The sequence below is a fragment of the Myodes glareolus genome, chromosome 22 (assembly GCF_982192425.1).
Source record: "Myodes glareolus chromosome 22, mMyoGla1.1, whole genome shotgun sequence".
NCBI classification, from domain to species: domain Eukaryota; kingdom Metazoa; phylum Chordata; class Mammalia; order Rodentia; family Cricetidae; genus Myodes; species Myodes glareolus.
In genome coordinates, this window is record NC_142047.1 from 9,525,775 (window position 1) to 9,588,861 (window position 63,087).

General features: G+C 44.3%; 1 protein-coding gene and 1 pseudogene across 2 annotated transcripts; one reads left to right on the plus strand and one right to left on the minus strand.

The window, feature by feature from the left end:
* The first annotated feature begins 1,710 nt into the window (after positions 1-1,710).
* On the plus strand, positions 1,711-13,609 carry Noazfp (nucleolar atypical zinc finger). 2 transcript variants are annotated; one of them, XM_048447516.3, is made up of 10 exons: positions 1,711-1,861; positions 3,065-3,192; positions 5,012-5,031; positions 5,503-5,573; positions 6,930-7,009; positions 8,505-8,631; positions 9,044-9,148; positions 10,462-10,508; positions 11,553-11,670; positions 12,708-13,609. In XM_048447516.3, exons 2-10 carry the CDS (start codon positions 3,073-3,075, stop codon positions 12,968-12,970), a joined length of 951 nt encoding a protein of 316 aa, XP_048303473.1. In that variant the 5' UTR covers positions 1,711-1,861; positions 3,065-3,072; the 3' UTR covers positions 12,971-13,609. The 2 variants fall into 2 exon arrangements, with proteins under 2 accessions (XP_048303473.1, XP_085538265.1); XM_085682139.2 differs by lacking the exon at positions 1,711-1,861 and adding an exon at positions 2,063-2,081.
* An 11,291-nt stretch (positions 13,610-24,900) lies between these two features.
* LOC125408876 (SHC-transforming protein 1 pseudogene) lies at positions 24,901-26,103 on the minus strand (annotated as a pseudogene).
* Between the last annotated feature and the right edge of the window lie 36,984 nt (positions 26,104-63,087).

Sequence of the window (63,087 nt, forward strand, 5' to 3'; positions counted from 1 at the left end):
AGTACCTGTGGCTCCACTCAGCTCTTTTCACCTCTGTCCCACCTGAAAGTTCTCCAGCTCATGAACTTCTTCTCCAGTTTCTCATTTCCACATAACCCTGCCATTTTGTTCATGTGCCCACTAGGCTCTCTATGTTCTCATTGTTCTCTTGTCCCCTCTCCTCTTTGTGCTCTCTCTCTCTCTCTCTCTCTCTCTCTCTCTCTCTCTCTCTCTCTCTCCCTCCCTTCCTCCCTTTCTCTCGTTTCTCTCTCTTCTCATGGCCTTGTTCAGTCTACTGCCCATGTTGTGTCTACTACTTTGTCTCCCTGTTCTGGACTCTTCCAGATGCCTCTGGCTGTACTCCCTCCTAGCTACAATAAAAACCTTCTCCTCAGTCATCCAAAGAGGAGGTGGTGCTGTCTGCTGAAATTGAAGAAAGAGGAGGTGGTGTTGTCTGCTGAAATTGAAGAAAACGGTGGAAGACTGAGAAAAGGGAGGCTGTTCTCATAGATATGTGACAAATGGAAATGACAGAGTTGATTAGAAAGATGTAGAGGGACAGAAGGGCAATCCTGAAAGGCTTGAGTTTAGTGACATAGACCCTTATGTATGTGTTAGTACTCCCACTGCAAAAAATTTCAATCAATTTGGTAAGGAAAAGGTATATTGTTTAATTACTGGGAATAGGGAAAATGATAAATTTTGACTGAAGTAATGGGACTGTGATTTTTAAAGTGGTACTTGAAAGGGAAGAAAAACCTGAAGAAAACAGGATGGCTAAGCAAGAGAATACAGAACAGAGAGATTTGCAGTCCCCAGTAGCAAGAAAAAAATTGAGGCAATGGTAGGAGGGTAGTAAGCTAAGGCACTGAAATTTGATGCAGCTCTCTTTGGAGACAAGGCTCAAGGTGTGGCCATCAAAGTAAGCTCCTGGATGTAGCAAAGGCGATGGCAGATGGGGATGAAGAAATCAACAGATCAAAATGACAAGTCCTCCACTGGGATATGAAAGCGGAAAAAAGGTAAGGGCAGAAACATGCGCGAGTATAAAATAGCTACACGGAAATACAGAAGGTGACAGTAATAATCATTTGTACTGGGAGCAATCAAGGACCTCTTCCCCAGAGGTAAGGGAGGAAAGAAACAGTCTTGTCCGATCTCAGCCACAGAGCAAAGAACGTGGGAAAATTTGCTCACAAAGGAACAGAATCACACAGCAGAGCGCAACCAAGAGATAATTCAGAACGCAGACGTCAGGGTTTTGAGACAACCAAGAAAACACAGTCTCTGATGTGCAGGCCTATCATCGCAGCACCACGGAGAGGCAGAGGCAGAAGGGTCATGGGTTCAAGGCCAGGCTTCTGTTCATCCTGAGACTCAGAAAACAATAAAGAAAAACAAACAAAAATGTGAACTGGGAGGCTTGTCAGGGTCACAGAGTGGAAAGGATTTCAAAAGAATTTGGCAAAAATTGCTAGCCAATTTATTTTTCTATTTCAAACTTTCAAACTTTTTTGTAAGTTCACCTTTCTCTTTCTTTTGAATTTTTCAATTCCTCTGAGTAAAATAATAAAATGAGAATAACACAGCACAGGCCTTAGGCTCCTGCACCCTCTGGCTGCCACTTTCCTGCTCTCAAACCCACTTCCGGGACAGCGAGCTCTCTCCAATCCCTGCTTCCCGCGGGAGGGGGCGAGATCTGGGCGGAGCACACAGAAGTGGGCGGGGCAGTCTAGACTCTTCCGGTGACGTGTACAGTCTGGGCGCTCTGACGTGAGAAACTTCCGCTCTGACTCCCACTGTCTGGAACGCTCCGTGTCCACCTCTTGGAGTCTCTCCTCGGTGTCCCAGAGTTCTGGCCTCTGCGTCCTCGACCGCTGCGGTGAGCGCGGGCCGCGTCCCCTCGTGACTGTGCGCCGTGGGCGGGCCGGGAGAGCGCGAGGGCCCGCGGGCGGATGGCGGGGCGCGAGCCGCGTGGGTCTCCCCGCCTCCCAGAGCCCGCCACCCAGTGCGGCTCTGCTGTCCCTGGAGTCCAGGCTTGAGCCGAAAGAATTTCCACGTCATTGGCAGAAACAAGTTTGAGATAAAAAAGAAAAAATCAGGTCTGAGATGTCTCAGTGGGTAGAGACCAGGCCACCGTGGTCGCTCATCTCATTCAGCCGAACGCTCCGGACTTTAAATACTGACCGAAGGCCCGGGGCTTAGCCACGGCGATTAGCCACTAATTAACTCTTAGGACTGCCGTGTCCGTAGGCTCGGGCGTTGGAAGAAGGAAGAGAAAGAAGCCTGGTTTTCTATAGTGTAGCTTTTCTGAGTGCTGCACAGCAGCACTCCATGTGTGTAAGTGTGTAAGGCTCCATGTGTGTACGGGAAACACCGAAGCGGCTGGCTTCTTAAAATTGCTGCCCACAGGCAGGAGGCACAGGCAGCGAAATAACCGTGGTTTTTAATGTAGTCAGAAAATGGGTTGCTTTGGCAGGCAGTGCTGGCCGACTGGTTTTATTTAGATGCTGTGTAACCGAGAGGGTACTACTGTCCGGTGCTGGCAGCAGGAGGGATGTGGCTATGTATCTCACAATGGTTATTTTAACTTGGCACAAAATGAGTGTTTTCGTCGTTTTTTTTTTTTTTTTGATTTTCGAGACAGGGTTTCTCCGTAGTTTTTGGTGCCTGTCCTGGAACTAGCTCTTGTAGACCAGGCTGGCCTCGAACTCACAGGGATCCACCTGGCTCTGCCTCCCGAGTGTCGTTTCTTATTAATGCTGCACAGCCAGATTTTCTTTTCCTTGAATGAAGAGCAGAATAGTTTAAACTTCAGAGTGGAAAGCGCTTACTCTGGCTTTTAGGGTGAGGTTTTCGGTGCCTGGGCTGTTTTAGTTGTTTGGTAGTGCAAATGGGGCCTTAGCTTAGAAGCCTTTGCCGGGAATAGTGTGCGTGTGTGTAGTGTTGCCTAAAGTCTTCGGACACGTTTAACTGTGAAAGTGGTAGAGGTGAGGTTAAAACTGAAGGGTCGAGCCCGCCATCTAAGGAGCATGTAAACACTGTGTGGCTCCTAGAGTCACAGCTTTGCTTTTCTCTCGTTTAGAGGGGAAAATGCCGAAGAAGAAGACTGGTGCTAGGAAGAAGGCGGAGAACCGGCGAGAGCGGGAGAAGCAGCTCAGAGCATCAAGAAGCACCGTAGACTTAGCCAAGCACCCATGCAACGCTTCCATGGTAAGCGCCCTTTGAAAGAACAGCAGGTGGCTGGAAGGCAGCACTCGATGGTACCATATAGTAAGTCTGTCTGAGAAGTTGCCGACTGCAGTGTGCTCGTGTGTTCCCTGCGTGGGAAACTTGCCAGAGGCGTGGTCACTGGTTTTGCTGAGTAACAATGATTTTTTTTTTTGGTATTTGCAAAGCCTGGCCTATCACACCTCATACACCGTGGATGATAAAGATGTTGAAGGAGAATGGATAGGAACTGAGTGAGAGGTCCCAGCTTCTCTGTAGTCTTTAACGGTTTGTCTTACTCCTTGGGTTTCCTCATTTGTTCCTAGTGTTCTTTACTCATTGATTTCTCTGGCTTGAGCGCTCTGGTTTCTAGACATTGCTCATTTTCTTAAGTTGTTTTGCCTATGCTGAGCGGTTTTGAGACTGTGTGGCTCTTTTGAAATGTGTTATTTACAGGACTTAGTTATTATTCATGGGAGCACATACTCTGCATGGATGGGCACAGCACTGACAGCTGATAGCTCGCCTCTTTCATAAGATTGAAGCGTTCCCTAGTGTCTGTTGGACTTGTTTGCTTATAAATGACAGGAACACAGTTCAACCTTTGGGAACAGTAGTTCACTAGAATAATAACTCCATGTAACGGGAAGAAGAGAGGATGGGATAGACTGAGGGACAGCGGGAAGGAGAGGGGACGGGATAGACTGCGGGACAGCGGGAAGGAGAGGGGATGGGATAGACTGAGGGACAGCGGGAAGGAGAGGGGACGGGATAGACTGAGGGACAACTGGATCCTGGATTCTTTGCTTTGCTTCTTTTGCTCCTGTTTCTGAAGATTGCTGTCCTTCTTTTGTTCTTTCTTCTTGGTTTCTGGTCGAGTGCACCTATCAGTTTGTGGAGGTCACAGGAAGAAAGAATTCTCATAGGTTGGATTGGAGCCTCCCTTTGATGTGTGTGTGTGTGTGTGTGTGTGTGTGTATCAGGACTGATATTTGTGGTGTACAGGGTCAGGCTTTGTGCTACCAATATGACAAGTGGGGGCTGTATTGTAAATATCAGGCTCTTTTCAGAAAAGAGGATGCTAAACAGACAAAACCAAGTGAATGACATTCTTAAGTGCATGCAATGCGAGAAGATCTTGGTTCAGTAAAGTTGCAGTTCCGTACTGTTCCTGTATTCACTACTCTGCAGGACTAAGTAGTAGCTGAGCGTGTGGAAGGGAGCACAGCTGGCAGAGATGTTTTTACCAGATGTTCAACAGCGAGGGATGAAAGGGAGAAGTGTTAGTGTCAGTGAAGGAGTGGAGGGAAGAGTGGGATGTGTTTGGATAAAGACTGACTAATAGTGTCTTGACTCTGAAGAGCAGACCAGGCAGGAGAACTTTGAAAGCCCTATTTCAGTGTCGATAGTTTGTGATCTTTATTAATTTATGTCCTTCTGTATTTTTAGCATCTACTAAATACAGGCAAATACGATGTTTTTAGTTTTAATAGAAAATTGAGTGGGGACTTACATGTGTTTCCTGTGCAGTATTTGGTTTCTTTAAAATAGCACAAAACAAACGCAGTATGCTTAACTTTTTTGTAATACGACTTTTCTCATTGTGGATCCCAGTGTAACGTTTTTGTGTATCTTTGCTAGTGGAGTGAGTATAAGAGCTTGCACACATGGCTGAGCTGGCACTGGGTGTAATGTGGGAAAGAAAATAGTCTTTATAATGTCAATATAATATAATATAATATAATATAAATAGTCTTTATAATGTCAGTAAATGTTCTTTCTCAGCCCACAGAAATGTAATGATGTGCTTTGTATTTTACAGGAATGCGACAAGTGCCAGAGGTAAATTTCTTTATCTTTTTTTCTTTCTGTTTGAAAGTGTCCTTGTATGCTTTTTGTTGTTTGGTATAACACTTGGGGAGGAAAGGGTTTATTTCATCCTGCATCACTGAGGGAAGCCAGGGCAGGCGCTCAAGGCCTTGGGGCTGGAACTGTGGCAGAGCCCATGGAGAGATGCTGCTTTCTGGCTTGCCTCCACACTTACGCTCAGCTACCTTTCTTATTTAACCCAGGACTACCTGCCAGGGACGGCACTGCCTGGGGTAGGTCCTCCTCCATCAGTTCGCAGTTGAGAAGGTGCTCCACAGATGTTGCCCACAGACCAGTCTGATGGAGGCAGTCCCTCAGCCGGTGCCCCTCCTCTCAGACACTCTAGTTGTGTGGAGTTGACAGAAACTAACCAACAGAGCTATAAAGTGGTCTCTCCTTTATCTGAAATTGACCCTATTTAAAATTTTTGTTTTACATGACAAGGCGGCAGAAGAATAGAGCATTTTGCTATTTTTGTAATTCTGTTCAGAAGTTACCAATTTGTGCACAGTGTGGTAAGTATACAACCATGAAGGCATGTCTTTATCAAATGTTTGTCTGGCAGTTGTCAAGTATAGGTGGAGCTATTTCCCTAAAATAATTCAAAATAAAGCTGAGTGGTCTTTCCTAGAGAAGGCAGGTTGGTGTTTCCTCAGTGGTCCTCACACACTCTTGCTGTGCTAACGTGTCTGATCAGAAAACATTTCTGTTGAGAGTCTTGCAGTCTTTGCCATGTTCCTCTCATCTGGGGGACATACACTGTGTATTCTTGAAGACTTGCCTTAGGGAGCCTAGTCACCTTTACTCAGATTTACCCTCAGTGTTCTTTTTGAACGAATACCCTCTTAGGTGATGGTGGTTTAAATAGAGCAGTTTGGGGTGCCCATTGATATGTGCTGTGCAGAGTGCCAGGTTAGTGCTCAGGGCTACACACAGAATATTTCTAGTATAGTTCTTGTTTTCCAAGAAGTCATTGTTTGAATTCTGCAATTAGTGGAAAGAGAAACTAGTTAAAATACACCTACCTGCCTTTGTTGTACCAAATGTAGATGAAGGCAGGGTGAGAAGAGAAGTATATGGAAGGGGACCCCTGTGTGGTCAATGTCTCACAGAGCTGTATGCCCATGCATTTCTATTGCAGACTCTCCTACTTGCCTCAGACACGGAACAGTTGGTAGCTGCTGCCCTGTGTCTGATTTCTCTCTCCCAGTTCCTGTTATCTAACTTTGCTTCTCAGGAAACAAGATACCGGCACACCGAGCATCTTCTGTTTGTCTTGTGTTCTATCTGTAGTCTGGTGGACAGTTAGTATGTTGTCTCTAATCTTGACATGCTGTCTGGTGAACAGATTTCCTGGCAGGGTTGGGGTTGGTGTTCTGTAGATGAGCTTTCAGGCTGATGTGATTTCTATATATGGATAAATTGGGCCCTTGGTCATTTTATGTATCTTTTGATAGCATGTGGCAAGAAATTACTGGTAAATCCAAGCTAGGCTGATTTTATTGTGATTTATGAATATAAAATTAATTTTAAAGCATGTTTTTCACAATGTTTTGATTCACTTGAAATTAATAAGATTTGAAACTGTCAAAATTATTATTAGATTACAATGCATAACTTGAAACTTCTAATTTTATTACAAGAATGAATTAGCATATTGCATATAAATTATTATATAGCTATGATAGCTTTTTATGGATTAATAAATTTCTAATCTCAGAAGACTGGGAAAATACACTGGTTTCATTTCTAATATTTTAGAATACAATTTCCAGAGGCACTTCATCTAGATCAAAGCAGAATTAGTGAACACATTCTTGTATGGACTAATTTGTAGGACTAATGGTGCATATGTATATTTTTTTAACCAGGAAAAACAAAGTGCATGATGAAGTCTTCAGACTGTGTCATCAAGCATGCTGGTGTCTACAGTACTGGCCTCGCTATGGTGGTAAGCTGCTTGTCCTGTCTTAGTGTAGGCTTCCAGGATAAAGCCATTTTAACCAGTATTTTAAGGCGTTTTAAAAACAATTTTTATTCCTTGAGAATTTCATCCAATATATTTCCATCATATTGGCCTCCACCTCTTCCCAGGTCTATCCCCATCTCTCTACCCAACCAACTTTGTCATTTTTATTTTGGCCCATTGAGTCCAATTTATGTTGCCCAAATACTTTTCGGTGTAAGACCTGCCGTGGAGCATGTTCAGCCTACCAGGGATCACACCCTTAAAGAAAATTGGCTTTCTTTCCCAGAAGCTATCAAATACTGGTAGCTTCTCACTACGGTGGGGCTTTCTGCTCACCTCGCACCTCCATGCATTGGTCTCACTGACTTAGAGCTTCTCGCACAGGGGCTGTGCATGCTCGCAGAAGTCACTGTGGTTTCCTGCGTGCAACTGCCTTGTTGTGTCTGGGTACACTTTGGTTTCCTCAATGGCCCTGATAACAGACCCAGGTAACAGGCACTGGAATAGGCCTTAAGTTCCAGCAGACACAATTGGTTATTCCCTTAACACGCGTGCCACTATTGTGCCAGTGGATATATCTTGCCAAGACAGTAACTGTTGTGCTAGAAAGATTTGCATCTGGGTACTGTTGCTTTCCTCCTCTAGTGGAAGGCATAGCACCTTCCAGCCTATGAAAGCCAGCCAGTTAGGAGGAAACTCATCTTTTCCTCCACTAAATGACAGTGGTTTCTTTGTAGTTTTAGTTGGTCATCCAACTGGGGTTACCATTGTACCTTTCTACAATGTTAAACAGATGACACAAATTCCCCGAGTTGTAAGACTTTTACCAGCATTCAAGTCTTTTGGTTAAATACGTTTCAAAGAACTTAAGGTTAATTTTTTTAAAAAACATTAAATTTGACCAAAAGTACCTATTAGTTATACGTTATCTTTACTAGATAGGATTTTAGAAGGACTTTTAGTGCCATAAATAAAAATAGGTAGATTATGTGTTTTGTTGTTGTTCACTAAAAGATATTTTAAATAGAGCTATGAGTTTTGCTATATTCTACAGTGTGATTTTTGCTTCATATCCAAATTACTCTGTGAGGAAAGTAATATTAGTTTTCAGTATATAGTTTATGGTAACTTCCCTAATCTGAATTTTCTCTGAGATAGCTTTGTTCTCTTAGGCGTGAGTCCTTTGCCTGTTCTTTCTTTCTGTGCTACCCTCCTTTGCCCCTCAGGTATGTGTGGGGCTGGGGAAAGTTCTCTGCTTGAGAGTCTTCTGTATTACCTCGTTGAGAATTCCTTTTTTCTTGCTAGAATACTGTCTGATGAAGGAGAAATACATGTTCAGTTTTCTAAATCTGATTTTCACAAGTCAGAATTGGTCCTCCTCCTCGCTGACCTTGTTCCTTTGCTTGCTTTTTAACAGTCTTAGTGTTTGCAGTGGTCATGTGGTAGCTGTTCTAGAACTCTTGTTTCTTTGTTGCAGGGTGCAATATGTGACTTTTGTGAAGCTTGGGTTTGCCACGGAAGGAAGTGTCTTAGCACTCATGCCTGTGCCTGCCCACTCACCGATGCAGAATGTGTGGAATGTGAGCGTGGGGTCTGGGACCATGGTGAGTGATTAGGTGCAAACATTAAACCTGGTTAGGTTGTGTGTGATCTTTCTCCATATATATTCTCTCAAATCTTAGCTGCTGGTATAATTTTAGTAATTTAGTTAGAAAGAGAATGTACCAACAGTGTTAGTAAATGTGAGTACTTTTCACCCAAGCAGGTAGAGAGGGGAGTTTGGGTGAGGACAGGAAGCCTCTCTTGAGCCCGTGACTGTTTTGTAAGAGGGCAGTTATTGTGGAGACCCACAGTCTAATGGTTCAGTTTGAAGGACATCATCACTTTTATTTTAGCTGTTGCCACAATTCTGATACTTTTCTAAAATTAGCTGCCACATTTGACAAATTATATGTATAAGAATTTGTAAAGTCATTAAGTTTGCCATATTTACCTTTGTGAGTTTTAATTTCACAGGAGGCAGAATATTCAGCTGTTCGTTTTGTCATAATTTTCTTTGTGAAGATGATCAGTTTGAGCATCAAGCCAGCTGCCAAGTTTTAGAAGCAGAAACATTTAAATGTAAGTTGTTTTGTTAGCGATTCTGAACCTAGGATTCTGAATAGTGTAAATGTGAAACTTAGTTAAAAAGGAGTAAGTTCTTTTATGTTACTGCTTAATTGTGCGTGTGTGTGTGTGTGTGTGTGTGTGTGTGTGTGTGTGTGTTTTGTTTATAGGAAAAGAATCCCCAAATAGTAGCTCAGAATTTTTTTTCTGGGGAATTTAGTGGTATATTGGCTGAGAAGTTCATTTCATTGCCTTGATCAGACATTGTGTGCTAGCTGACATTTTCACTTTTAGGTTCCCGTGCTATCTTAGTTAGGGTTTACTACTGTGAAGAGAAACCATGACCGTGACAACTTTTATAGGAAAACATGTCGTTGGAGCTGGCTTACAGTTCAAAGGTTCAGTCCATTCTCTTCATGATGGAAAAGGGCAGTGTGCAGGCAGACATGGTGCTGGGGAGTTAGCTGAGAGTCCTACATCTTGTACAGGCAGCAATATGTGGTCTGTCTCACCTAGCATGACTTGAGCATATATGAGACCTTAAAACCTACCCTCACAGTGACACACTCCTTCCAACAAGACCACACGTAAATAGTGCCATTCCCTTTGGGAACCATTTTCTTTGACCGCATATCCCAACCCCCTCCTCCCCTTTGTCAGTGCCTTCAGTATGTACCTCTCCTCATGGATTTTCTGCAGGGGCTCAGGCTTCTTCCGGGAGAGTTAACCTTATGTTTGGTTGGACATCTGAGATCTGAGTTTAATCTATACCTCCAGTTCTACATTTTCCAGTTGAGAACCAATGTGACTGATTGGAGTAATAGTAATAGAATTAACTTTACAGATAATTTCAAAGGCTAATTGAAATGAGAGTATGTGTAAAGTATTTTTCTATGCTGCCTGGTATTGACTGCCCCAGGGAAAAGACTTAGATTCCCAGTCACTCACTTCACTGTGTGATTCTTGTTCTGGAGGAGATGCTAATTCTATCTTTCGTCTACAAATTTTAGTTGCTAAAGTTGCTAATCTTAGATACTTACTGTACCCTGTATATAAATTCAGTATTTACATAGAAATTTTCACAGGGGTATTTCAAAGTGTGCTGCTTGTATGCCCCCTAGACTTCTGCATAGCGCACAGGGTAGAAATAGGATTGTTTGTGGAGGAAGCATGGGTGCTGTGTGTGTTTATAGGGCTTGAGCCCTGCAGGTCAGTGGCTGACTGGTTCAGCTAGGACCTCATTGAGAAAGCACCGTGATTCAGTGACAGAAGTAATTTGCAAGGCCTGAGTAACTGACTGGACTATAAGATGCTTTTGTCTCTCACAGGTGTTTCCTGCAACCGGCTTGGCCAGCATTCGTGTCTCCGATGTAAGGTGTGTCTCCTTGCTGTCTCATTTAGACTTTGATTTGGGTCCCAGTGCTCTTGCCCCAGGTCTTGGATGCTTATTAGTGCTAATATATATGGATCTTAAAACTTGTGTGGCTTTTTTTCTTTAATTTTCTTTAATTAACTAATTGACACTAGACTTTGCTGTGTGGTCCAGGTTGGCCTTGAATTCACAATCATTCTTCTGCCCCCACCTCCTGAGTATTGAGGTTCCTGGCCTACACTTCCGTGTCAGGCTAATTCATTTGATTTTGAGATAGACGAAAGTCAGTGACTTAAGTGGCCTCTACCACATGTCCCCAGTGTCTCAGTCCAGTGGTTTTTTTTGTTTGTTTGTTTTTTGTTTTTAAGCCTTATGTTTGTAGAGAGCATTGTGACCAGAATATTGGGACTGTGGGAGGTAAAGATTTCCATGTCTCTTTTGGCTTTCTCTGGCATTTCTGTTAGACAAAGATCACCAGATAACTTAATTATTTCAGAAACATTTCTTGTTTTTAACCTTTCTTGTCTGCATCCTGTCTGTTTTCTTTCTGTTCTGCTGGGTGCTACAGGATGGCTTTCCGTAGAGCTTTTAGTCTCTGCTGCTTAGAACATGTCTGCCCCGGCTCACTTTACCCCGTTCATCTTGCGGTGTCGGCTAAGATCCACATTGCCAGGCGCCCTCTGCATTTCTCTCAGTACTTATGCCTGGCCATTCTTTTTCCGCTCCTTAGTTGGGTGGTGGTGTCCTCTGAGATGAACAGACTACCCACCATTTTCTTGTCAAGGACCTCAGATATGATTAAGTAGATAACCACTTCCCCTGTCCTCTCTGTCTGCCTTGGTTAGGTCCTGTTTCTTAGGTCCTGTTTCTGAAGAGTCCTTACAAAATCAGCTTCCTTTAAAAAGTCCAAAGAGCATGTGACTGGTCCCAGTCCAACTCTTAATTCAGTCTGAGACAAAACTATGTTCAAATTTTCTTGCAGTATTGAATGGTGTCTTTTTATATCTTTTAAATTAAACTTGGCATATTTCTGCTTCTCCTGTATAGGCCTGTTTCTGTGATGAACATACAAGAAGCAAGGTGTTTAAACAGGAAAAAGGGAAACAACCTCCTTGCCCAAAGTGTGGACATGAAACTCAGGAGACGAAGGATCTCAGCATGTCAAGTAAGGCTTCTCAGGATGCAGTGGAGTGGTTGGCTTTCACACTTAGCCTGAATTTATCATTGTCTTTTTTTTTTCTGAGTGCATATGTGTGTGGTGTTGGTTGTGTGTGTGTAGACCAAAGATGAACTTTAGGTGCCATTCCTCCCGGAGGCCATTGAGACAGCTTCTCATTTGGACCCACCTGGCTTGACAGTCATTGACAGTTCCACGAGGCTGGCTGGCAGGAATCCCTTGGTGTCTGTCTCCACGATGCTAGGGTTATTAGCACAGCTCACTTCTTAAGTAGATCCCGGGGATCTGAACTGTGTCCTCTGGTGTATGTGGCAAGCACGTTACCGGTTGTCTGTTCTGTTCCTGCTGCTGTGGTGAAATACTGTACTGAAAGCAATTCAGGAAATTCAAGTCAAAACAATGGCACTCGGAGCAGGTGCTCTCATGTGCGCACTCGGGGAGTGGTGAGTGCATGGTGGTGCTGAGCTTGCTTTCCCATTCTCAGTAGTCTAGGGTCCCTGCCCAGGGAATGTCCTACCCACAAGTAAGGTGGACCTTCCCTCACAATTAACATAGTAAGATTCACCAGGCATGCTCAGAGGCCTCTCTCCCAGGTGATTCTAAATTCTGTCAAGTTGATAGGTAACTAGCAATCATGTTGACTGAGCCTTCTCTCTGACTGGTGTGTGTGTGTGTGTGTGTGTGTGTGTGTGTGTGTGTGTGTGTGTGTGTGTATGTGTGTGTAATACATCTTTTTGTATGAAAGGATAAACATATTGTCATAGGAAGTGGGATTTTATAGCCTTGGAAAATGTGTGGTACAGTTTTTCAGTTTGATACAAGAAACATTAATCACTGAAGTTTGGTGTTTGCCTTACTTATTTGTGATTGTGTTATATTTGTGTATTTGTGACTTCTGTGAGAAAACTAGGAAAATCCTTCCTTCTCACATAAGAGTAAACCCTAGTGTGACAGTACCTCCCACGGCAGTGGGACATGCGAGCATTGGCACTGACGGCTGACATGCATGTTGCTGTCTCTTGTAGCTCGCTCCTTGAAGTTTGGCCGGCAGACTGGAGGTGAGGAGGGAGATGGAGCTTCTGGGTATGATGCCTACTGGAAAAACCTGTCATCTGACAAGTATGGAGATACTGGATACCATGATGATGAGGAGGAAGAGGAGGAAGAGGAGGAGGAGGAAGAGGATGGGAAGGACTCGGATACCGAGTCATCAGAACTGTTCACTAGTTTGAACTTAGGAAGGACCTATGCCAGTGGCTATGCTCATTATGAGGAGCAAGAGAACTAGGAGCAGTTCCCACTGACACTTGTGAGAAGAGCAGACTGAATCATGAGGATGCTCAGACGTCCTCTCCCTTGGCCTTGTCCAGAAGGCTAGTCACACTAGGCTCAGGGTAGGTTCTGGATGTTTATAGGAACTGATATTGGACTTCTAGTGTAGAAGTGAGTTAAATGTAAGGCAAACAGAGTATCATGGATCATTACTTCTTTCAGTCACCTAGTAGGCTTTACCAATTAGATGCATATAAACTACACGATAAAGGAGTAGAAAGGAAATATATTTATTTGAAATTAAATTGCTGTTTTTATTAAAAGTACTGCTTATAAACTCATGTATCTGATTTTAGAAAGTGTAACGGGTAAAATTGGTGTATTCTTCCATTTATTTCAGCCCATACAATGATAGTCATATTGTGTTCTGAATTTTCACTCACTGTTTATGCTGTCTTAAGTAGTCATGTCTGTGTTAGCGGTGGACACGTTCCCTGTTTTCTTACAATGAATGTCCTCACCAATGCTTGTTAATGCCTCACTGTTTGACAGACATCTAGCCGTTTTCATACATGTGATGCCAGGACTGATGTTGCTGCTTCCCCTGGGAATCCCATTTTTAAATAAATCTAAGATTATACTTGAAAACTTTCAATACTGAGTTCTTGGTATGTTTCAGCAACTTATTTTGGAAAACATTTAAGTATTTTTCTATAAACCGGTAAAGTTTTGACCTAATATTGGCACAAAAATCTGGGAATAATTACAAGACACAATTAGTGATAACTGGGGAACTGACGATCCCTGGCTCAGATGTCTGGTTCCTGCTTGCATTAACAGTGACCTAGGCTATCTTTACTTCTCTTCTGTTGCTGTGATGAAATACTCTTAAAAAGCAACTCCAGAAGAGAGGGTTTATTCCAGAAGGATTTAGTCCTGTTATGGCAGGAAAGGTATGGTGGCAGGAACATAGATCAGCTTGTCATGCTCCTTCAGCAGTAAGGAAGCAGGGAGAACAGGACGTGGAATGGGACTGGAAAACCAGGTCCACAGTGATGTACAGGGGCTCTGCCTCCTTCTGATACAGCACCACCGGCTGGAACCAAATTCAAACACACGAGTCTAGGGGGATTTCACATGGAAACCACAGTCATGGTAGAAGGGAGATTCTACTGACCTGCTGAATTTTGGATAGCTGGAGAAAATTTGGAGACAACTCCTGTTTTTAGAGAAGTATAAGAACAGCAGAGGGTGCAGAAGCACAGTAGGAGCTGTGTGTGGAGGCCAGAGGACCTCTGCTGTCATAGGAGAAAAGCTTTTCCTGTCCTGTCAATTCAAAGGGATGTATCACACACGTTGGGACACCCTAGGAAACCTGAGCAATCCTCACAGGTGAGACTGAGGCATGTAGGTGCATTTGAAGACTGGTCCTAATGCAGAGGCTTTTCCACACAGCGTGCCCTTTAGTATGTAGCCTAGAAGCTCAAGTAAAACAGACTCAAGACCTGAGAAAACACGGGAGCTATAAGAATTAGCATGCATTGCAAAGAGCCAGAGGAATGTGCTAGAGATATAACTGCTGAAGAGGGTCAGGAACGAAAACTAATGTCATGGCATCCCCTGCTGTAGGGCTCCTAGATTACCCACTAGTGTTGTTTTGCTAGAGGATATAACTCTATGATTAAGATCCTGGAAGATGGTCCAGATTCATCACCGGGATGGTGTCTACAAGCAAGGTAAAATCAATGACCTGTTTGTGCAGGCTTTCTAGGTTGGTGGCAAAGGGAAGGAAATGTTGACAAGGCTGGCAAGATGGTATGCTGGGTAAAGGTGCTTGCCACCAAGACTGATGCCCTGAATTCAACCCCTGGTACCCACAAACAGTGAAAGGAGAGAACTGACTTCTGCAAGTTGTCTTCTGACCACCAAATGCGTGTGGGGCATATGCTCCCTTCCCCCTGCCTTGCATACAAACAAAAATAATTAAAATATTCAGAAGGTTTAGTGTATTGTGTATGATGGAGTTGATGAGTTATTCAGCTAAAATATCCACCAGATAATCATGTTCCACAAGAAGGTTCATTGGATATCATTCAACAAAACCAGAGACAAGTACAATGACAACATTTAGGAAAGCTTTTTGGAGGCCTGTTTGTCTACTAGATAAGTGTAGGGCTCAGTGTCCCAATGATGAGTTAGGCAGAACGGTGGTTAAGTGGTGTGCCCAGTTGTCAAAAATCAGGTTATAGTATAATGACCATCAAGGTGAGAAAAGCCACGGAGACATAACCTGCAGGCTATGAAGGTTAGCACACAGTAGGTGAGTGGCCAGACAGATGGGCAAGTCAAGAAGACCACATGTGTCCATTGACAAAATTAAGGCTAAAATGATAGGAAGGCTGAGAGTTGGGCCCTAGTTATGTAGTGTGTGGGTCAACTCATGAACCAGAGCAAATCTGCAGTTGCTTCTTGTCAAGTGTTTGGTCATGGTAATGGTAAATAACCCACCGCCCCAATAAAGTCCCCGAGGGTCTATATTTACATCAGTTTTCTAGTAACGTTACCAATGAAGAGAAGAGGGTATGAAAGCCTTTCGAGTCTTGGTATCTGTTAGACATAATAGTCTATGTCAACATCCAAAACTGCCTGTTTCCATGAGTGTGAAGGAGATCACTATTAATTTTGACAAAATTTAAACTTAGAAATTTTTTGTTTTGTTTGAGACAGGGTTTCCCTATATCTTTGGAACCTGTACTGGAACTAGCTCTTGTAGACCAGGCTGGCCTCGAACTCACAGAGGTCTGTGATTAAAGGATTAAAGGCGTGTGCTACCACTGCCTGGCTTAAACTTAGAATGCTTTTACTGGATTTGTGGAAGACTGAATAGAACCCCTAAAACTCACTACCTATGTTAGTTTGAATTGTAACAAAATACCTGAGGGACTAGGTTTATAAGAGAAAAATGCTTATTTTAGCTCATGGTTTTTGAGACTCCAGACCCTTCGAGGCTAATTTCCCAGTGACTTAGACACATTTTGTTTGGCTGTGCTGCTAGAGGTTAAAAGGACTGACTGCTCTCACAGAGGTCGTGAGTTCAATTCCCAGCAACCACGTGGTGGCTCACAACCATCTGTAGTGAGATATGGTACCCTATTCTGTTGTTCAATTGTATATGCATTTATTAAACAAAAGAAGGGGAACTGTAAATGTACAGCTGACAGATCTACTGAACTATCCACAAAAGCATGTACGTACACTGCACTTGGAATAACCCATTTTTGCAGAGCTACAGGGACATCTGTCCTTTGGATAAGTCACTGTCGATACTGTAGAAATCTTGTAGGCTCTGGACTCTTTAAGGCTACTTTCCCAATGACTTAGACACATCCTACTTGGCTGTGCCTCTTAAAAGACTCCACCGTCCCAATTAATGCCACTCAGAGAGACAAGCACATTGGCCTCTGGGAGATACTCAGTATCCACATTATAGAACTATTCTCATGTCCAAGGGTGATAAACAGTAGTGCCCCCAGGAGTGATGGCAGAGCATGGGCTTTCTTTTAGGGATGTAAATGGTCCATCATATGTGCATATTTTATCTCTGGGTTCTGGACACCTAGAATTTTGTGTCCTCTGGAGACCTTAGGCAGAGGACCTAGTAAGTGCCCTTTTTTAACAGACTATTCCTGCCACCTCAGTGTTTGTAGCTCTGTATGTCCAGGGATTGAAGGAAGCCCGAGAACTCTGTGTCTTGGCGGAGGTGAGAGAACAGAGTGCCAAGGACTCCTGGGCTTTCTAAATGTGCCTATGACAGCTGTTGGTTACCATGGCTAGTGGATGCAGCCCGTGAAAGGCAGAATGCAGATGAGGGTTTGAGTCATGGCACCACGTGAGCCACCCAGATCAGCAGACTTAGGAGCTTTCAGGCAGCTTTGGGCTTGGTCCCAGCTGCACAGTGCTGCCTCGAATGTATGTGGTGTTGGGTGACTTGTTTGGCTGTTTTGGCACAACATGGTCCAACTCTGTCAAGTAATTATTAGGTTAATATCCTTATGCAGGGTCTAATCACTGTCACTGAAATAAGTTTCGTGTTTGGTTTGGCAAGCCTTTTTCCTGGAATATTGTGTCGCTGCCACCTCGACCCACAAGGATGACGCGACACCGGACCTCTTCTTGCACGCAGTTTTACTCAAGACCTTTTACAATGGCTTCTCTTCTTCTCTCCTGCAATAACTTCTCTCCCCAGGCAAGCCCCTCCCAGCCCTTAAGTAGGCCTGGGCCGCCAACCCTGGATTGCCACTTAGGCACTGTCCATAGGTCCACTCACATGCAAGCATCTTGCGATCATTGGGTGAGTAACGCAAGAGCCTGGCCTTCTCCAAATATGGGGTTGTTTACCCCGGAGAGCACTTGCTTTCAGGATGGGGGCGGGGGGCGGAAGCCAGCGCCATTTTCAAGGTGCGGCTCCACGCAGCTCTCCACAATATTGTATTGATATATTTGAGAGTAAGCTTTATAACCCGCCCACAAGCCTCTGCTGTTGCAGAATGTATTAGTTCATTCAGAAAGTGAGTAGACCAAGTAGCTGGCCCTACTGTGGCTTCACACGATGACCCTGGTTATGTAATGAGAACCATTCAAAGGATGACACGATATTAAATTGTAATCATATTTGGTGGCTCAGAAGCAGTGTAGTGATAAATCAGACATAACTGGAAAGTCTTCATAAGGGTGCAGAGCAAAAACACAATGTGCGTTTATACAAGGGGGCTTTGATAAAGTGCAAAGGCAAAATAATACGCTAAGTGCCACTGAGCTCCTTCCAGAGTCGCTGGTCTGGATTTAGCTCCCAAGGTCTGCCTGCCCTGTGCTTTCTCTGGAGTAGAGCAGCTGTAGAAGCTCATGCCACTGCTATGGGTCATGAGCCGGAGCATTGCTCATGCCACTGCTATGGGTCATGAGCCGGAGCATTGCTCATGCCACTGCTATGGGTCATGAGCCGGAGCATTGCTGCGCTGTTACAAACTTCAGGATCCACCTCAGCACGGGTCCCTGCAGCCCCTCATTCCTGCATCATAGTCCCAGAGCATCTCTGGCTGCATGTCTGGGCTTTTCAGCTGTCACTGGGGTATGAGATGTCGCTGGGTTTCATTAGGGTCCACTTTGGAGTAACACAGAGGACAGGGTATTAAGACTTGTAGGAGTGACCCATGATGGAGACCACAGCAAGTGAGGAAATCTCTCTCTTTTTCCTTTTTCACGGCAGCTTCCAATGTTCTCTCTGAAGAGATTGTGTGAAATAAACAAAAAAAAAAAATTAGCTTGTCATAAGACTCTGTCACCTGGGGAACCAAACCAGTGGAGTTTCTGTTCTGTTCTCTAACTCTTCCCTTAGTCTTGCTCCTTGAGGACTGCACATTTAATATGGCGTTTCCTAAAGAAACTGGGCATCCGTGGGTGGAAATTGCTAACACCAGGCTAACTGTATGCCTAAGAAAAGTGAAAATACAAAAAACAAACAAACAAGCAAAAAGCCAGGAGGTACAAATGAAATCTCGGATAAGGAGAGAAAGCTCTAGCAACAATCCAGAGATAGAAGGGTGAGCTCCATGAGACTAAGCTGGACAATGAAAAAAAAAAAACACTTAAAAATGATTCTTAATGTTAATGTGTCTGGGTAAATGTCACATATGTGTGTGTGTTGGTGGGGACCAGAAGAGGGTGTCATATCCTCTAAAGCCAGAGCTAACAAGTAGTTGTGAGCCATCTGACATGGAACTGGGACCCGAGCGAGCTCAGGTCCTCTGGATGGGCAGCAAGGGCTCTCTCCCCTGGGCCATCCATCCAGCCCATAAAAACATAAGTTTCTTTCCTGGTTTCTACGACCGCATACATGACAAGCTGCAGTTTAAGAAGGAAGGGGTTTATTTTGGTTTATGATTTGAAGGCACAGCCAATCAGGGTGTGTAACATGAAGCTGTGGGTGGACAGGAGCACAACCTACTTACTCCGGGGCAGTGTGGGTGGGCAGGGAGAGGCCAGTGGGGAGCAAGGGCTGTAGCATATCAAGACCCTCGTGACACACTTCCTCCGGCTAAGCCCCACCTCCTCGTGACTCCTTCCTTCCAGCTAAGCCCCATCTCCAGAAGGTGTGGCCATCTCTGGAAGCAGTATCAACAGCAGGGGACCAAGTGCTCAAACACACCAACCTACCTGTGGGGTTGTTTTGCATCCAAACCAGAATAATAAGGAATTCTAGAACGTGTTTCCAAAGCTCATAAATATGTTTTAAAGGTTCCTGTGGGAACAAATGCTTCTTGGTCGTCCTAATATCACTTTGTAGTTTTCAGAGACCATTTGTATTTTGTAGACATTACCATAATTTTTATGCTAAATTGATAATATCATTTTGATTTACCTTTATTTATGCAAAATGATTCTTGACTTTTCCAGAAGTAAAGTATAATAATATTTGAAGAATTGAGATTTGTAATCTTTTAAAGAAGTGTAGAGTAATGAAAGAGAATTTTTAAAAAATCTCAGCACCTTTAGAATTAATCAAGTTCAAAACTGACTTCCGAGGAGCAATAGTTTTACGTGAAATAACTGATGTTTGTATGTGTTTTGCTGAATTATCTTCTAAAAATTTGTAGATCAAATATTGTGTCCAATGCTGAGTTTGTTACTCTTTTCAAAGATAAGACGTCTTTATCTTTGGCTGACTTTGAACTTGGAACTCTGCCACCATATTTCAGGTGCTGAGACTGTGGGTGTGCCATCGCACCTTAGTGGTTTGTCACTTTTAAAATATTGGCTTCTTTTCCTAAATTCTCTCATCCATAGAAATGGAATATCACAAAATTTTTAAATGATTAAATAAATGTGTGTGTGTGTGTGTGTGTGTGTGTGTGTGTGTGTGTGTCTAGTCTTTTGGGGACAATGTATAAAATCTCATAGTTAAACTCTGACCTGGCAGAAAATACGACCCTGATTGAAGAGTCAGGAGCTAAGCCAATGCTTTGCTATGAGTGTGTGTGTATTACAAGGTACTGATTTCAGCCTGCTATGATACAACTGACATCACTGACTTTCACCACCAGCTGCTGTGTTACTGCATGCAGATGTGCAGCCATTTGGTTGTTGTACTTGTACTGGATTTCATCTTTGATGTGTATAGATGTGGTGTATGCGCACACACACGTATGTGTTTGCACTTGTTTTCTTCATGCATGTGTGGAGCCCAGAAGTTGACTCTGAACATTGTTCCTTTTTGCTTTCCACCTTACTTTTGTGACACAGGCCTCTTAGTGAAGCTAGAGCCGGCTGCTTTGGCTCGTCTGGCCCGCCAGCGAGTGGTGGGGATCTGCAGGTTTGCAACCTTCAGCACTGGGTTAGGGTGTATAGAACCAGGCCCAGCTCTTTTGTGCGTGTTGGAGATTCAAAATCAGGGCCTTGTGTTTGCGCAGTAAGTAGGTTGCCTGCTGAGCCATCTTTCCAGCTTTGTGGACATCATTGAGAGCACTTTGCCCTCTCTGACTCTGTCTGCTTGTCTATCTCTGTGGTTTTTTTTACTTTAAACAGCTCAGGTGCTTCTATGAGCCTTCACTGTCTTCTGGAATTATTGCTGTTTTTTTTTTTATTTTGAATTGCAAGGTAAACTGTATTCAGTGCTCAAGCTGATAAATTCTGACAAATGTGTACTCACAAAGCCACCTTGACACTCACTTTCAAAACTTTCCTCCTCTCCTCTTGTTTTATGCTTACTACAAATAAAGCTCCTGCTCCAATGTGGGTCTCTGTCTCTATCTCCATCCATCGCCAGATGAAGGTTCTATGTTGATATGCAAGATATTCATCAGTGTGGCTATAGGATAGGGTCAGTTCAGGCGGTCTGTCCTCAACTGCCCAAGGAACAAGCTGGGGATATCTCCTTGGACACCTGGGAACCCCTCTAGAGTCAAGTCTCTTGCCAGCCCTAAAACAACCCTAAAATAGCTCCCTTAATTAAGATATCTTCTTCCTTGATCCCATATCCACCCTTCCTCCATCCCAACCGTCCCAGTCCCCCAAGCTCTCCCCATCCTCCCCTTCTCACTTCTCTCTCCCCCTCTCCCCTTAGCCCTACCCCACCCCCAATCTCCCAGTTTTTGCCTGGCAATCTTGTCCACTTCCAATATCCAGGAGGACAACTATATGTTCTTCTTTGGGTTCACCTTCTTATTTAGCTTCTCTAGGATCACGAATTATAGGCTCAATGTCCTTTAATTATGGCTAGAATCCACTTATGAGTGAGTACATACCATATTCAACTTTTTGGGTCTGGGTTACCTCACTCAGAATAGTGTTTTCTATTTCCATCCATTTGCCTGCAAAATTCAAGATGTCATTGTTTTTTACCGCTGAGTAGTACTCTAATGTGTATATATTCCACAATTTTCTTTATCCATTCTTCCATTGAGGGGCATCTCCCAAGTTCCAAATGAGGAGCAGAAGGAGGGAGAACATGGGCAAGGAAGTCAGGACGCGAGGGGTGCCCCACCCACTGAGACGGCGGGGCTGATCTAATGGGAGCTCACCAAGGCCAGCTGGACTGGGAGTGATGGAGCATGTGATCAAACCGAACTCTGAATGTGGCTGACAATGAGAGCTGACTGAGAAGTCAAGGACAGTGGCGGCACTGGGTTTTGATTCTGTTGCATGGAATGGCTTTGTGGGAGCCTAGTCTGTTTGGAAGCTCACCCTCCTAGACCTGAATGGAGCGGGGAGGACCTTGGACTTCCCACAGGGCAGGGAACCCTGACTGCTCTTTGGACTGGAGAGGGAGGGGGAGGAGGAGGGAGGGGAGGAGGAGGGAAATGGGAGGAGGTGGGAATTTTTAATAAGAAAGAATAAACAAAGCTGCTGCGGACATCTGTCCCTTCCACTCTGGAGTGGGAGGACCGAGTGGTAGAAAGCCACTGTGAAGCCGCAGTTCAAAGCCAGGGCAGTCATTTTACATTTCAAGGCCTTCTTGTTGTGCTCAACATTTGTGTGTGTGTGCATACATATGCGCTCACTCACTCACTCGCACACTCGCACACACACACACACACACACACACATATGTCTACTAATATTGTTATGTTATAGCTAATTGAGCCTTTGATGATTATAAAGTCTTTCATCTTAGTAATATTCTTTGCTTTGAAGTTTATTTTCTCTGCTATTTTGGCCAATCCCATTTTCTATTAGTTTTAACCAATAGGAACTAGATTAGCTTTAATGATGTTTATTGTCTTTTGGAAATCTCACTGTTTCTTTTCAGTGCTCAGGATTGAACCAGGGCCTCACGCACACCCACCTAACTCCATCCCTAGCCCTAGTCTTCTACTCTAACCTGTTGTATGCACATATTGAAAGAGAGCTTCTTGCATGCCGTATGATAATTGGATGTTAAATTTTTTAACATTTATTTTTATGGGGTATTTGTGTGTGTGACTGTGTTTCTATGTATGTGTGTTTGCTTGTAAGTAGGCACACATGTATGAAGGTGCCTTCAGAGGCCAGGAGAGGCATTAGATCCTCTAGAGCTCAACTGTAGGTAGTTGTGAGTTGTGCAATAGGAATGCCGGGAACTAAACTCTGGTCCTCTGTTAAACACCGAGTATTTTTACCCACTGAACCGTATCTCCTACCCTGGTCATTATATTGTTATTTAGTGGGAAAGAATCTAGTTTTTGTTTGTGGTATTTAAGTCACTTTTAATAGAATCACCATGTAGTTGGATTTACAGTGGCTTTAGTTTTCAGCTTATCACATCTCTCCTGTTTCCCTGTGCTGTTTTTCTGATGAATTAGATCATCACATGTCTTGTACTTCGGTCTTCTCTCCTTACTGGCATAGCTGTGGTGGGCCGCTCTACCTCACTGTTGCTTGCAGCATGCAGCTCTTGAAGGCTTTACCACCTGCTGCACAGGGTGAGACTTACGCTGAATTCTCTTCCCAGCCTATCCCGTCTGATCTGTGTATCGACATCGTACCTCTTAGTTTACACATGGAGGTGCCTAGCTGGATGTGTCTACCCGTGATCCGCTTCTCCCTCCCACCTCAAGGTGTCATCTGTGTTCCAGATGATTCACCCTTGCTGTACTCTGGCCGCGTGGTTTGTTAAGGTTGGGGTAACTGCATGATTCAGCTTATTTATTGCTCAACTCTTAGGGACTGATGTCTCCTTTATTATTTACCATCTTGAAAACTGTTGCTTCATCTACTTTGTCCTGTTGTCATCCTTGCCATTGGAGAGTAAATCTTGTCACTGCTGCTCCGTTCCATCATGGATATCACAACCCAGATACATTTAATACAGACTAATTTTATTTTTGAAGAAATACAGTCTTTAATGAAGACTATATTACCTTTGGCATAAGACATTCAAACGAAAAAATAGGCAATGGTCAAGATAGAAAGCCAGCCCCTGCCCCCTTGTCTACAAGGCCTACAACAGTTGAGCTTGCAAGGTTTCTGCCTTGGCTGTATCAGCCTGCAGGCAGAAGGTGGAAGGTAGGATCTGAAGTAAACTTTAGCAGCATGACCCCACAACCCTCTATAACCAAACTTCTGCTCAGGTCTCTTAAGGAAGAAGAAGGAAACAAAAATCCTGGCCTAGTTCCTTTCATGCCAGAGAGTGTAAACTCCCAACAGTTGTTAAAATAGATTTGAAAAGGTCAACAAGGTGATGTCTAAATGTAATTGATTATCAAAATTTTGTGCTCAAAAGTAAGCAATGGTAAACAAAATCAGGAAAATGAATTTGCAGCCCTAAACTGTATGCATGTAAAAAGGAAGCAGAAGAGTGTGTTTCCAGACATACAGTTGCGATTGAGGATGGTCTACTGCTACAGTCTTCGTGTCTCCCCAAACCCACCTCAGGGTCAACTGTACAGAGTGAGGCACAAACCATCACACACACCCATCCAAAGGAGAGAGAGTGGATGGGGTTACAGGAAGGAGGGCTATGCTCTGGCTGTGAGCTATAACACACATGCAGGCATGGAAGGGGCAGGTGTAAGAAATGTGTGGACCTCTTAAAGGAAGAGATCAAGGCCAGGAGGCCCTGAGCAAGGCAGGGTTCAATCCTGTGCCTCTCCTATCCATCACCAGGAGGGAGCGGGGGGGGGCGTTTATCTGTCTGTCCCCTTGGTTTTTGGAGTCAGAGCCTCTCTGCGTAGCCCTGGCTGCCCTGGAGCTCACTAAATTGAAGAGCAGACCAGACTGACCTCACAACCCTCTTGTCTCTGTCTCCTGAGTGCTGTGATTAAAGGCCTGTGCCACCAAAGCCCCAAGAGAGTGGGACAATCTTCTGAGGGCTGTGCAACTGCAATGCAGAGGAGAATGGGCTGCCACTTCTCCCCCATTCTTCTCAAACACAGGAAAGGGTGCTGAGCCTGGCACTGTTCTGGAGGCCAAGGCGTCAGCAACCCCTGTCCACAGTGACGGGCTGGAGAACTCTGCCTAAAGTGTCTGCAGACCTAGGAGATGGTCAAAGGTGCAAAGTTGTAAGGGAATGCATAGGGAATAGGATGTGTTAAGAGGGATCTGGAGAACCCTGAAGACCAGGGTAAACCAGAGATATGATCATTTCCCTTCCCCCAGAAGGTGGTTGCTCCACAGGGACTACCGCTATAGGGTATTTTCCATCCTAAGAACTCACCCTTTGAGGGGAAGGACATGAGGTGGACTCTGGCAAGGAATCGCTTTGTACATTAATACTTTGGTGATGTTTAGGCCGAAGCAGGATGCTATCACAGGCTCCTAACTAAAGTCGTCTCTCTCAGGAGGGCACAAAATCCAGTGTCCACACTGCTCCCAGCTCCCACCCACGGCCAGAGCCACCAAACGGAAGTCCTGTGAGTTAGAGAAACCTGTGGGAGAGGATAAGGGGCGCCCTCCAGGAAAGGCTGGGAAGGGTCACACATTCCAACCCTCCGGTTGTTGGCGCCACAGTTCACTGCCTGCAGAGCCAATGGGCAAGTGATTGCCATGTGGTAGCTGATGAGGTGAGTGACACTCTCAAAGCAGCGATTCTTTGTTCACACCACACTTTCAGGGTCCACTAGAGTGATCTAGGGTCCACTAGATCACTCTGCAGGCCCGTGAGCCTGTACCGGCCCCGTGTGGCCGCGCTCTCGCACCAGGAAGTCACTGCCGACCTGCAGCTGTGCTACGGCCTCCCACCGGCTCTGCTTCCGGTGGAACCAGGACTGCCCTAGGAGCTGCTCACTCACGGGAACGGGAAGCTGGAGGCACCCGAAGGGCAAAGGGCATCTTCAAAGGGCTTCATGTCAGAAGACTCAGGATGCACTGCCATTAACAGAAGGATCGGGGCGGGGCTTGTCTAGATTCTGGATCGTTTGCCAGGGCGGGGTGGTGGAGGTGATGTTTATGGACTTCAGGGTCTCCTATAGGCAATGTAGCCCCCAAGTGGGTAGTCACTGACCATCTGGGTAGTCAGCGGAGTGGGCTGAGCAGCCCCTCCCGAAGCCTCATGTCTACCACCCACCATGAGGGGCTCCATTCCCTAAGATGTCATCGTCATCGTAACACTGATGGTCAGGTGGCTCTCCCTCCTCCTCATCCCACGCTGAACCAGCAAAGTCAGCCATGCCATTATGGGGCCAGACCAGCTTGGCTGGATTCCTGAGATACTGTTTGAAGCACAACTCTGATGTGCAGATGCCACCCCGAGTGAGCCCCTAGGACACTTCAGGACATGACAGGCTCTCTGATTCACACAGTCTTTGACAGCATAGGGGACATGCCCAGCTGTGCCAGATGCGAGGGAGATAGATTGCATGTGATGGTTGGCAATGGTCTGTTTGCTGTCTGCTGCCACGAGGTTCAGGCTGCCGGTGGACACAGTGGGAGCCCTTGGCATTCCGCAAACTTCAGGTTACTCCTCCCCATGAGAGAGTTGGCCTGATAGCTACCTGGCTTTCTCCTCTTTCTTGCCCCTTTGGTACTCGGCACAGCTTCACCCATTAAACCGATGGCTTCCCTGGTGACCTGTGACTAGGTATTGAAGTCAAAGGCTCGTGTTGGTAGCAGTACCTCTTCATGACCCATGTACCGAACCTAGTAGGAAACCCCAGGTCCCATGTCTTCGTCTTTGATACGCAGCCAGCTTGGTGTAGGCTTATTAGCAAAACTCCTGTGTCTGGTCCACTTCTTGCCCCCCCCCCCCCACCAGCTGGCCCTCCTCCACCTGAGTCCTCTGCCTGTCACCTATACTCAACTTGTTCAAGTCCACGGGTTGCATGAAATTCACACCTCACCATGGGATGAACTGCTACTAGATCACGCCAACTGTCAGCTTAGGTCCCTGCCCCAACTTTCTTTCTCCCTGACTTGGACCTCCCAGACAACTTTATTACAGTTCTACCTGTAGTGGATATCACAACCCAGATACATTGCAATGCAAACTATGTTTGCTTTTTTTTTAAATTTGGCATATCATTTCTTCACACCTTTATAAGGACTGTCTACTATATTGAGTCTACCAAATAAAAGATGTGTGGCAAAATTCAGTTTGTAAAACAGTGTGGCCCTATTTCTAAGTCAATAATCTTACTTGCGGTACTATTTTTTAGTATTATTTTTTAATATAAAAAATACTATTTGTTTTTTTTGCGATACTTAAGTGCCATTAGTGCCAACTGTGGTGGCTGGGCAGTTCAGTTTTTGCCCACTTGACACAGACTAGAGATGCGTGAGAGGGGCCTTCACTGAGGAATTGCCTCCCTAAGATTGACCTGTGGACTTTGTCTTGGTTGATGTGGGAGGGCCTCGCACACTGTGAGGGGTGCCACCCCGGGCACATGGTCCTGTGTTGTGATCCAGCTGCCCTCACTCCCCCTGACTGACAGCAGAACTTCCTTGTGGTCTGTAATTGACAAGGATGTTTGTGTTCTTTCTGGCTGGTGGGTCTCCACAGAAGGAGTAGAGGTATAAAAGTTTGCTGGGCAAAATAAAGGTTGCTGTTCTTCCACCTGAAAAGAAGCCTCCGTGTCTCAATCCCGGCACCTCCCGCCAGTCTTGGCTATCCAGGCTGCGCTGGCCGCAGCAGTCCTGGACTGTGGAACATTGGAGCAAGCCAGTAAGCAGCATTGCTCTGTGCTCCCTACTTCATTCCTGCCTCTAGGCTCCCACTTGAGCCCCTGCTCTGATGGCCCGTGATAATGGACGATAACAAGGTGTAATCGTGAGCCAGAGAAAAACCCTTTCCTCTCTAAGTTGCTATTGGCCAGTGTTTCATCATAGCAACAGACAAGCAAGCTTCGACAGTGGTATATATCTGTAATCCCAATACTGCAGCTGTGTGCATGTGTGTGCGTGCATGCGCATGTGTGTGCATATGTGTGTGTGCGTGCATGTGTAGATCAGGATTGCAAAGCCAGTTTGTCTACATAGCTAGTTTGAGCTAGCCAGGATGTCCTGAGACTGTCACGAAAAGACCCGCTTCCCTTCAAAATTCTGCTAATGATTTTCCATCAGCAAACTAAGAAAAATTGTTACCATGGCATTGTTGGTGAGTATTTATGTTAAAATATATTGACTGACTTTCAATTTGCCACTTTCCCTGGTCTGGATTGGCATACAATTTGCAGTCTTTCTGTCTCCACTCTGTGATCTGCTTGGAAATATGGATTGCAGTTCTGTACCCAAATCCCCTACTTTTATAAAAATTTTAATATGAAGTGTGTCTTGGAATTTATGGAAGAGACTGTGGTGATCTTTGACACACATACACGTACCACATGTATATATATTTAAAGTTTTAGAAATTCTTTTTTCATACACAGATTAGTTTATTGTTTTATTTTAAGACATTATTATATTATTTTCAAAGCTATGTATGGGGGTGGCACGTACATGTGAGGGAAGATGCTTGCAGAGCCAGAAGCATCAGGACCCCTCCTCCTCCGAGCTGGAGCTACGGCAGTTGTGAGCCACCTGCTATGAGTGCTGGGGACAGATTCACCCATAATCCCACAGCTGTGTTCAGCACAGAAATGTGTGGCTTTGACAGATCTCTGGGAGAGCATTTTGTTCTAATATCTGTGCCCTAAGATAGGTATGCCTCTTGTTTCCCCATGGCTACGTGAGGGGAGAGGACATGAGGAAACTCCAGCAGGGAGGAAACATCAAATGAGGAATTGTCGCCTTCAGATTGTCTTATAGTCATGTGTTGGGGGCGTTTTCCTGATTGGTGATTGGTGGGGGCAGCCCACTGTGTGAGGTACCACGGCCGAGCAGGTGGTCCTGGGTGGAATAAGTAAGCAAGCGAGCAAGCCAGTGATGAGAGCTCTGCTGGTTTCGCTTCAGGTTTCTGCCTAGGGTTCTTGCCATATAGTTCCTTAGTTGATGGGCCGTAAAGTATAAGCTAAACCAAGTGCTTTCATCCCGAGTGCTTTGGGTCAGTGTTCTGTTATAGGACCAAAGAAGCCACCTAGGACAGAACCTTCAACCGCTTTGGCATGTTATGTGATTGCAGGTTCCAGTGTTGTTATGTCGAATGGTCATCATTGCCAAACAGACCTGGTGCCTTCAGACTGTGTGTGAAGGATGGAACAGTTACACCCGTGGGAAAGGCAGGCTTTTAAAACTAAACTTGGCCCCTACCAGTGTTAACATTTTCCTTTGACAGGTAGCTATAGCAATGAACTGATTTAAGAAGGATTATTAACATGGGAAAACTAAGCTCTCTAGGGCATAATTGTCAGGCTGCAAAGAAAATGAATGGCACCAAATCATCCCTGGTGGTGGTAGGGATGGCTGTGAAATTTGGTTTCACTGGAGATCTTTCTTCAGCATCCCTGGTGGCAAGTCTTTTGGCTCCTCGGGGCAAACTCACTCCAAGCACTGAGGATGTAAGATTTCACTACAGTTCAACTTCCTGGGCCACAGATGCACCGAGACCACCACTCGGGAGTAAATAAAGGAAATGTGAAGAGAATTGTCTCGGGATACGTGTCATTGCGGGTGGGCCTGGGTGTACGTGGAGATTCACACGAGCACCAGCAAGTGAATGAGTTTCTCATAGATCTGAAATCCGGAGTGAAAACAGAAGCAGACTTTTAGACAAATAGCTTGTGTAACAAAAATACGTTTTACACCGTTAGTGCAAGAAAATGAGGATGGTGTTGTAGAATAGACTCATAAAAACACGCAGCAGATATGAAAACACCTTGCTATTTTAGAGGATAAGGCTGCAGTTTCCTGTGTAAAGTTCAGTAAGATGCGGTTTGTTATATATATGTGAGGGAGCAGGGAATGAATGAGCAAAGTCTGGGAGTTCTCAGATAACGCAGTATAGTGAGTTCCCTCCTAATGTGATACAAGTTTATCTGAAGCTCCGGGAGCAAAAGGAACAACAGAAGCTGGGCTCACGCGCTCGGTGCAGCTCTGCATTCTGACCTCTGTGTGTGAGGCCAAGCTAAACCCGAGGAACTCATCAAGTCACGCTGCTTTGTTGTCGTATTTCTGTTTTAAAAAGGAATTGTTGTACTTAGTGTTATCAGACAGATATAATAATAAAAGAGGGCTGGTGTTATTGAAGTTTTACTTGCCTAAAAATCTTTTTGCTGCATGAAAGGAAAGTTTAAAGAATATTTTACCTCTGAGTTTCAGTTGGGATGCTATCCAGACCCCTCAACCAAGCTTTGAACTAGCATCTAAAGGAAATGTTTGATCGTCTTTGTCTTTCAACTTGACAAAATGTTCTTCTCCTTTGAAATACACGTTTTGCTTTATGTGTAAATGTCAACCAGTTTTAGAAATGTAAAGCTCTTGGGGGTAAGATATGAGTCTTTTTGTTTAACCTTTGAACACCCTCCCAAGTGTCTACCCTACTGAGGTAGATCTCCAAAAGTATTTCTCATTAGACCTTTATCCTTTATTCTCCCTGTACTGGTTTGGAAGCAGTTAAAAAATAAGATTGTTGAGCTTTCATTTCTATCAATGCATTGGTAATGGTTTATATTCATTAAGGGACTGGCATTCCGTCTGAGTCAGTGACTTGGCGAGTAAAGCGCTTGCTATATAAGCGTGAAGACCCAAGTTCAAATCTGTAGAACTTGTGTCAAAGTCTAGCTTGGTCTCCAGAGTCTGTGATCTCAGTGCTGTGAAGGACAGGGGCAGGAAGATCTCAGGGGCTTGCTGGCTGCCAGACTGACTCTTGGTTAAGCAAGAAACCTATCTCAAGGGAATAAGGTGATTATTATATGCTTGACAACCTTCCTCTGGCTCTGCGTGTAATTGCATACACATGTGCACACACACACATACTTGGAGAGAGAAAGAGAGACAGAGAGTGACAGAGACACAGAAAAAGAGAAACAGAGAAGAGAGAGAGCAAAGGCAGCAGGGAGAAAGTTCTGAGGTTGATACTTAAACTTATAACTGGTCTGTGGACTTAAAACCGTGATTGTGGTCCTCATGGGACAAAACTATACTTGTGCTCAATGAACAAGAAACACCAGATTCTAACCCTGTAGTAACTGTTCTTCTGCCAGCGAGAGAAACTCCAGAGAAGGAAGACAAACACATGCTTTGCTGTGAAGAAGGTTTACGACTATAAAGCAGTTTGCAGGTTCTGTCCTGGCTGAAACCTAAGACAAATTTTCTCCAATGCTTTGAGCTTGCCATCCTTGCCCAGGGTCACTGTTCCTCTACAGTGGGCGAATAAAAGGGCAAAGAGGAACCACAATAAAGATAAAAGAGATGATGATAAAGAACAGGAAAGAATGATAATTTATTAAAGCACATCATATGAGTGACACACAGAATTAAAAAAAGATAGCTGAATCTTTGTTTAAAAATGATCTTTTTGGACCCAGAAGTGAGTTAATTTTCAGTGCGAGGCCTCTGATGTTGCCTTAGCTTTTGTTACTAGAAGTCTATTCTGACTATAGACAACCAACTCTACCCACCGGCTTTTGTTTTGACAGAGAGCCATGCCAGCGGCCGTCTCACTATCAGGAAGCACGTATTAAGAGCTCACACAGCCATTAATAGGTAATAGCATCATTATGTGCAGTTCAATAAATGCATTTGTATATCACACTACATCGTGGATAACACAGCAATAATGATAACATCGGATCATCTTCTCTGGGCTCTTGTCATCCACTCAGTTTTTGTTTAAAAAGGCGCTTCCTCTGGCTGGCTTTCAGAGAATTCGCCACTCCTCAGCACATCAATCCTTTTAGTCCCAGACTGTGAGCTGCTGACCTCCATCTGTGTGTCTGCACTGAGGGAAATCTAGAAATAGACAGGGTAGTGTCCCCTGAGCCCGCTGCTTTGTTAGAAGGCCCAGTACAGCGGAGGGGCTCTTTAAGGGAGAGTAGTCATTGTCCTCCACAGATGCAGGAGAATGAAGCCAGCCAAAAGGCTGTGGCAGAGACAGAGAGGGCCGGCTGCTCTTCAGAGCAGGAACTGTGATTCCCTGCAGGCCTCCCATGACCGGAAGGACACCAGAACCTTGGCTGTTAGTGACAGAAAAGCCCGGAGGAGCTGGAGACGGACACACCCACCTCACAGAAACAAGAGTAATGAGAAGAGGGTTTTCAGGGTTAGAGTCACTTCTCAACTCCATCCTCCTAGTCTGGCTCCCAGGACAGCCTTCCTGCCACCGAGCTCCAGGATGCCCTATTGAACATCAGCTGCCGCTCACCCGTGCTGTTCCTTCCTACACCACCTTATGCTCGTGGCTGGTACCCTCAGCCCTCTGCCTTTGCCTTCCACCGTCTCCACGTACCTCTGTCATCCTTTCTCGCCTTCTTTATTCTCTCTTTTCTCCACTTTAAATCCCACATCTTAACGTTGTCACTAATGTGTAAATGTGCGCTTTGTGCGCCTCCTTACCCATTTTCCAGGCTTCCATTCCACCTGCCAAATGTACTCGGGGTTTTCTTAGATGATTCAAAGGAAAGGCATCCAAAACTTTAACAACGGAACTCTGTATACCTTTAGGGATGTGGGCAAACTAGTTATAAACACGGTTTACTTGCTGACGGTTGCACACACGAAAAATTCTGTGCAGAGGCAGAACAGGGGCTGCAGAAAGCCACATGAAAGTTAACACGAGAAAAGCCAGCAGGCAACGGATTAGGGACCCTTGCTACTGGGGCTAAGAGAAATAAACATCTTTGTGGACAAAGCCCCGGGAGCCAGAGAGCAGATGTATGCCCTGTTAATTTCCTGGAGAGGGTTCAGAGGTGGGTGTGGCTTGTGGTTTTGTGCTCTTCTCCCAGTTCACCAGCCCCTTCCCCTTCTTGGGAGCGCTCAGACCTTCACATGTGATTGTTTTCTGTTTCTAACTGTGTATCCACAGTGCAGTCTGTTGTCCTGGGACGGGACAGGAGGATCTGGAAATTGTAAGGGTCTTCCCGAGACTCAGAGCCTAGAACATTCTATCATCTTGCTATGAAGATACTTCTTTCTTCTCTTCTCACTGTTGATGAACTGATTATTGAAAGATTCCTTTCTTTTGATATTGTACATCCTCTGTGTCACTGATCAGAGTTCTATGTGAATCTTCACTCCATTTAAGGTGTGTGTGTGTGTGTGCGTTGGCACCCCATAGCGCATGTATAGAGGTCAGGATCTGGCTTTGGAGAGTCAGTTCTCTCTTTGTATCACGTGGGGCCCAGCAATGGGGCTCAGGTTTTCAGCCTTGGCGGCAAGTGCCTTTTCCCACGGAATTATCTCATGTGTCCAAAATTTTCTGTTTTTTTTTTCTTAAGTCATTTGGACTTCTGCTGAAATTATATCCTAAATTCCAAATCCTTAGATATTCAATATTAGAAGAACTTTTCTTATTTTCACATTGACACAAATTCATGACCCCTAAAATATGATCATCACGTTTTAAAATAATTTAATAGATTTACTTATAAACATAACTAAAAGTAATTATGTCATACTTTGTACAACAATATTTATGTTTCATTTCTTTAATTCTTATTTTAAAAGAGTAATTACTGTAAGAACCTGAGACTGGAATTAATTGACGTATTTCTGGGTTTTGTTTAAATATTTGATTTGCTGTTATCTGCTAATCGGAGTTTTTGATAACCTTGGATACTGTTTGTTTGTTTTTTCACGGAGTAGTTATTAGGAGATTATTTTGGGTTTTAAAGGGTAGCTCTAACATAGAGTTACATTTTACAAAACATTTTATCTCTGATATTTTAAATTATAAATCTTTGTTAGTATAGTAACTTTTAACACTCTTTTTTAAGAGTCTTTGGGAATAAGGTCTGCTTATAAGCTTAGATTATTGAACATCATTTCCTCTGACTGAGGGAAGTGTGGTTTGGAGGTATTGGATCATTAGCGTCATTTTTACCTCCTTGGCTCAGCATCTCCTAACCAACGTGTATCAGTGGCCCCTGCTGCTCTCTACAGTTTCACACTATTTTAATTCTGCTTTTTGCCTTGTTAACCAGTGTTTACAATTCTCATCTTTACTACTTGGTTTCTCTGTTATATATATGTATATGTATCCACACATACATATGTATATATACATATATGAAAACATTTAATGTATTATTTAATATATAGCATAATATGCAGTAACCTATTTTTTTTCTTTACTAGTTTCAGAGCTTTTAAGACGTGTTAAGCGCTCCATGTAGATTTTAAAATGACAGCTGTTCACAATACAGTCCAGCCCTCAACCTGTGTATGGCAATCTCATTCTCCATTCCCATGGATGTCTCATTTACATACCTACTTGTTATTTTTCCTGTATTCCCACTGACAGAGACCAACATTGCTGTCAATGTTAAAAGACACATCATACTTTTTTAAAAAATGGACAAAGCATTTGCGGTTGTTCTAGTTTCTTGTTACTGTGATATATACAATGATAGAAATCCAAGTGAGGTGGACAGGGTCTGTTTGGCTCACCTGTTACAGCCCTTCATCAAGGCATGTCAGGACAGGAACTCAAGGCAGGCACCTGGAGGCAGGAACTAAAACAGAAACCACAAGGAAATGTTGACTATTAGCTTGCTTCCGGGATTTTGCTCAGCTGTTTTCTTATTCAGCCCAGGCCCACCTGCCTAGGGATGGTGCTGGCCATCCCACATCAATCAGCAATCAAGAAAATGACCTCACAGAGCTGGCCACAGGCCAGCCTCATTCCGGCAGCTCTTCAGTTGAGGTGGTTCCCTGCGCAGGTGACTCTGGCTGCGCCAAGGTGACAGCCCAGCCTAATGACCACAGGGGCTTTAAAGTGTTCTTTGAAGCGGCAATGGTAGATGATATGGCAGGATAATAGCCGTTAGTTTGCGCGATGGCATCAGCATGGTCTCTACACTGTAAAAACAGAGAGGAAGACGAGGGAGCAAGATTCTCTCCTTGTCTGAATTTGACGGTAATGACCATCTGAGCTTTCAGGCTCCTTATGTTCCCTTGTAGAGTACAATCCAATGAAAAAACCGGTGAGAGGTTTTCATCTGAAGCTGTCTCGCCGCCTCCACTCAGGAAAGGCTCTTCAGCACCACCCTCTGCCCGTTGGTGGTCTAGCCTCCTTTGCTTCCTCTGGGTGATGTTGGCCTTGTCTCCCACAGGCTCTCAGAGACAATGACAGCTTCCCCTTCTCCAAGCCCTGCCTCAGTGCACCCCTGGAACAAGCGTCTTCCACTCCCTTTAGTACACATGGTGAATGCTCTTTCCCTAAATCAGCAGAGACTATTGTACTCCAGGGAAGGTTGGTATTACTTTCGATTTTTCTTATTTCTGCCTTGGAGTGATATTGTTAACACGGTCTTCAAATTACAGAAAGAGAAAAATGTGTACAATGTACATGAGGCCCAATCAGATGAGAATTAAACATGTAGAAGGTGACGAAGGGAGAAATCCTTGCAGAAAAGGAGATTTATTGTAAACCTGGAGGTGGGTAGCAGACTCATCAAATCTGAGAGCTAGGTAATCCAGGGAGACACTCACCCCACTCCGCATCTGAAGGGCACTAGCAGCCCCGCTTTAGTCTGGCAGGTGGTGGGATAGATTGAAAATCTTCACTGTGGGACTTTCGTGTAAAACCTCGCATTCAGCCAGAGCCACTTCTTGAAAGGCAGCTTCTGCCGGGTGACAGGGTAAGCCCACAAATGGCTTGAGGAAATAGCCCTAAAAGGGAAGGAATGATATGGTCATGTTTCTCATCTCCAGAAGAATTAAAACTCAAAATATAAAATATTTTTTTGTGAAGATGAAACATGCACATGAACTATATTACATTTTCTTCTTTAATTTTGGATTTCAAGTAGGAAATTTAAATAACTGATTTTGAATGGTGGTTCTAAGCTGAATTTGCAGCCTTTTGATTGTCTGTCTGTCTGTGGTAGGTCCCCACGAACCTCAGGCGGTCTTCAGAGTCACTCTGAGTCCCAGGATGGCTAAACCTGAACCTCTGCTTCTCCTGCTCTTGTCTCCTGAGAGCTGTGATGACAGTCATGTGATTTCACAATGGCAGTCACGTGGGTTCACAATGATTTATGCCGTATGAGATGCTGGGGTCGAGAGTGTGTACCTAGGAATTGTCTCAAAACTTTCAAAGCTGTGTTGCTAAGCAAACCCCTCTCTTTCCCACCCTGTCTCTTGTTCTCTACCTCTGAGGGTAATAGTTTCTCAAATGAAACCTTCTGTAAATGTGAATTAAACACCTATCATATAAAAAAGAGGAAATGTTTAATTCATCACTGGGTGAACACAAACAAAAATGACAGAACTAGCAAATCTCTCCACAATTATTTCTCCATTTACATGTTTTTGCTAATTACGCTATACTAAAAGCAATTCCTTGCCTGACTTCATTTCTGACAGAATTGTTATGCCCTTAAGAAAAAAACTGAGATGAAAATGTTTTCCTTGGTAACAGACTGAACATTGGCTTGAGACATCTTGTTAGGTAGACGTCTGGACTGAATGAAGAAGCTGTGCTCTCCTGAGCATTTCAGTCATTTCTCTGAGTAGCCTCACAGTAGCCCTGTTGTATGGAGGGCGGGCTGTGTTCTGCCACCTGGCTAGCTTATATCCCAAAATAACAACACACAAATTGTATTCATTTAAACGCTGCCTGGCCCATTAGTTCTAACCTCTTATTGGCTAACTCTTACATATTTGTTTAACCCATCTCCATTAATGTGTATCGCCACTTGGCTGTGGCTTACTGACATGAGTTTAACCAGTGTCTGTCTCGGAGAGGAGAGCCATGGCGTCCGCCACATTGCCTTCTTTTTCCCAACATCCAGTCCTGTCTTCCCTGCCTATCTAAGTTCTGCCCTATCAAAAGCCCAAGGCAGTTTCTTTATTTGACCAATGAAAGCAACACATAGAAAGAAGACCCTCCTATACCATAGCCCCAAGGTGTATGTCATATTTACTCCACTGTATGGAGCCACAAAATAGAGGCTAGACCATTGACACGGATGATAACTTTGGATCTCAGATTCTGATCCACAGCCCTCTGGATTCAGTTTCTGTTTCCTTGATTCATTATTCAGCTCTCTTGGGATTGAGTTTGAGATTGTGAATGATAAATAATGCTTTCTTCCCTAGATAGGAATGAATAACATGGAGTGTTGTCTGGTGAATTCTTGTGCCCTAGTTTTGAAATAATTCTGGAGGGAAAGGGTCATAATTTCATACTTACCATAGGCTCAATAAGAAGGCCTTCTTTGTTGATCAAATTCTTCTCAATGTCTACCTAGCATGCTATCCAGCACATGCTATTCACTGACCAAACGAATGTATTCTTCAGTCTAGGAATTTGTCAGCAGTTTTCAAGTAGAGGCAATACCATCCCTCCAAAGAGGTCACTGTCTCCAAGAACCAATTATATGCCTTTGGAGCACAGCAAAAAGTAAACATAAGATAACAAAAAGATATGCATAAGAGTAACTTTGAATTTGGTGGCTATGATAGGGATGGCAGAGCACAAGAAGGATATGTGCTGGTTAAGTTCCTTCCTTGCTGGGCCTCCTCACAGGCTCCTGAGGTGTCCTCAGGGCTCTCTCCTAGAGCTAGCATTCCATTGGCCAGAGAAAAAGGGGCAGTTCTTTACTGTGTTGGTCACACAGGACTTGTGTGGAAGAAGGTCACACAAAGACCTGCTGAGGCAAGGATCACTTGGTGTCACCTTGGCCAGTGCCCACTCCAGGCATCTGGTTTGCTGACGATGGCTGATTTGAAAAGAGTTGATTATTGGTATAAATCCCAGTTGCCTGGAACTCTGGGGTAGAGTTCAAAGTGCTCTAGTAGTCTTTGTTTAAGAAAGAGAATGAGACTGAGAAGCAGAATGTGAGGCTTCCAAATGTCTGAGTCCGTTCACAAAGTTTGTGAACATGTCGCCTTGCATGGCAAGAGTCAGAGTGTAGGTGTGGCTGCGCATTTTGCGGGGAAAGAAATGATTATATGGTGTCAGTCTCTCCATGAAGGGAGGCACGGATGCGGCAATGACCTCTTACATCTTATTGAATCAGAGTCACTGGTCAAGGATACAGCCGTTTTCTAGGAACTGGAAGACTTAAGAACCGGAGTCCTCCATGGTGCTTCTGTGTAGCACACAAACTGCACCAGTGCCCTCGCCTTAGTTAACCCCACACACACTCCAGACTTTTGACCTCTGAAACTGAGGTGGCACTGATGTTTGCTGTATTAGAGCAGTCCCTGAGAACTAATGTAAGGAGAGAGAAGGGGGCACCACTTTGTGGAGTTAAGAATAGGAGTTCTCCTTAGGTGGCTCCTCCCTGGCAAGCCAGAAGACTCACCAGTTGGTACTGTATAGGAGGGGCGGAGTTTTACTGCCACCATTGCATGTTTGTTGAGCTTGTGGGTTGTGTTCCCGCTCGTCCTCATGAGAGACAGAGAAGAAGCCTGGGTTGGAATGCTTAGTTGCAGAGCTTGCTTGACAAAAAGAGAGGGAGGGAGAGTGGAGAGGGAGAGAGAAAGAGTGAGGAAGGGAGAGAGGGTGAAGGAGAGGGGAAGGGAAGGAGGAGAGGGAGAAGGAGAGAATCCCATTCAGTTCTGCTTTTCAACAATGGCAACAGCAGAACCTGCTTGAGTCTGGTGACATTGAATTGGGGAGCTCTCAGAGCAGGTAAGTGGAGGCTGTCTGATGCTTAAGTGTTACCTTAACAGTGTTGAGGTATACAGCCTGCAGCTACACAGCTAGAGTTTGACCTAGGTCTCGCAGGACCATTAAGTGCCCAGAGAAGGAACGAGAACAGGCCCCTGGTGTCCACAAAATAAGCCAAGTTGTGAGGACATAAAAGCAGTTTGTTAGCCAAATAAAACTATATTAATTACCAAAATGTCTGGGAAACTAGCGTCACACCGAGATGCCTGCAAATTAGCTTGCTGAGAGTGAATTGCCCAGAGCTGACTCGGAAGTTATTGACATTGAATAAAACAAAGTATGTGTTTCAGTGTGGTGACATTTCCCTTTTCAGTCTAGGAATTGAACCCAGAGCCTCAGGCATTCTAAGTACAAGCTCTACTTATGAGCTACACCCTCAGTCACGCACTTCAATTTCTTCCCACATGGAGTAACGCCATGACAATGAAAGTCGTGATAACCACTCAGTTTGTTGGGGCCAGCATCTTCCCATCAAGGAAAACTCTTAAGTTTCAGTTGCGCTGTTTCTCCTGACCAGACCTCTGAATTGATAAATTACAGGGCTGTACATGTAGCCTCTGGGCATTTGAGTGAGTGCTACAGGGGCCTCTAATGACTATCACCATTCTGTTTAAATCAGGAACAAAGTGAAGGAAAATGAACACCCACATGTGTCCTACAGAAAGGAATCGATGTGTTGTGGCCAAAGATGTACAAAGACAAATGATGAACTGGAGAGAAGAGAACAGGGACCATTGATTCACATCCTCCTTTGAGAGCCATCAGCTTACAAGCGTTCAGATGTTGATACTGATGGAATGGAGAGAAAGGCAAACTGAAAGAAAACTGTCTCTGGAGAGGAAGTGATCTTATGTAGAGAACACTAAAGCCTCCACCCAGGAACTCTTAGACGAAGAAACAAACTCAACGATGCTCCAGGACAGCAAATCAACAGACGAGAGATGAATGGATAAAGGAAACATGGCACATCCACGCCGTGGGACCTGACACAGCTGTAGAGAAGAATGGAATTCTCGCACAAAGAGTGTGTGTAAAAGGAGCAGCGGGCTGCGTCCTGCCACCCGGCTAGCTTTACCTGAAATAATTACACAGAAACTGTATTCATTTAAACACTGCCTGGTCCACTAGTTCTAGCCTCTTATTGGCTAACTCTCACATCTTGACTAACCCATATCTAATAATCTGTATGCCACTACGAGGTCATGGCTTACTGGCATAAGTCTAGCCAGTATCCATCTTGGGAAGGGGAATCATGGTGTCTGCCTCATTGCCTTCTTCCCAGCATTCTGTTCTGTCTACTCCACCCACCTAATTTTCTGCCCTATTAAAAGGCCAAGGCAGTTTCTTTATTAACCAATGAAAGTAACACATAGACAGATGACCCTCCTACACCAAGGGTGGTACCGTCTGCTAGTCCGGTTGCGAGCATCGCTAGGCCTGTGTGAGATAAAACCCAACTGCAGGAATTACAGTGCTGTGGGTTTGGCGTTCAACGCCCCTGTCGACAAGGACCATCTATGAAGTACACACTTACGGTGCAGAAGCCCACAGAGCAAGCTTTCCCAGTAAGATGATGAAGCTGTTTTAGACAGACATTCACAGGAACCTCACCCTGTATCCCTTCTAGGAGCGTGGTTCTGTAATGTTTGATATATGAGTGATGTCTATAGCTAATAACCAGCATGAAATGATGATAAACTACACAGAAAAGCTTCATGAGGAAGGGAAAAGATTAGAAAACTGACTGTCAAAATAACAGCCGTGATGTGTTAGCCGAACGTTGCTGTATGTGTTCATTTTTATCTTAATTCTCAAATGTTTACCATCTCTATCGTGAAAATTATCTTAAATTTGAAAAATATTGCACATCAAAAAGGCTAACAAAATCCATTTTTGATCTTCTATTTAGAGTCGACTTACAGCGATATGCAAACATCAATTCATTGCTTTAAGGTTTCACTTCATTTGTAGACAAACAAAACAAACAATGAAATCTTTGTTTTGTCATGAGTCAGCTTGAGTGCCTACTTAAATCACCAGATTTGATTATTAATGGCTTTCCTCCAAGCCAAATTTATGTCTACAAAATGTGCCAAAGTTTTAAACGCATAGATTATAATAATCAGAGCTCTAGGAAGGATACTAGAATTTATTTTATCTAATTTCCCATTTAACATTTTTTGCAGTATCCAAGAGGAAATTATCTGATTGTCTTAATGCATCCAATAAAAGAACATTTGCAGGCACATGGTACCTCATTGGTTCATTACAATTGTTATAACCATCCACCCCTGTTGTATCCATGTGGCAGATGTGAGTGTCATGTGTGAGTGTGTGCCCTGTTTGTGTGCAGAGAGACTAGGGAGAGATATGGAGTATCTTACTATATCACTCTCAGTCTAATTCCCTGGAGACAGACTTCTCACTGAGTCTGAATCCGGGAAGCCCCATTGATATTTCTCTCTCCTCCTCTTACAGCACTAGGGTTACAGGAAATTGCATGGCCTTCCCTTGATATTCTGTGGGTGTTGGGGATTTGAAGAAGTTGTTTTTTTTTTTCCTTCTGAACCACCTCCCAAGACCCAGTTGTGAATACTTCTTATGCGTATCTCTATTCCCATCATAATCTTAGTTTTTAAAATATAGGCATAAATCAAATTCACTTTGTACAATATAGCTCTTCAGACACTATAAGGGGGGGTGGTCAGCCATGTTGTTCTTGGGCCTTCTCTTCCCTAGGTTAGCCTTCTTTAGGAACAAATCCATTCCTCAGGAGAATGCTTTTCCAAACCCTCTGTCACACTCTCTCTTGACTTGCACTCTGGTTGGGCAGTGCCCTTCTCGGTGCCACGGAGTCAGGACTGAGCATGAGGCACAGTGTGGCAACCTCAGCAGAAGTATGACTTGATCTTTTCTGCAGTCCGATAGCTTGTGGCTTCTAGCAACAAGTTTTAATTGTCAGCTTTAGTTGATGCTATCTAGAATAAAAGTCTCCCTGAGGGGTTGTCTAGGTCAAGTTGGCCAGGGAGAGTATCATAAATACATTAATTGGCATTTGATGTCCCAGCTCCAAAGTGGGAGGCACCGTTCCCTGGGTTTGACTCCTCAAGTGTTTAAGGAAACAGCGAACTGAGCACAGGCATCACATCCATTTTCTCTCTGCTCTTGACCATGACTGTGACTGACTGCTGCTGTCCTGATTCCCTTCCATGAGGGACTTTACCCTGCATTGTTGGTCAAAGTAAACCCTTTCCCTCTTAAGTGGCTTCTGCTTTTTGTCACAGAAGAAGGAACTGAGACACTTCCAGAATGAACAAGCTTGCTTCACAATATGACCATAGCATAAGGGTCTCTTTTGTGAGAGATAAGATTAGTCTATTATTTGGTTAGGGAAATGATGCCATTCCCACACCCATCAGTGCCTGGGGTAGGAGGGAGAGATGGCCCTGTGGTCATTGAGTGGGGGAACTATCCCTGACCCCCACCAGCGGCAACACTGGGGAGAGCAGGCCCCACACCTTGCCAGGTGGGTGAGCGAGCCCTGAAGTTGGGAGTGTAGCGAGCTGCCCCCATTTCTCATCTGTCTTGAGGCGACATGGGAAGGGGAAAGAAGCCCTTTGCTCTGCCCATCAATGCCTGGGACAGGTGGGAAAACTGGTCTTGTGGTCAGAAGCATGAAAGAGTTGTCCCTGATCCCCACTAGGGCAGACCCAACCCTGTTAGCGGAGGTGTGCATGAGCCATGAGCATGGGACAGTTACCCTCATTTCCCACTTGACGGACCAACCCTACAGCTGCTCAGGCCCAGGGTTATGACTTGGCCGGCCCCAACATACACTCTATCTATGATCTGTTGGAGCACATGAAGGGACCTGATCTGCAGACACAAAGCTGCAGGATCTCCACAACACAGGGAGACAGCAGGATGTCCAGGAAGAGGCCTGGTGGGGGCCCAGCATTGAACATGTAGTGGAGACCAAGGGCCTCAAACCAGACCAATGACTCTTTGCAATGAACACTTGCAGGAAGAGAGATCTAGAGATGACCAGTGTTTTTATCTGTTTGCCTGTGAAATGACGTAATGTTTATACTTCGCAACACCCTCAGTGAAAAATAAAAGCAGTCAGCTGTGGTGTGCTAGACGATGCAAAGATGTAAGCATGTTTTTGTTGGTATTACTTATGCTTTAGAAAAATCCCTGTGCACCTAAATAGCTAATGGTACATTTATGTTTTAGACTTGCAAGTGATCTTATTACACTATTTTTATCGTCAAAAATAGTGTAATATTGAGTTAAGTACCGAATTTATAATTATGAATAGAAGTGAGAACATCATTTGACCATTTTCTATCTATGCAGCCTCCAGTTCAATCATTCTTTAGTTTCTTATAGTAAATTTATGTATTTTTACCTCTCAAAATTCTTGTACTTTTTCCTTATCTTACCTTGACATTGAGGAAAAAGTAATCTTACTTGTGTTTCCATGTGAGTATTAATGCAAAAAATTAATAATGCAATATAAATTTGCTTATTTTCAATCGTATTTCTCTTTTTAACTTTATTGTAATGAAAGCTGCAAATAAAAATCACACACAGATGTAGCCAGCCTTGAAGTCTGCGCTGCCCTTTACTGAACATGGTGGCACACACAAGGGTGTGTGTGTGTGGGGGGGGTAGAGGCAGATACAGCAGGAGTTCAAGGCTACACTTGGCTATCCTGAGAATTTGGGGCAGCCTAGGATGGGCTTCTGTCTCTAAAAAGGAAGAAAGCAAAAGAAGGGGGCAGTGAATGGGCTGTCACCATGGATGCTGAAAACATCGAGACCTTTAAGAAAGCAACAAGCTTGTGCAATGTTAATAAAAAGTTTCTGATGGGCTGACATCATTTGTGTGATATATTATTTGTATTTTAATAAATAAATCTTGCCTGAAGACCAGAGGCAAAGCTAAAGCCACTAGAGGTCAGGTAATGGTGGCACACACCTTTAATCCCAGGATTTGGGAGACAGAGGCAGATGAATCTCTATGAGTTCAAGGCCACCCCGGGCTACACAAGATCAGAGCAGAAACAGATCCAGGTGGTGGCAGCCCACATTTTTAATCCCAGTACTAGAGGGAATATAAAATGGGAGCAGTGTTAGACCCCGCCTTCCAGTGGATACCCACACCCGATTCAGGCGCGCGCCTTCCCGAACTCGGGCCCACGAGAATGGACGATTGTCCTGAGGGTTAAAAACAGACACACAAAAAGAGACCTTTGCTCATTTACCAAGAGTAAATGGCAACTTTATTAAACTCAAGTCGGGTATTTATAGAAGGGGGCAAGCAGGATCAAAAGGGCAAGGCCTCCTCCCATCCAGGAGCAGGAGGAGGAGATTAAAGGCCCCAGTAAAGGAAAACTCCTCCCACCCAGAGGGGGCTGGGGAAACTGGCCTCTGTGGGAGTTTTTCCCTAGGCAGGTGGTCGAGGGTTCAAGGCAATGTCAGACAGGTTAGATGGGCCTTGGCGCCTGAGCTTCTTTGAGGCAGGTTGAGAAATTACCATTTTAAAGTAAAATAGATCCCTCAGGCTAATGTACCAGGCTGTAGCAGAACCAAGGACTGAACTAGCAGGAAGCTTAGCTGGTTAGCGTAAACATTATTTGCATCCAGTATTTTGGTCTCAAGGATCAGGGAGGACAGGGTCCCACAGAGCAGAGAGAGGCTTAGGCTGCTAAATTTGTGGTTGTCCAGCCTTGGAAGATGTACGACTTCTCTAGTGGCTTCGCTGCTTTGCTTTTCTGGTTTTTGGGTTGAGCCTAAATTTCTGTCTCTAGGATTGAATTATTCATGCTCACTTGTGTATAAATGAGGCAAGCTCTCAGGCTGACTTGGAGAATTCCCTTGGGAACCCTGAGAGTCTGTCCTGAAGTGACTTCAGGAGGGAGCTCCCCAAGGTGTTTCCTGGAGGGTAGGGTTCTAGTCTTGGTCTCACTGAGTTTTAGATATCAAATTCTGGCACTCCAAAGCAAAGAAAGGATGACAATCCCTGACAGTGGCAAGTCTTTCTGTCTTGTCAGCCAATTCCCAAATAACAGCATCAGAGACTTATTATTAATTTTTAACGCTTGGTCTTAGCTTAAGCTTTTGTTTTCTTGTTTTTCAAGACAGGCTTTCTCTAAAGCTTTGGAGCCTGTCCTGGCACTCACTCTGTAGACCAGGCTGACCTTCAACTCACAGAGATCCACCTGTTTCTGCCTCCCGAGTGCTGGGATTAAAGGTGTGGACCACCGCCACCTGTTGGTTTACACATACATGACAGAATGTAGATTACTAGAAACGGGTTAAGTTATAACTTATCCTGTTCCTTCCGTGTCTCCTCATCAGCTAGGCACCTGGATCTCCTCTTCCTTTCTTTTCCCTGAAATTTCTCCTATACCTCCTGCCTAGCTATTGGCCATCCAGCTCTTTATTCCACCAATCATAGCAAAAGCATCTTCATACAATGTACAAATCTCCCACAGCACCTGCTAGAAAATTGGGAGCCTTTTAAGAATATTTTTTTGGGGGTAGGAAAAAGTCATCCACTAAATCCACTTAAATAATCCAATCATCTAGAAACATTAATTTATAATCTAAATGAGGCTTGAATTATCCAACAAAGAATGTATTGCTGTGTCAGGCCTATACTTCAGAGTACCTAGGACTTTTTGGTCTCTGGGTGGTGTCCCTGCAATCTCCATGAAGTCACCTGCTCATTAGGAAATCTAAGTGCCCATGTGGCTATGATGTCCTTCCATTTGTATTCTGAGACAGTTTAGCATTGGGCACATTTGCTCAAAAGTAATTTCTCAATCCTGTGCTGAGCTGCTGTTTTCCACTCCCAGGCAAATTAATGTGTAGATCATTGCAACATATTAAGCCCACTTAATTGCTCATTGATCAAAGAGTAACTCTGAAATGTGTACACTTAATGATGGAGTATTTTCTACAAAACTGAAGGAATGGAAATATTTGTCCAGCTAGAGAAGAAGGTGAACATGGAAATGTATGTAAAACCTCTCCACTTTTTTTTCATGAAGATACTGTCATAAGGATGCTATGTGTGCATGATTTGCTCATGAAGATATTGTCATAAGGATGCTATGTATGTATTCATTTGCTCATGAAGATACTGTCATGAGGATGCTATGTATGTATTCATTTGCTCATGAAGATACTGTCATGAGGATGCTATGTATGTATTCATTTGCTCATGAAGATACTGTCATGAGGATGCTACATTTGCATGATTTGCTCATGAAGATATTGTCATAAGGATGCTATGTGTACATGATTTGCTCATGAAGATACTGTCATAGGATGCTATGTATGTATAATTTGCTCATGAAGATATTGTCAGAAGGATGCCATCTATGTATGATTTGCTCATGAAGTTACTGTCATAAGGACGCTACGTGCGCATGAAGATATTGGCATAAGGATGCTATGCATGTATGATTTGTTCATGAAGATACTGTCATAAGGATGCTATGTATGTATAATTTGCTCAGGAAATTAGTTTCTTGTGTATTAAATTTAAAAGTATAATATCAGAAAATTCAAACAGTGTTGAATTTACAGATTAGTTACTTTAATGGGTTTTAAAGGAGCTACATAAAAACTGCCACGCTGAGGAATTTAATATCGCTTTAGACTTTGCCAAGCTGTGTGAAGCCATAATATTTGAATTTTTACAACCTGTTACCCGCCCCCCCGTCACTCCTCCCTTTCCTTACTAATAATCTCTTTCTCTTTCTCAAATGGTCTTTATATCATATCTGTGCATATGTACACACACGCGCGCACACACACACACACACACACACACTTATTCTCCACATAGGAAAATACTATAGTTGTCTTTCTGAGTCCATATTATCTTTCATATCATGATTTCCAGTTCTATCAATTTTCCTGCAAATGAGAAATCCTCTTCCAGATTAATGTTCAGAATCGTGACAGAATAAATGTTCATTGTGAGGGGTATCATTTTTTTTTCATCCATTTCTCTGTTGATGGACACCTACGTTGACTCCACAACTTGGCTACTGTGATTCATGCAGCAATAAACATGATACTCAGAGATCTCTGTGGAGTTCAGGCTTACCTTTTGTCTTAGGGTTTCCATTGCTGTGAAGAGGCACCATAACCACGGCAACTCTTTTAAGGAAAACACTTAATTGGGGTGGCTTACTTATAGTTTCAGAGGCTCAATTCACTATCTTCATGGCAGGGAGCATGGCCGTGTGCAGGCAGATGTGGTACTGGAGCTGAGAGTGTTACATTTTGCAGGCAACAGGAAGTATTCTGAGCACAGGAAACCTCAAAGTCCGCCCACAGTGTCACACTTCCTCCAACAAGGCCATATTCACTTCAACAAAGCCACACCTCCTTATAGTGCAACGCCCTATGAGATTATGGGGGCCAATTACATTCAAACCACCGCACCTTTCCTCTGGTATAATCTCAGGACTGGATGGTTTCCCTCTTTTTGTCTATGTCTGTCTGTCTATCTCGTGTGTGTGCACGCATGTGCATTTGCATGTGTGTGCAGTTGCACTCTTCATGTTTGCGCTTGTGAAACTTTCTCTTCTTGAAAGTCTCCTAACTGCACCAGCTGTTTAGTGCTGGGATGTGTGTTCCTTCCTTCTCCTCTTGGCTTCTCTTCCCTTATCTCTCCCTGATTTCCATCTTCTCACTTTAGGTCTCTTTCCTGGACCATTTTTTTCTACCCCTTGGGGTTTTCTCTAGGACCTGCTTTCAGAAGCACAACCTCCTCTTACCTCACTAATTTTTCTCTGTGGTAAAAAACAAATTACCTCTTTAGTGCATGTTCTCCCTAGGAAGTGGAAATAGGCTGGGATTATAAATATTTAAAATCAAATATATTTGCCTCAGTCCTAGAGCTTTGGTTTTGCAATTATCAAAGCAATAAAAACTTAAAAAATAGAGATACACAAGAAGAGCCACCCCAGAAGAAAATTTATAATTTTTTTACTCAGAGATAATTTTATAAGTGGCTGTTGTACATCTTTTTTGGAGCTGTGTGTGTGTGTGTGTGTGTGTGTGTGTGTGTGTGGCAGAAAAGGCTCCTATGCACAAGTTGCAATGTTCTCACATGTTGTGAATGAACATGTCAACAGCCATTGCTTATAGCAATGCTTTGAGGACAGTAGTATTACATTATATGAACTATTATTTATTTAACTATTACCATATACTTAATTGATCTGGTAGTTATTTTTGCACAGCTGTGACTAAACTACCTGAGAGGATGAACTAATGGGGATTTTATCTATTCCGGCTTGTGGCTTCAGAGTGTTGGGACAAACGGCTACAGTCCGGTGAGTGTGAGCATCACGTGGTGGCCTTGGGAGAATGTGGGGAGGAAGCTGGTCACTTCGTGGACAGGAAGCAGAGAGTTAGAGGCAGAATCCAGGGTCCTGGTTCACATTTCAAAGGCATTCGTCTGGTAACCCACTTCCTCTACCCGCATTACACCTCATGAAGTCCCCCAAACTTCTCCACTTAGGGTAACTGCTGCGGACTAACTGTTCAGCACATGAGCTTTGGGGAGATTTTATGTGCAAGCATAGCAGACTCTGAGATAGTGATGATGATAGTGTGGGTCCATATTTTTTTCTTTAAAGTAGGTATCTGAAATGGATACTTTAAGCGGGCCCAAAATATAACATTTTTAAACGTGTTTTTGGATATATAGTTCCATATCACATGTAGTATTGTAATGGCATTTTCTTATGCTCACTAATGCTTTATCAGCTCTTTCCCTACCCCCAAAGCCTCCCTAATAATGACACTATTAAAATAATGCTAGTGAATTATATCTGACCATCATAGTGACCTTTGCAGATTTCATATAACTATAAACATCTGTCGTGGTCTCTAGCTTTCAGACTGCTTGCCTTCTTTCTTCTGTTGGGGTTCTGACCCCTGAATTTGGCACTGGCCCCAGGTTTTCCCATAGAGTTCTGTGCGTTGGCTGTCACACCATAACCTCTGATACATAATTCGCTTTGCTCTCGGCTTTAATGCTGGAGGGAATCCTGCTGTCTTGATCTCCACCAGGTGTGGACTGGCACATAGTCCGGTTTCTCAACTGTAGCTGTAAATCAGATTTTGTTGAGCAGGAATTGCCTCAGCATTCAAACACTTCCTTTGGTGGGGAGGAGGGAGTGGGCTCAGCAATCTCAGGAAGCTCAGCATATTACACAAAAATCCACCAAAGCTCTTCCTCCAGGATACAGGGCCAGCAAATCTCTGCAGTGGGAAGGGGGCGTTCTGCAGTGGTAAGGGGGGATTCTGCCATGGGAAGGGGGGATTCTGCCATGGGAAGGGGGCGTTGTGCTGTGGGAAGAGGGCGTTCTGCAGTGGGAAGTGGGCGTTCTGCAGTGGGAAGTGGGAATTCTGCCGTGGGAAGTGGACCTTCTGCCGTGGGAAGTGGGCGTTCTGCCATGGGAAGGGGGAGTTCTGCCATGGAGCTGCTGCAAGTTGCCTGTCGAGCTACAGAAGTACACCTCTTGTGAGTTTTGAGAGGTCACCACATCTGGTTAGGGTTTCCGGTGAGACAGCTACCTCTGGGTCACCCATGAACCTCTAACCTGTTCCTCATCCATACACTTGTAACCTATCCTTCACCCATGAACCTGTAACTCATCCCTCATTCAGGTACTTGTAACCCATCCCTCATCCATACACTTGTAAATTGTCCCTCACCCATGAACCTGTAACCCATTCCTCATCCATGAACCTGTAACCCATCCTTCATCCATGAACCTGTAACCCATTCCTCATCCATATACCATAACCCCTTTCTCATCCATACACTGCTAACCCATCCTTCATCTATATACTTGTAACCCATCCCTCATCCATGTACCTCTATTCCATCCCATCTCTCATCCATGTACCTCTGTCCCATCCCTCATCCATGCATCTGTAACACACCCTTATCCACGTGCCTTTAAGCAACTGTAATCAACTCATTAGCTTTCTGAGTTAGACTTGGACTGAATCATTTCTTCAATCTGCTGTTAGTGTCCTAACTATAGTGATTAGACTTTTCGTTTCTCCATAGGAAAAGTCATGCAAAAAGTGCCATGTTTTTGTAAAATGAAATAATTTGATGCTTACATTAGTTATATCGCCACTGCTTAATGCTCTTTGTCCATTGGTGATTAAAGTCTACACGACTTAGCTATTTGAGCAGTAGAGCAGGCATCTTGTATTTTTCCTAACAGCAAGCCCTCATTCAGATCCTGGACGAAGATACACTCGTGATACTTACACCTAAAGTTAAACAACCAAGAAATATGAAATTGGAAAAAATAGAATAAAACAAAGTGTGTGTGTGTGTGTGTGTGTGCATGGCTGCATGTGTGTATGTGTGCATGAGTTAATGTGAGTCCGTGTGTGTGCATGAGTGCATGTGAGTGTGTGTATGACTGCATGTGGGTGTGTGTGTGACTGCATGTGGGTGTGTGTGTGACTGCATGTGAGTGTGTGTGTGACTGCATGTGAGTGTGTGTGTGTGTGTGTGCACCACATCCATGTAAAGGTCAAAAGACAACTTGTGGGAGTTGGTTTGGACCTTCACCATGTGTATCCTGGAGCTGAACTCAGGCCTGATGAGCTGAGTTCAGATTTATTTTCCTCCTAAGTTATCTTGTAGGCCTCCTTACAGCTGTTCTTAAGGAACATAATAACGGTGTTTGGGGAATGAAGGTTAGTGTAAGCAGTAAAATAAAACATCTGGAAAACCTTCTGAAAATGATGCTCAGATTGAGTTCCAGTTTCTGTTCTTAGCTTTCTAACTCAGCCATGGTAAGGGTCCATGCCCAGGGAGAGGCACGCACAGCTCCGTGGCACCTGGACTGCCATCAGTGAGCAGACGGTTCTCCTGGTGACCAGCGCATGCTCTCAGTTAAGAGTAAAAGGGTGTTTCTAACTTTTTGATTTGGGGCCTGGATTAAAAAGAATGGAACTTGTGTTCTGCACATTTAATTAAAGGCTTGATTTGAGCTTATAAGGAACCTCTATGTCAGTCAGATTTCAATAGATCATTAAAGATTCCATTAGCCGTGATTGTTGACACTCTGATACAAGTATATTTCGCAGGATAAGGCCTCTCTGGCACTGGACTTTCAAGTCTTCTTTGGCCTGTTTTTGTTTAGTGAGAGTTTTAATTCTGTCGTCTCCCGGTGTGCTCCTGATCTTGTACTTTATGAGTCAACTAATGCTGTTTAATCAGTGGGTCAGACTCATAAAGCCGAGCTCTCGCTCGCTCACTAAAATCTCAGCGTAAACAGATCTGAATGAATATATTAATCGACAGAGGACTGGCTGTCTTGTAAAATCACTCATGTGGTTACTTCCCGGTTTATGTTTTAGGCTTTGAGAAGACAAGAAGCATGCCTATGTAGATGAATCTAAACAGTTTTTATTAACACAAGACTCTCTGGGCTGATTAGATGACTCAGTAGTTAAAGGAATCTGTGGTCAAGTCTGAAGACCCAAGTTCATCTCCTGGGCTGGTTAGATGACTCAGCAGTCATCTGTGGTCAAGTCTGAAGACCTGAGTTCATCTGCAGTGCACATGGTGGAAGGAAAGAACTGAGTCCTGAAAGCAACCCTCTGACCTCCACAGAAGTTCTGGAATGATCTGGACCTCCACACATACGCCGACAAACACACACACATTAAATAGCTCCATAAAATATTTCAAGAAAAATTCAAGTTAGGTGTGATAATATATTAATAGTGATTTAAACAATAAACAGTAAAAAATTGCTGTCCATATTCTCAGTGGCTAGAGCCACGCCCTCACTTATATCTTTGTAAGATAGGCCCATGGAGTTTATCTTTATTTACACTTGAATTAATTGAGGCACTGACAGATTAAATAATTTGCAGAAACATCAGGACTATTAAATGCTACAAAACTTTAATCCAGAACTCATCCTGCCCTATGTTCCTGCCTGGGTAGCTGACTCTCGTACTCAGATCGGCGGCTCTGACTCAAAGGTGAGTTCAGGTTCTGTGGGGTTTTGTGTTTCGCCTGGTGTTGTGGGAGTATCTTCCGCTGCCTCAGCCAATAGTTGCTGAAGCACGAGCCCACAGTGCAGCGGGGAGCGACTTCCGCTCCGTCAGCCAATAGCCGCTGAAATACCAGCCCACTGGGGCGTGGTATATTTCTCTTTTAAAAAGAGACACAGATCCCGGATCAGGCCCTCTTGGTTCTGGTGCTTGGTCCCGGCTCCTGCTCCAGGCTCCTGCTCCCGGCTCCTGCTCCAGCGACTAGACTTCCTTCCTGACGGTTTATGGTGTATGTAAGTTTTACCCCCCAAAATAAATAACCCCTTAAAACATAACTGGTGTGGGATTGATTCGCCGATAGCCTGGCTCTGGAGAGTTTTACTTCCCACTTTTTCCTTCACTGTCCTCCTTGGTGCGGCACATCTAGAGACATTTTCTCATGATTTAGCTAATGAGTTTGTGTAACCGAAATCAGTGGATGGAATGGGCGTGGTCAGATAGTATAGTTGCTGGTTCCCGAGAAGAACATGTGTGTGTGTGTGTGTGTGTGTGTGTGTGCGCGCGCGCGCCCGCGCATGTGTGTGTGCGCGCACGTGCACATACAATGAACACAAACAGCTCTCCACTTCTCATCCTGTATCAGTGGAGTGTTGAAAACAAAAGCTACTTCTTGAATCAGTTAATGATATCAAGCGGATAACAGCTTTGCTTTGTGGTTTCTAGGGGAATCTGGCTTGGCCAGGAAGATGGCAGATGGAAATATTCTAGACACAACCATGATATTTAACTTAAATTTTTTACGCAATCACTTTTCCCTCTGTGGTACTGGGGATGGGAGCCAGGGCTCTGGACATGCTAGACCAGTATTCTATTCTACCACTGAAGTACAAAGCCAGCTCCTGCTTTTCCAAACTTCCTACTGAAAGAGGTTCTTGTGGGAGACCCTGGGAAATACCAGCAAGCAGAACTCATTTTAGGAAAAGGCACCTTTAGGATGAGCACATCAGCGAGGACATGAACACAGGTCCTATAATGCTCAGTTAACTGTCCCCATCTCAGACACAGCAAGCAACAGCCACTGCCCAGGCTCTCCGTATCCTTTTACAGACAGGCTTCCCTGAAACACCTGGACAGGGATTCGTATCATCTCGTCTTTGACTAATGCTTCCAAAGTTTATTCTTGTTAGCTCTCTGGCCTGAACATTTCCATCCAGAGAGAATATATGTAGCATACTTCAAACAATTGAAACCATTGACTTCTGGATTATTTATCCAGTCCATGCGTATCTTTCACGGTGGTTAACTAAAAAGTATGTGATTTTAGTTGCAGTTGTCTTATTGTAGGTCATTGCTGTTCTGCTGTCATTTCAAAGGGGGGACACAGGAGGGAGATATGAGCTTGTTTGTGGCATTCACAGTCTTCGATGTTGTGGGCAGTACACTTAGGATCTAGGTTACATGAACTCCACACTGAACCTTACTTACTAATGCTCTGTGGGAATTGCAGCTTAGCAATAGAGATTGAACTTCTTATGAAGGATCAGAGATGGGATGTGGAGATGATTTTATTAGTAAAATGTGAACGTAAGAACATGAGCCCAATAGCCAGCACCCACATTAAAGCCAGATGAGGTGGCATGTTGCTATAGTACTACCAAATCTGTGAGTTCTCAGTTTAGTGAGAGACCATGCTGTGGGACAATGGTCTATACCCTGTCAATATTATTTTAATAAAGTACTGATTGGCCAGTAGCCAGGTAGGAAGTAGAGGTGGGGCGACCAGGCAGGAAATAGAGGTGGGGCAAGGAGAACAGGAGAATTCTGGGAAGAAAAAAATCCCAGTCTCAGACACAGAGGAAGACAGACACAGAAAGGAAGATGTGACTGCCTCACCGAAAAGGTACCAAGCTACATGGCTAACACAGACAAGAATTATGGGCTAATATGAGTTAATAAGCCTGAGCTAATAGGCCACCAGTTTATAATCAATGTAGACCTTTGTGTGTTTCTTTGGGACTGAACGGCTGTGGGTCCGGGTGGGACAGAAACCTCAGTCTTGTTGACCGTCTCAAAAATAAAGTAGAATGTGATAGAGGAAGATGCCCAGTGTTGACCTCCGGCCTCTCCTTGTTCATGTGCACATGTTCAGATATATACACACTAAAGAGGTCATTGATGGGTTTAGTACCTCTTTTTCAAAATATGAGTGGTAAGCGACTGAGATAGATGCATATCTTCCCCTGTAAAGAATTAAAACACAATTTTCTATTATCATCTATGTAGAGGGTGTGCTTGGTTTACTTCAAATAATGAAAAACTTAAACCATAGTCAGTATTTTCTGTCAGTCTGACCAAGCTGCTTGACAAAGTGCCTTAAACAGGTAAGTTAAAAGCAACATGTATTTCCTTGTTCTGGAGGCTGCCTTCTAAGATCAAAATGAGACCCTGTTGGTTCAGATAAGACCCTCTTGTGGTTTCAGATGGCTGACCTGTTGTATGATCTTGGAGAGAGCTAGAGAGTTCTCTGAGGTGTCTTTAAATAAGGGCCCCCATCCCACTCTTGAGTTCCCCATCCCAAGGACCGTTATTCCTTCCCAAAGCTCCATTACAATAGGAATTAGGACTTCAAAATGTCACTTCTGCTTCCTTCACAGTTCATAACACATCTTACTCAACCACAGAGTCTAAAAAATACCATTAAAACAAACTAGTCTCAAAGCTAGACTCATTGTTTTCCTATATGTACTTCACAGTTTATTTATTTAGGAGTCCTATATTCTTGTATTGAGGGTCAGCAGGAGAAAAATCACGAATCAGGTTTACCACAGGATTGAGATCTAAAAATTTCTCTTGATGTATTGCATTGTCAATTCTGATGTATCAATAGTCTTTTAAACATATACATTTATGACGATAGTATTCTATTACTATTATGTCCTAATGTAAACTGTTGGTGACTGGTTTTAATAAAGATTTTATACAGTTTTCTATATTTTTATGCATCAACAATAATTTGCATTTAAAACTCCTAAAAATGAAAAACTCAGTCTGGAATATTTTATATCTCATCATTTTCAAAAAGCAAAATGGAAGGTTCTATTAGTGCATTGGTTTTGGTGTGTGTCAAAGTTTTCCATTTACATAGTTACTAACGTTTTCTTTCTGTCCCTGTGTGAAAAGCTGAGAGCAACCTGTAGAACAAATGAACACAAATCTCTGTTTTATGGAATTCTATTAGTAGTTATCAAAAATGATCTGAAATAAGAGACAGGCTAACTGATGCCTGGCACGGATAGCTGAGAATGAACAGGCCAGTCTCAGAACGCTTCTGGGATTTCTGTAGTTTTGACATCATTAGGGAATGGAGGGACAGGGCTTTAATTTGGTTTCCCCAGCAAGTGTAATTCTATTCCAGGTGCGTAAGAAATAAGGAATGAAATACAAGCCTGAACTCACAGGAGTTCCCACACTTTTGAGAACTTAAGTTCATTCTCTACACAGAGGTTAAATATAACCCATCTACTCTCTAGAAAAAAATAATGACCAGCCCCTAATGTTCGTTATTAGGGGTTAGAGTAGCTATGACCAGAAAGTCTTCTGATGAATGCCTGGAAGCTGTGGCAGTGGAGGGGGTGTTTAAATGCTTCCCTTCTAGCATCTTTATGGACAATTTATTAGCACAATTGACAGAGAATAGCTTTCTGGATAAACCATGGCTTATCCATCTAGAACTTTCCATAGCAGGGATTGTCAACTCTCACAGAGGTGTGCACAGGTGAGGATCTCCAGGGCATCATAAGACCCCATACACGAAATCCCTCCATCCATTCCTCTCTTCATGTTTTTTTTTTTGCAGGCATCCATCCTTCCTCTCTTCCACCCACAAATCCACAGATCCACACATCCTTCCATGCATCCTTCCATGCATCCTTCCATGCATCCTTCTATCCATCCTTCCATGCATCCTTCTATCCATCCTTCCATGCATCCTTCCATCCATCCTTCCATGCATCCTTCTATCCATCCTTCCATGCATCCTTCCATGCATCCTTCCATGCATCCTTCTATCCATCCTTCCATGCATCCTTCTATCCATCCTTCCATGCATCCTTCCATGCATCCTTCTATCCATCCTTCCATGCATCCTTCTATCCATCCTTCCATGCATCCTTCCATGCATCCTTCTATCCATCCTTCCATGCATCCTTCTATCCATCCTTCCATGCATCCTTCCATGCATCCTTCTATCCATCCTTCCATGCATCCTTCCATGCATCCTTCCATGCATCCTTCTATCCATCCTTCCATGCATCCTTCTATCCATCCTTCCATGCATCCTTCCATGCATCCTTCCATGCATCCTTCTATCCATCCTTCCATGCATCCTTCCATGCATCCTTTCATCCATCTATTCAGTATATTGTTCTGGGATGCCAGGACTAAGAAATTCAGAAAAGAGATACACCCCTGTTTTAATAAAAACATAGTTAAATACACCATGAGTCGTGTGGAGAGTGACAAAAAGAAACCAGAAACCAAAGAATGCCAGGGAGGGGAACTAGGACAGTCGCTAAGCAGGACAACATGAACAGGAGATGTCAGTAGAGTAGCAACAGCCAAAGGGGTCGGAAATCACAAAAGTCCAGAGTTCAGGACACCCTCAGTAGAGGGACAGCATGGTCATCGCACCTAGGATAGAGGGGGAAAGGACAAAGTGGATGGGGCTAGACAAGAAGCTGGGAGTGAGGTTACAGAAGGCTGTGTCAATCATTTTCAGGGCCCAGGAGGAGACTGGGCTTCAAAAGCAGTGTGAACAGGAGCCACTATGACTGCTTGCTAGAATGATTGGAATAGGACAGGAGTGGCAAAGCTGCCACAGTGTCTAAATGACAGATGGCACAGGCTCTGCCTGTGGGTTGGTAAAAGGGATGGGAACGAAGGGTTCATGGGATCTGGCTTCCCAATATAGCGCCTGATGTCCAGCTCCAGGAGATTGATCTGCTGTGTCTCAAGCCAGGTTGTACAAGAAGCCAAGCTGTCGCCTATGCTGGTACCTATCTAACTTCAGGGTCCCACTGCCCCCAAAGGCCCCATGGTTGCAAAGATGAAGAAATCCATGCCTTGCTTGCTCAGACTTATAAGAAATGTCTGGGAAAGGAGGCTCAGGAGACTAAGGTCTCAATGACGTCCCTTTGTGGTTCTTGTCAGTGATGGATGGCAGGGGCCTCAGTGTTTCTGCCTAGGCACCCGTGTGGAGTCTCAGGCAAACGTTATTGGGACTTTGAGAAACTCAGTCAATTTTGCATAGGTTTTCATATTACTGAACCTCTGGGTGAACTTGATTTTAGCCTTCAATTGGAAATTTTAAGTAATGACAAACGAATCTAGACTTTTCTCAAGTCTGTGTCCACATGATCTGGAAGTGAGAAGTTAAAAGCAGAGAAAGAATTTCCTTTCAGTCTCTGAGGCTGTTTTTCTTTTCAGTTTTTAGAAAGTGACATGTGTTGACTTTATAAGTTACTGGTGAAGTAAAATAGATATCTTTGGTGTCCCAAACAGAGAAAATGAAACTTTTCCCCTCCGTGTAACATTTTTGTTGATTCTTCGAGTTTCACAGAATGTACCCCACCACAGTACCTTCCCAGTCCTGCCATGTCCACCCCTACTTGTGACTTCCTCCCCCCAAAACAAGTAAAAATTAAAAATGAGGAGAACAAAAGATCAAACCCACTTTGTGTTATCTGCATACTCCCGGGAACGTGGTCAAACTCTCAGTGGTTTGTCTCTTAAATGGAACTGAGTCATTCCCTTCCCGCACCGCTGCTAGAAGCCACCGATTGTGGAGAGCCTCTCGGTCACACTTCCTAAGAGTTCTCATCCGTGGCTTCCTGTCTAGGCTTTGGGGGGGTGACGGGGAGGGGGGCAGGAGGGGCGGGGGCGGCGAGGTGACTGGCTGTCACAGAAGCCTTCTATGTCCCCCCCCCCCTACTGTGTGCCTGAAGTCATCGGCATCACAGCAGCCAGTGGGAGCACGGATTATGGTCCTCCACAAAGTCTCCCGTGTCACCACGGATCATGAACCCAGCCCCCTGCTGCAGAAGGACCATGGACCTGGACAAGGCCCTGGGAGGCTGCCCAAACCACAGACATAAACTAGGTCTGAGATGGCAGTGCTGGTCCCTCAACCCCACCCATGGCAGCACAGCCTACGGGCATCAGTGTGGCATCAGGCCACTCCCCATGTCTTCAGTGGTAACTCGAACTGTGGACGCTATCCCAGACGCTGGCTACAGTAGGGCTTTGAACCCAGACGTGGCAGCAATGACCCCCAAAACAAAACTTTTGCATAAAACAGTGAGAGACAAACAAGATAGAAACAATAGCTGGTGGTTATTTTCTCATGTCGTCTCCTCTCCCTCACCTCCTTTCGTTATGACTCGATATTGCGTCGTTTAAAATGACGGTGGGTGCTAAACTCTAATTATTTATCTGAAATTCATCACTATCGTCCATGCTTGGGCTACACTCAACGTGGGAATAGCATTTGGTCCTTTCTGTCCGCAGGGTTGTATGACGGTTTGGGTATGGCGTCGGCCTTGCAGTCACCTTTTTTACTGGCTCTGTGGCAAAGCATCACCATAGCTCGGCACCGGCCCTCACATAATCCTTTCCTGTGTGCCATGTGCATCTGAGTTTTTCCAGTTTTCTACTATATAAAATAGAATATGTCATGGCTTTAAGCATCTTTCTATCAACCCCTGTTTTCTTTGGAGCCATTTCACCAGAAATGCTCCCAAGTGTGTCAGTACCGGATGACACATAGTAAAGATATATATATATATATAATAAGCTAAGCCTGCTGCCAGGGTGTTTCTTAGGAAGCCTAGACTGCTCTTCCGTGCCATGGTAATATCGCCTCAGTGTCAAAGCGGTATAAAATGTAAGCTCTTTAATTATTTTTCACTGTCAGTTTGATAGATGGGACTTACCCCGTTGCCCATGTTTTCATCATCTTTTATCAATCCTGGTAAAATCGGGACATGGACTTAGGGCAGAATCAGAGTGACAGCATTCCTACAACTGACTCCCTTACTCCTGGGTGCTGCTGTGCAGCTACTGTGTGAGAAACAGAACCTCGTGCTGCTCCGCACAGTCCCGCTGCTGGCCAGAAGAGGGCACTGTTTGTTTATGCTGAGGCAGACCAACAATTCACAAACCCTGCATCATTTAGGGAGAGGGATGGCTGCCAGAGTCAGCCCTTCACACCTGGGCTCTGTGGCCACCGTGGTTATGGCTGCACCTCCATCCATGCCTGACGAATGCCATTAAACATTCAGTTTTCTATACTTTCCTATAATTCACTGAGCTTTTCAGAGTCCCTGCTGCCCAGGAGACCAAAGGAGTAATTTACATAGACGACCCGCAGGGACTGGGCATCTGGGGGCGGGGTGCAAGATAAAGCAACGGTTTATCCTGGAGACGCAGCCAGCAGGGACGCCTGAGAGGCTCTGGGGAAAACACAGGCTCTTAGGGTTTGAGTAATGGCAGAAGTTAGGAATTGAGGTCAGAAAAGCAACAGGGGATCAGAGAAAAGGGGGGATTCAGGTATACTTGCATTTTTTTTTTGCATTTTTTTTCCTTTTTCCTTTTTTCATCCCTCACTCCCTCCCCTCCCCCTCATTCTTAAAAGTCTTATACAGCTGCTGGAGGGACTGGGGGAGGGAGCCACAATTGGCAGAGCCCTTGCCTAATATGCTTGGATTTGACCCTGGGCTTCACGTAAATCCCCTGTGGTGCAAATCAACTTTAATTCCAGTACTTGGGAAGCAGAGGCAGGAGGGTCAGAAGTTCAAGGTCATTTTTGTCTATGTGAGACGTCCAGGGTCAGCCTGGGACGTATGAACAAACAAACAAACAAATATCCCTCCCCCGCGACGTCACCCATCAAATATCCAGCTGTATTTTTATTAGAATTTTTGCTGTTTATCACAGAGTGCTCTGCATTGGCCTTCTTCTGTTTGTTCCTCCCCCGCCCTGACCTCATGCTCTGGGGTCACCGCTGTCAAGAGTGATGATGCCATTGTGGGTATTCATATACATGGTTGCATAGAAAAGAAATAAGCAGTTTCTCTAAGAGAGGGATCTTAGAACACATGTCCTTTGCACTGAGTCATAAGATTAGTCCCTGCTCCGAAGAGTTCAAACGGGTATGTTTTATATCTTGTATATCAACCTGTAATATCAGTTCCAGTGGATAAACCGTTATACTAATGAGAGATAATTAGATTTTCCATTTCCACGGGTATGAAAGTGAGAAGTGAATTCCGTGTTACCCACAGCTGCATGTGCAGACTTGTGTTTCTGCAAGAGGGATGCTAATAGCAAAACTGCAAGGTCAAATTTTATGCGCACTTAAAATTTTAGTAGATGCGGTGGATCAAATTGTCCTCTGAGAAGGGAGAAAGTAGATCCTTAAGATACACCGTCATCAGAGTCCCTGATGATACTGGGCGGAAGGAAGACTTCCAAGACTCCTGCAGGCCAGAACACTGAACGGCCGGCTCTATCTGCGTAGCCCCCTTTCCTTTGCTATAGTTATCTCAATCCAGGCTTCATTTTTATCCTTACAGAGATTCTTGGAGTCCTAATGAAAACCTTATTACGTCCATCTTAGGTTTGAGGGGCAGGCTGTGATAGGGTGTGCTGAGCATCTAGAACTGCAGCGGATGTGGAGGACATGCCTTCCAGACCCTTCCAGACCAGTGGGCCAGAAAGTATATCCTGTCTTGTTGTGCAGGCCAGGCTGGCCCTGAACCTACTGTAGAAACCTGGCTGCCGTGAAACCTGAGACCTTGCCTCAGCCTCCTGATTGCCAGGATTACAGATGCGCGCCTCCATGTCTAGCCGCTTATTTCTTGAAACCTGGGTTACATCACTTTACTCATTTGTTGCCCCAGGCAACTTCAATAAACTGCAAATGCCCCATCTTGGCTCTCCAGGCCCCTCTATACTCTGATCTCTACCTAGGGTCCCCCCTGTCCTTGATCCCTCTCTGTTGGACCTCGCTCTGGCTTAAGTTACCCACTGAGGGAAGCTTCATGTAGGTCCCCCCAGGGTCCCTGTTATATGTTTTCTGCACTCTAAGGCTTGCTAAAGCTCACGGAACCCCCGTAGGCTGTGGACAGAACCATCAAAGACCAAGCACACAGAAGCAGAGCTTGGAAGAATTCAGCAAAGACTCAGGCAGAGCCTACTCTAGCCAGCTGTGGGCTTGGGGGAGATTTCGTCGTGGTATTTACAAAAAAGAGGAAGGAGAAGCAACATTTACCACCCGCACAGTGCATGCATAGGTGAAATGTCACACTGATCGTCACCACACTAATAACATTTCTCAAGACTGAACATGTAAACGGAGGCTGGTATGGACCGCAGGCTGCAATTTATCCGCAGGGGACGGTGGTGTGGAATACCATTTTAACTAGGCAACGATGTGCTGCGTTTGTTTATGCTGTGAAGCACTACTTTAACTGTGTAAAGGCGTGTTATGTTTGTTTATGCTGCGTTTGTTTAACGATGCAAGGATGTGCATTTAACTATGGAGAGATGTGTTGCATCTGTTGCACCTTGCCTGTCTGAGGCACCTAATTGGTTTAATAAAAAACTGAACAGTCACTGGTGAGGTAGGAGAAAGGATGGGTGGGGTTGGTGGCAGAGAGAGAATAAATCGGAGGAGAAATCCTGGTTTGAAAGGAACAAGAGAAGAAGAAGGAGAGATTGAGGGACATTCCCCAGGGCCAGAAGCCAGACAGCCTCCAGCCAGTAGACACAAGAAGCAGTGATATAGTAAGATACACAGAAGGAAAGAAAAGTAAAAAGAACCAAGGCAAAGGTAGATAAACAGGTTAATATAAGTTAAAAGAGCTAGCCAGACATGATCCTAAGCTAGGCAGAGCTTTCAAAACTAGGAAGTCTCCATTTCTTGATTTGGGAGTTGGTTGGTGGCCAAAAAGAAAGTCTGATGCAAGACTGTATATGGGAGAGGTGCCAACCTGAAGGAGCCCTGAGGGAGTCTCACGTAAGAAAGCGCAATGTTTGTGCTGTCCTAGGGCCCGCCGCTTTACTGAGCGCCTGTCCTAGGAGGTTCAAAGACGCCTCCAACTATGTACAATATGAGTTCCTTGTCTCTTCTTGCTCCAGCCTCCACACGTCAGAATAATACGCAGGAGTACATGAATGGAACGGGAGGTCTGGGTTCCCTTCTACCTTGCCCCCACTCCAGCCATGTGAGGTGGGTACATAAACTGCTACAATCAATAGAGAAATGTGGAGGCCTGTTCTCTTCAAGGGCCAGGATAGTTTAATTGCCGAACAGAAGCCATATTAACAATATAATGAGCAGAAGGTTCATCACTGGAGAGTTGGGAAGGGTTTGTTCTGTCAGGTGGAGGGTATGTCCCCTCCATGCTGTGTGCAGTACAGTAGGCACATTCATGCCACCCTGAGAGCTTTCAAAAACCCAAAGTAATTTAGAATTTATGGGCATGCAGCTCAAGCATCAGGGTCTTTTAGGCTCCCAAGTAATTCCAGTGACCAATGAAATAGTAACAGACAAAAAGCATGTGGAATTTGATCATAGTCAAGACACTGCCTCATATACTAGAGGGTTCTGTGTGTGTATGTGTGTGTGTGTATGTGTGTGTGTGTGTGTGTATACACCTGTATGTGTGTAGACTCCTGTGTATGTGTTTGTGTATACACCTGTGTGGGGGTGTGTGTGTATATACTTGTGTGTGTATTAATTCCAGGATCTTCATGACTTTATGAGCTTATATCTTCTTTAAGAGCTCATATACAAATTACAGATTTAATGGTAAGTTTTAAAAATATTTGGATGTCAGTCACTTATTATAAATGATGCCTCCTATATGTGATGCTGTAATTTAGATGTGAAATGTCCCTCCATGGTCATATGTTGGAAAGCCTGTTTAGAGAGGTTATGGAAACTGGGACGTGGGCTTTGATGGCAGCTAGCTGTCACTAGGGGTGGACACACCTCCTGCCCTCCTCTAGCTCACTCTATGTTCTTGTCCACTAAGGTGTAAACAAGCTGTGCCCCAAGGTCCTGCTGCCTTGGGCTGAATTGCTGCTGCAGCCATGAGTTCCCCTCCAGGATGGATGATATCTTCTGAAATAGTGAGCTAGCATGAGCCGCTCTGGCTTCAGCTTGCTTCTGGCAGGTGTATAGTCCCCGAGGAAAGATGCCGACTAACATGCAGGGACAAGACTAGAAACTATTTCTTGCAATTAGCTGTGGGACGTTATCTGCTGCACAAATGTTTAGCGCTGAACACTCCAGGATGACATCATAATTCTGCCATCAAGTGATGGCTTCTTTTCCAGGTTTATGCTGGGTGTCTAAGGCAGGGTTTTTTGAACAATGATCTTCACGCACAATGGAGTGTATGTGTATGATAGGAATGGACTCCCAAGACTATAGAAGCCAAGCAGTACCACACAGCTCTCTGCAAACCGGAGAAGCAGTTCAACTGGTAGGAGGGCGCCCAACCAGACACCTGAGGACCAGTGGCACTACTGTGTGACACATGAGAAGATGGCCACTTGTTCAGAGAGTGACTTTATCTTCCACTCCCCTTTTCTGTCCAAGCGGGCCTTCAACAGACAGACTGAGCAATGCCTACCATGGTGAGGGCAAGACTTGGGGTGGCCAGTTGATCCAATGCTAATCGCTTCTACAAACACTGTCATCAACACACGTGGAAACCCTGCTTTGTCCAGCATCCCTCAACTCGTCAAGGCTGACACATGCAGTTAATCTTACCCTGGGCTTCGGGAGAACTGCAGAAAGTTCTGGCT

What these genes read in the sequence shown, in the direction of transcription:
- Noazfp (XM_048447516.3), top strand. Translation starts at nt 3,073, where the DNA reads ATGCCGAAGAAGAAGACTGGTGCTAGGAAGAAGGCGGAGAACCGGCGA. An exon ending in GTACTGGCCTCGCTATGGTG is followed by an intron (nt 7,010 to 8,504) that starts GTAAGCTGCTTG and finishes TCTTTGTTGCAG; the next exon opens with GGTGCAATATGTGACTTTTG. An exon ending in ATTCGTGTCTCCGATGTAAG is followed by an intron (nt 10,509 to 11,552) that starts GTGTGTCTCCTT and finishes TCTCCTGTATAG; the next exon opens with GCCTGTTTCTGTGATGAACA.